This window comes from Myotis yumanensis, unplaced genomic scaffold, assembly GCF_028538775.1.
Source record: "Myotis yumanensis isolate MYYU_CA2020_CCGP unplaced genomic scaffold, mMyoYum1.0.hap1 SCAF_7, whole genome shotgun sequence".
Lineage (NCBI taxonomy): Eukaryota > Metazoa > Chordata > Mammalia > Chiroptera > Vespertilionidae > Myotis > Myotis yumanensis.
The window spans coordinates 33711643-33781865 of NW_027223758.1; the positions used below are offsets into that span (position 1 = coordinate 33711643).

The 70223-nt window shown below is 50.9% G+C and overlaps 2 protein-coding genes and 1 pseudogene across 3 annotated transcripts; all 3 read left to right on the forward strand.

Moving 5' to 3' along the window:
• Positions 1–6662: 6662 nt before the first annotated feature.
• Positions 6663–30186, forward strand: XKR7 (XK related 7). The gene is given in 4 exon segments (XM_070421488.1): positions 6663–7243; positions 27596–27798; positions 29088–29899; positions 29901–30186. Coding segments are annotated over 4 exon segments (1740 nt in total). The 3' UTR covers positions 30045–30186.
• Positions 30187–40437: 10251 nt separating this feature from the next.
• Positions 40438–56258, forward strand: CCM2L (CCM2 like scaffold protein). Of its 2 annotated transcripts, XM_070420116.1 has the most exons (10): positions 40438–40513; positions 41001–41165; positions 44494–44577; positions 44673–44856; positions 46033–46487; positions 49534–49669; positions 51338–51401; positions 53346–53475; positions 53772–53910; positions 55019–56258. In XM_070420116.1, the coding sequence occupies exons 1-10, from the start codon at positions 40484–40486 to the stop codon at positions 55339–55341; spliced, it is 1710 nt and encodes a 569-aa protein (XP_070276217.1). In that variant the 5' UTR covers positions 40438–40483; the 3' UTR covers positions 55342–56258. The 2 variants fall into 2 exon arrangements, with proteins under 2 accessions (XP_070276217.1, XP_070276218.1); XM_070420117.1 differs by lacking the exon at positions 51338–51401 and having other exon boundaries at positions 55019–55103.
• Positions 56259–56761: 503 nt separating this feature from the next.
• LOC139014529 (enolase-phosphatase E1 pseudogene) lies at positions 56762–59581 on the forward strand (annotated as a pseudogene).
• Positions 59582–70223: the final 10642 nt, after the last annotated feature.

A 70223-nucleotide genomic window follows, 5' to 3' on the forward strand; every position in this document is an offset into this window, starting at 1 on the left:
AGAAGGCTGAAGTGTTAAAGGAATAGCAAAGTACCAGTGGCTGGATCAGAATGAGCAAGGGGAAGGCAGAAGGAGGTGAGGTCAAAGAGAAGAGAGGGAGAGAGACTGTAGACAGCACTGAGGATTTTGGCTTAAAGTGAGGTAGGAAGTTGCCAGAATGTTCTGAGAAGACATGGGACCTGGTCAAATTTCCTCTTTCAAAAAGGCCCCTCTGGCCCTGGCCAGTATGGCTCAGTTGGTTGGAGTATTGTCCTGTGCACTAAAAGGTTGCCGGTTCAATTCCCACTTAAGGCACATACCTAGGTTGCTGGTTTGATCCCGGTTGATATTTCTCTTTCACATTGATGTTTTTTTGCCTCTCTCTTCCTTTCCCTCTCTCTAAAATCAATAAAACATATATATTTTTAAAAGGCCCCTCTGGGTAATGGTGGAGATGAACATTAGGAAGGGAAAGAAGGGATGGTGCAGCCCAGTTGTCCAGGAGAGAGGTGACCAGGCCATGGCCTGGGGCAGTATGATGCAACGAAGGGGTTGGATAAGATGATCCCTCAGGGCCTTTCCAGCTCTGGCATTTTGTAATTTGGTAGATTCTCTCAGCACACACCTGGGAGGTGCGGCTAAGCCCCTGTTTGTCTTTTCTTGCAATTTCTCGGTTTCTTCTCTTAGATTCTGAGACTCAACAAAGCCTGATGATCTGAGGCTCAGAGTGGTGCCTCCTTCCCTCCTGCCAGCCCCACTCCTGTCCCCATGTCCCAGGGACAGATGGGTGGGCAGCTGGACCTCGATGCCTGAGGGCCCCGGGAGAGAAAATTATCTAAGAGTTCATAACCCCTCTCTGCCTTCCAGATCTTGAGTTAAAAGCCCCAAGTGTCACAGCCCAAGGGATGAGGGTTGGAAGGTACCAGGAGAGGGGCTGGACAAGGCACTTTTCTGTCTGCAGCTGCCCACTGTGGGGGCAGAGACCTGGGGTACTGAGTACTCCAGCCCTGGGAGCAGGAAGCCATTAGCGCTGAGGCTGAAAACTGGTGGCCTTCAGGCCGCGTCTGACCCACTGACCTATTTACTTGGCCTGAAAAGTGTTTGAGAGAAAAAATGAAGCCAATCTTTAAAAACGAAGAGATTTTACAATACAGTCCAGATTTCTGGCTTCTCTTGAATAATTAGAAAATTGGACCATGCTGACTGCCTATTCCCATATGACAGCATTCAGCAGTAGCGGAGTAGCAGCTGTCCCCATTATTATATTATTTTACTAATAGGTAAATACATTCACATGATTCCAAAAAAAAGTATAGATAGACATATAACGAAGTCTCCCTCCCATCCTTGTTCCCCTTGTGCCCAGTGCTCCCTTCAGTAATCTCATTTTCTTATTTTTACACTTGCAAAGTTTCTGTATGCATGTACAAATACATATTATGCAAATATAGATTATGCCCCCGTTTCACTCAGCTTTTGTAACCGGACAAACAATGGGTCCGTGCTGCCTGTCACTGCTCAAGCCAATGAAGCAGAGACAGGGTTGAATCACATATGAGCGTTTATTCCAGTCCTGCCGGCAGCATGAGAGAGCAGCAGGTCAGCCCCAGAAATCTGCTCTGCACCCCACCATAAGCCAGTTGCTTACATAGTAAAAGTACAAAGGAAAAGTAGGCAAAAGGGCAGTTTGCAGATATGCAAGAGAACTGGGGGTCTTCAAAGGGCTCAGTGATATGTAAGGGTTGGGGTTACATGGGGGAAATAGCCCAAGGGAGCACCAGATGGGCAGTTAACAGGTTAGCAGGCTGGAGGTCTGCAAAGGCCTGCAGGTGTGCAAAAGGGCTGGGGATCTTCAAAGGGCTGGTGATTCTGGTGTCTGTAACAAATCTTTGTTCATCTTTCCATGATCATAGGCAGCTCCAAAAGGGGAGGAAGGGCTGCATCTCCAGGTCTGCAGCAGCCAGGGTGGAATGTGCCTTCTTTAATCAGAATAAAACAATCACGGTTAACAGAGCATGATTAATATTTCTTACAATACTAGCTGGTTCCCCAAATTCTATTGCTGCCCCCTTTCACTTTGTCTCCTAGTCTCTCCCTTGCTTTCCCCCATGGAGGCCTCTGTATTAGGAGACAGAGAGCTTCATCGCCTCCTTTACTGCCACATGCTATTCCGTGGTCAGGAAGTCCATGACTTATTTAGCCAGCCGCCTACTGAGGGCTATTTGGGTCAGTACCAATATTTGCTGTTATAAACAATGCTGTGTCGATTATCTTGTGCATGGTTTGCACAGAAACTAAAGGAATATCATTAGAAACTGGTCCAAGCTGAGGGTGCAGTGGGCATGGACTGAGCTCTCAATTAATTGAGAAAATGTGACGAGGGCTGTTCCCGAGAATGATTCCCAATGAAGCCCAGAGACCCTACACCTGGCGACCAAGGAAAGGCTCCCAGATTTGCTTCTGCCACTTGGTAGATATGGGACTTCTCTCTGGGCCTCCATGTCCCCATCTATAAGATGAGAGAGGAACTTGGGGAGCTGGATAGGATCTCAAAAGGCCTGTCCAGTTTTGACAAGCTGTGGTCCACCTTCTCCCTCCACACCAGCCCCACCCAGCCTCTTTTTAGCACTTGAATGAGCCTGGCCTCAGCCCCATTGCAGAACCTTTGCCCAAACTGTTCTTTCCCCTACCACCCCACCATCCCACCCCACCACTGGAACCCCACTCCTGTGCTTCCTTATTGATCCTAATCTGAATCCCTGATCTCTGGTCTCAGCCACTGAGAACACACCAGTCCAAATGCTCAGGGCAGAGTCCCCTGATAGTGGGTCACTCCCACACCCCATCAAACCCTTCCTCTGTGTCCCCACTTGCCTGGATTAGAGTTCTTGAATGCCTGCTCCGCTATTTCCTAACTAATGGCCTCAGGTAAGTGACAACACCTTCCCGAGTCACAGTTGCCTCACCCAAAAGAGTGACTGGTTTGAGGATAACATGTGGTCATATCAGTAAAGCTCTTAGTGCAGCTCCTGGCACACAGAAGGGATTGTTAATTCTGTAAGTCTCTGCCCTTGTCTGAGGCAGTTACCTTATAAGATAGGGAGGAACCTGGCTCAGTTGGTTGGGTATTGTCCCATGCACTGAGAGGTCCTGTTTGATTCTTAGTCAGGGCACATGCCTGGGTAGGGCCCAATCCCCAGTGGGGGATGTGTAGGAGGGAACTGGTGGATCTCTCTCTCTCTCATCCTCTCTCTCTCTCTCTCTCTCTCTCTCCCTCCCCCCCCTCTCTAAAATTTAATTTTAAAAAAATTTAAGAAAAAAAAGAGGGGGACATATGTAATACTTTCAACAATAAAGATTTTTTTCTTAAAGAAATGGGGACAATAATGGAACCTATTTGTTTTTTTTTTAATTTTTTTTTATTGATTTCAGAGAGGAAGAAAGAGGGAGAAAAAGATAGAAACATCAATGTGAGGGAAAATGATCTGCTGCCTCCTGCATGCCCCACACTGCGAATCTAGCCCGCAACCCGGGAATGTGCCCTTGACTGGAATTGAACCCAGGACCCTTTAGTCCACAGGCCAAGGCTCTATCCACTGAGCCCAAACCAGCTAGGGTGGAACCTATTTCATAAGGTTGATCATCATTCATTTATTCATCATTCATTCAATCAATGATTTTTATAGAATATCTGTTGAGTGCCAGGCATAGCACTCAGTGCTCAGAGAATTGTTAGTGAAGAAAATAGATCAGTGATGGCGAACCTATGACACTTTTTTGGTTGATTTTTCTTTGTTAAATGGCATTTAAATATATAAAATAAATATCGAAAATATAAGTCTTTGTTTTACTATGGTTGCAAATATCAAAAAATGTCTATATGTGACACGGCACCAGAGTTAAGTTAGGGTTTTTCAAAATGCTGACACGCCGAGCTCAAAAGCTTCGCCATCACTGAAATAGATGAATCCTTCTGGTGCAGCAGCCATTGAAAGCAGCAGCCATGGATCTGCACTACCCCATGGCCATGGGCCTCAACAAGGGCCTCAAGGTGAACAAGAATATGAGCAAGCCCAGTCACAGCCACTGCCACTGCCACCACTGCGGCAGGCACCCCCTCACCAAGCACCCCAACTTTGTGCAGGACATGACTGGAGAGGTGTGCAGCTTTGCCCTGTGTGAGCGGCATGCCAGAAAAGGGTGGAGACACATCTCTGCACCAAGAAGAAGAGAAAGGAGCTGAGTAATGCCCGGATGGTCAAGAAGGACCGAACCTCCTCCCCTCTGTGAGTAAAAAAACCTTTCCTGAAAAAGAAAAAAGATGAATTGTCTCAACTCTCATGGAGCTCCGAGGCAGTTCCAAACATAACTAAAATAAATTGCCCGTGTGCTGATGTTGAGAAGGAAGACTAGCGTGTGATGGAAGCTTGTAACAGGGTGTGTCAGGGAGTCTTCTCTGAGGGATAGAGAGCAGGGTACAGCTGGGTGAGAGATCCAGGAGGGCTTCCTGTGGGAGACGTCACCCATCTAATAATTAATATTATTTATCCTCACCACAGCCTTAGGAGGAAGGCACTAGCTACCCCTCCCCCCGCCCTTCATTTTACTTTTTTTTTTCCTAAGCTAAGCAAAATTGAGTGGCTTTCCTAAGGTCATGGGGCCAGGAAGGGGAGAGTAGGTTGTGAACCTAGGTTTCCTGGCTCCAGAATCTCAGACATAAAAGTGTGTCTTGGACTGCCTGTTTGAATGGGCTGTCCTGGGATGTAGAGAGACACGGGAGGTAGAGGGGCTCCCTCCTGGGGTGGGGCTGGGGCAGAGGGGACCTTGAGAGGGCAGAGATCCAGACACATGCAGAACTGGCCCAGGGCCATAAGGCGGTCTGGAATCAGACCTTCCCTCTACCCAGAGCGCTGTGCACTCATGGGTCTTCCTGCCTAGGGTTGTAGGAGAGAAAGAAAAAAGATATTGTTCCTGCCCAAGTCACACTGGGACTCAGACTCCCCTTTAGCCCAACGCACAAACACTCCCACTAGTCTACACACGTCCTTGGATAGAGACTGTCAGCTTTGAATCCAGCCTGGGGAACTCCCTTAATCCCTAATTTTTCCTCCTCCATTTTCAGCTCTGGGCAACAGCTGGCACTTCACCCTCCTGAGCATTGCCAGGACCGAATCAGTCCCTGGACACTAAAGGGATGCTGGGCCACAGGACTGCAGATGGCTGCTCCTTCCTGACCAGGGCAGCTGTCTCCCTCCATCTCCCCTTTCCTGCCACTCTGAAGCAGGGCGGTCCTCACACCTCTCCTCCCCTCTTCTTTCCTCCCCTTCTCACTTAACTCGCCTCTCCCCTTGGGGGATAGAAAAACCAATTCTGGAACCAGACTATGGGTTTGAATTTAGCTCCAGCTGTGTGACCCCAAGCAAATGAATTAACTTCTCTGATTCAGTTTCTTCATCTGTAAAATGGGAAGGGAAAATGCAAATTACCTCACAAATTGTGAGGATGAGTTAGTAATTGTACAGCGCTTAGAACAGTCCTGAGCAAAGAGAGACTGCTGTATTTGAGTGTTTGCATAATAAACCCTGGTATAGTCACTCTGAGCAAAGGGAGTGGGGACTTGGGGGCATCCAGGATGTCTGAAGGATCCTGCCCCCTCTCCCGGATTACTCTTATGTTTTCCATCTGGTCTCTCCATTCCCAGGATGCTTCGCTGTGAGCACTTCTCTCCTCTGGCTGCAGGGTCTTCTTTCAAAATCCTGACTTGATCACATTACCCCCTGCTCAAATTCCGCCGTGGTTCCCCATTGCTTCTTGGATAAAGCATATCTTCTGGCCCTGTAGGATCTCACCCCCTCAGAACGCTCCAGCTCCAACTTTCTCAGCTTTCCACCTCCCTAGATCTGTGACCCAGACTTCCTTGAAAACATGTCCTCCAGTCTCAGGCCTTTGTACTAGCTCTTTCCTCCACCTGGCGTTCCCTCCCATCCCTTCCTTGCCCCTCGCTAGAGGGCTGCGGCCAGATGAAGGCTGTTCCTGAGGAGGGAAAGCGGAGAGTGGGGAAGAGACAGCAACTCTCAGAGCTGCAGTTTTCTCAGCTTCAAAGACAATAACAAAAGGGACTTCTCAAGATAAAAGAAGGGAGGGGAACAATATGTGAACCCTGGAGACTGGGAAGTGGCCTGTTAGCATGGAATGATTGCTAAAGAGCTACTGAGGTGCCCGCCTAAGCCGCCCCTTCCAAGTTCCTGGCCCCCCACGCTCCCCAGACCCAGGCCACCGGAGGTAAACACAGGAGATAAATGAAAAAGGAGCGGATGGAGAGGGGCGCGGTGCAGAAAAGAGAAAGGAAGGAGGTGGAGCAGGGTGAGGGGTGAGAGCAGAGAGCATGTGGCCGGGGCCCCCCACCTCCGAGGAAGGTAGGAGAGGGTGACCTGGGATGCTCTCCCCTGTCCCCATCTCCCTTCCCGGGGAGGAGGGTGCTCCCCATCTGGCCACAGGCTCGGCGGGAGGAGGAGGGGTGAGGGCGGCGCCAAGGGTAATGAATAATTGAAGTAGAGGGAGGAGGAAGACGAGGAGAAGGAGGAAGAGGAGGAGGCCGGAGCCACCGGCTCAGTGTCCTCCCCACTCCGCACTCCACCCCCTCCGCCTCCCGGAAGTCGCTCCCCGCCTCCCGCTTCGCCAACATGGCCGCGAAGTCTGATGGAGCGGCCGCCGCGGCCAGCCCGGCGCCGGAGGGGGCGGCCGGGGGAGCCCGGGGCAGCGCGGGCGCGCGCGGAGAGGCGGCGGCCGCCGGGGGCCCCGAGGTGGCCGGGCCGGGGGGCTCGGGGCCGCGCTACGGGCTGCGGGACTGCTGCTGGGTGCTGTGCGCGCTGCTCGTGTTCTTCTCCGACGGCGCCACGGACCTGTGGCTGGCGGCCTCCTACTACCTGCAGGGTCAGCGGACCTACTTCGGCCTCACGTTGCTGTTTGTACTCCTGCCCTCGCTGGTGGTGCAGCTGCTCAGCTTCCGCTGGTTCGTCTACGACTACACGGAGCCCGCGGGGACCCTGGGACCCGCCGTCAGCACCAAGGACAGCGGCGCCGGCGGGATCTCCGTCAGCACTAAGGACAGCGCCGCCGCCTTCCTGGCCAAAGAAGGCGGCTCCGAGCTGGGACCCCGGCCCGCGCCCTCCTCCGCCAGCACCCACCGCCGCCGCTGCTGTCGCCTCTGCGTCTGGCTGCTGCAAACCCTCGTCCACCTCCTGCAGCTCGGCCAGGTCTGGAGGTAGGAGAAGCGCAGGTGGAGGGAGCTGATTCCGAGGAGTCTGGGGGGGGGGCGGCGGGGGGCTGCCTCCCACCCCAGCTTTCCTCTGACCTCTCTAGGTCCCCTCGTATCCTGACCCCACCCTAATGTAGCTCTGATTTTTTTCTCTGCCGGCTCCTCCCTGCCCTCTGCCCTCAAACTCTGACCAGCCCCAGAGCCATCCTCTTATCTGGCCATTGAGGGAGGAGGGGATGGAGCAAGAAGAGAGAGGAGGGGCCCTGGGCTAATGAACATGAGTGTGAAGCTTGGAACAGAGCCCCAGGGCTCCCTCCAGCCCTGACCCACTCCTTTCTGCCCGAGTGCTGAGCCTGGGTTTAGGAAAGATCTCAGAAGTCCTCCCTTGCTCTCAGAGATTCTCCATTCAGAATGGAAGTCCATTCTCAATCTCCCAGGAGAAACATGAAATTTGAGATAGCTAAATGAATATCCCGCTCAAACTTTTTAGACTTTTGGGAAAGGGTATGCCAGACCCAGCTGGGGAACCGTCTGGCTCCTGTTTCTTAGGACTTCTCCAGTGTTCACCTCCTGCCCTCACCTCAACAGGCACAAGGGGATTTTGGAACTTGAATCTGAGATTAGATGGCCACTAGCTGCCCTGTAATCTCAGGGCAGTAAGACAAAACTGTGGCTTTGCACAAACAGCCTATTTCCAGGCTTACTCTGCCAGGACTAAGAGTGCCTGCTGAGCTGAGCTGAGTTAATTGGAGACGGGGGAATGCTGAAGGGGGAATGCTGAACCGAGGGTTCTCCTTGAATCAGGATTGCTCCAGTAGCGGAGGCTCTACTGTGCACTGAAAGAACTGAACTTGCTACTTATGTCGTCTTAGGCAAAACCCCTCTTCCTTCCAAGATTCAGTTTCCTCACCTGTGAAATATGGGAGAATTCCTTCCTCCTCATCTCATTAATCTACCATCATAGTTTACTTACCTAGTGGGTTGGACATGTGAGAGATGGTCTGTGGGAAGGCCCTGCAAACTTCAATATGTTTTAGTAACGAAATAGATTATTAGGATTATCACAATTGTGGAGAGAGCGTGGAAAAAGTTAAAGTCACAGTAGAGATGTAAAGGATGACTATTGCTGTTCTTATCTTTATTCTGTCTGCTACTTGTTAACACAGTCTGCCTCACTCAAGATTTAGTTCTTAGCTGAGAATTGGAAACAGGACACCCAGGGCTTGTTCCAGCTGCTCACTTGCTGTGTCACCCGTGTTGTGTTGCCAAATCTCTCTCTGCCTTGGTTTCCCTCTCTCTATGCCTTGTCTGGATTGATGTGTATATTCCATTTAGCTGTCTTGGGGGAGAAGGAGGGTGAAGTTGTATCCACACAAGTTGGTGTTATCATTATTAGCTTGACACATAAAAATATTCATGTCTACATCCAGGAACTAATCTGCATTTATCATTCTGTGCCCGAGTGGACAGATGGTGAAAGATATTTTTAGATTCTGAAATGGTAACTTCCTATTCTTGGTGGCCAAATCCTCATCGCCCTTTCCTTCAGCCTAAAGTGGGCCAGCTGACCCTCAACTCACTGACTACCTCAACCCTCCTTGTCCCCTTGTTCAGAATCTACGTGCAAGAAACTGATACTTCCTTCTTGAACAAACTGAATATCCCTCAAATAGGGCAAAAAATGATCACGGAGTGGTAGGGAGGGCCCTAGGGGCATGGCTGGAGGTAGCTGAGGGTCCATTGAGCTCCATGGTTTCTTCAGTAAAAGGACTAGCTATTTCCACTCTCCCCCTTTTGTAAAGGGGGTTGGGACTGCAAACTAATGGCCGTTGAAAGTGTTTTGTTTGGCTTGAATAGTATTTCAAAACTCTGGAAGTCTTAGCTTCCTTTTAAAAAAATGTTTTTAAAAAAAGGAATCTAGCAGTGTCTAGCTTGTAACAATTTAGACAGAATATATGTGCTCCAGTATGTCCAGCTCCATTCTCTTTGGTCACATTTGGGCCATTTCACATAAGCTTTAGGGGCACAAGAGCCTCATTTACAGTTCTATAACAGTTATTTTACTAAGCACTCGCTTTGTGCCAAGCTTACTGTTTGCCTTTTTACCTGTTTCATTTCCTATATCCCTCCTAAGAAAACTCTGATGTGGTTGTGTTATCATTCCTACTTAACAGATGAGGGGATAGAGGCTCAAAAAGGCTACACCCTTGCCCAAGGTCACACAGCTAGGGAGTAGGAGAGCTGGGGAGTAGGAGAAGCCCAAGTTCAATTTATCCATCTTGCAGTTCTGCCACTAATGTGTCCCCTAAGCTCACAGAATTATGAGTCTGAGATCCCAAGATTCTAGGATGATAGAAAGTCACGGCTTCTGCTGCACTGAGATAAGACTGTGAAAGAAGGGGGGGTGGGGGGGGGGGAGGAGTTGGACCATGTGGGTAAGGATGGGAGACAGTGTATATTGTGGGGAAAGTGCTGGGTTGGGGCAGTGGATCAGGAGACCTGTGTCTCCACCCAGGTTTGTAATTAGCCTGCTAGGTGTGCATGGGTGAGACTCTTCCCACACCTGGGCCGGTTTTTCTGTATGTCAAATGAGAATATTAGATTTGATGACTTTAACAGCCTTCCTTTTCTGTAATTCTAACTATGGTCTAGCTATCAGAGCTAAAACCTCTGGGCACCTGTCCCAAAACCTTTGGTTTCTAAAATGGCTGAGGGTCTGGCTAAATGGAGGAAAATCCAGACAAGATATAGAGAAGCCAGCAGGGCTGGTATTCCTAGAAGTTAAGCAACGTTGGCACAACATGTTTGCTTGCCACATGAAATGTTCCCACAGTGAACAGGCTCACTGTTCAGCAGGACTCCGGAGTACTGAGGAAAGGGTGTGTGTCTGAGCCCTCCAGGATCAAGCTGACTTCTCTGAGCCTCACTTTTTTCAGGAGGTGACAGGATCAAAAGGGTCAGGGTTAGGACTTTAATTGGCTTAACAGCCCTGAGTGGCTTCACTCCTCAGACGCTTGGGGTGGAGGGTAGGGAGGAATGAAAACATAGGTTGGTGTCCAGCCCACAGCCAGCTCATGTCCCACCAAAGGATCTGTGCGCTGTTCTCTTGGGGTTCAATCTGTACACGGCCAATGCTCTGAAACACGCCCCCACTCCCCACCCAATGCAGTTATTCACCTCCTGATCTCACACCCCCAATTCCGAATAAAATAATTTAAGTCATAAAGATATCTTTCAACTCCTCATGCTTGTACAATACTGGATCAAAAGCTTAAATACTCTGAGAAGCCAGGAAACACAGACCTGTGTCCGTATGTGGATGTCGGTCAAGAGGACATTTGGGGGTAAGCAGCGTCCTAGAGAAGGGGAAGCCACCACCTCGCTCCAGCTGAGGGTGCCATGAGAAATTGTGGACTCGGTATTGTCAAGTCGTGATTTATCAAGAGAAGCGGAAAATTGGGATTTTTGTGTGAATTCTTCCAATTTTCAATTGCTAATTAATATTTTTTAAACATGTCAACCAAAGTTCACACATTTGTGGGCTTGTCTTCTTTGTGACCTCTGGTCTAGCTCTGCACAACTCATAAGTTCTTATTCTAGTTCCAAACAACCTTGCAAAATGGGTGTTGGCATTATTATTTTAAACACAAAATGGGGCTCTGAGGAGGGAGATGAGGGGGAGGACTTCATGGACACCACGCCCCCACTCTGTCCCAGTCGGCCCCATGTGAGGTGCTGCAGGCACAGGATCTCTTCTTACCCTGAAACTGTCCCTCTGTTGGCAAATGACACACATTTACCCGACAAAAAAGTGAGGCTCAGAGAAGTCAAGTAACTTGCCCAAGGTCACCCACTAAGGAAATGGGGGAGAGGTGAGGTGCCAACCCAGTTTTGCCCAACTCCCAAGCCCAAGCTCTGTCCCTGGCACCACTGTGCTGATTGCATAGGGGGCAGAGGGAGGAGGGGTCTCAGACCATTGGCCGTGTACAGATTGAACCCCAAGAGAACGGCACACAGATCCTTTGGTGGGGCATGAGCCGGCTGTGGGCTGGACACCAACCTGTGTTTTCATTACTCCCTACCCTCCACCCCAACTGTCTGAGCAGTTAAGCCACTCAGGGCTGTTAAGCCAATTAACTTCCTAACCCTGTCTCCTCTGACCCTATGGGCAGCAGAGCAGTAAGCCATGACTCCTGCTTTCCCTAATCTTGAATTCACTGGGCTCCAGCTTTGCCCAGATAAGCATGGTTTGCTAAGCCAATTAGTGGGAGATGATCTGGCCGGGTATTCCTTCTAGGCTGTCAGGATCCGGAGACCCAGAATGGGGAGGGAGGGAGGCAGACTGGGCTTTGAAGGCCCTCCCTCTACTACCCCCTCTATGTCTAGGCCTGAGCACTGCTCCCTCTGCCTCCTCAAGAGTCCTGATTGGTGTGAAAATCAGGCCCTATGTCTCTTCTCTGGGAAGCCATCCTCTTGGAATAATGGTTAAGTACATGGACTCTATCCCTAGCCGGTTTGGCTCAGTGGGTAGAGCGTCAGACTTCGGACTGAAGGGTCTCGAGTTCAATTCTGGTTAAGGGCATGTACCTCGGTTGCAAGCTTGATCCCTGGCCCTGGTCGGGGCAGAGGTGGGAGGCAACCAATTGATGTGTCTCTCCCCGTCCCTTCCACTCTCTCTAAAAATTAATGGAAAAATATCCTCCAATTGAGGATTAACAAAAAACAACAACAACATGGACTCTAATTCAAATGTCCTCAGTTCAAATCCCGGTCCTATCACTTCCTATATGTGACCTTGACGAGCCATATAATCTCTGTGCCTGAGTTTTATCTCTTGTACCTAGAGACCATAATGGTACACCTCTTGGGTTGTTTTGTGGTTTCATGAGATGATATGTGCCCAGGGTTTAGCAAAGGGCTGGCCCCATTGTTAAATATTCAGGACCATTGGCAGCTTAGTGCTGTCAGCTTGGGCTTTGTTCCCTGCAGAAGGAGGTTTGTTCATTGAGCAGGTGGCCAGGGAGGGGGCAGGAAGGCAAGAGGGCCTTCAAGGCCCCTGAAGCCATAAGGACATGGCAGCTGTCCTTATGATCTGCAATCATTCATTCAGAAAATATTTATGGAGCACCTGCTGTATACCAAGCACTGCGTTAAATGCTGGAAATAGAGTAGTGAACAAGACAAAGTCCCTGCTCTCATGGACTCAATAGTCGAATGGGGGCAACAACAAATACAATATAGTATGTATTATATTGTGTGGGGGGGGTGCAAAAATAATAACTCTCCTCCCACCTTCTAAGTTCTTCTAGGTGGGCTAATAATCAAACTTAAGAGACAGACCAACACGAGAAAATGTCCACAGTTTATCACAGATGTACGTGCGGGGCGGTGGGGATGTGCCGTAGGATCTGAGACCCAAAGACGCATTGGGCAGTTGAGGTTTAAATGCCATTGCGAACAAAGAAGGGAGGCCGTGGTCTGGAATTGCAAAGGGAAAGCAGGCGATCCACAGGAAGACAGCAGGTGGTAAACAGATTCTTGCTGGGCCACCCAGAAGCAATGGGATGCAGAGTGGAATCTAGTGAACAGATTTTTGTTTGGAGTCTCCCTGTCTGCAACACTTAATTCTTATGTGTTAGGTGGAGTTCCTTCCTGAGACAAATTCTTCTAACTCAGTTCCTGTAGGCAGGTAAGGAGGGGGGTCAAAGTTTCTTTTTTGAGCTTTTTGTTTCTTAATAACCAGCTTAAAATTAATATCCAAAAAGGCATGTTTGGGGGTGACAAAGCTTTGATCACCTTCACTATGCATAATATAGAATACTAGAGGCCTAGTGCATGAAATCTGTGCACTGGTAGGGTCCCTAGTGGCTGCCTGCTGCCGGCCGGGTACTCCCTCCATATTTACAACCCCCTGAACATGGCGACCTCCCAGATTTCCCTGGCTGCCTGCTTCCTCCCTCCCACCCCTCGTTGCTGCCTGTGGGGCCCAATTGCCCTGCCACCACCCAGTTCCCAGGAGCTGAGGGAGCCTGGCAGGGGCCCCGCCCCCACCCCCTCACCCCCCACCGCTGGTCGCCCTGCAATTGGATCAGTGGGGTGATTGGCCCCCACCCGGCAACCAGTGGCTCGCACTGCCGTGGCCTGGCACTGCCCACTCCACCATCCCACCCTGGTCCCACTCTCCTCAGGGCCCATCGGGGCCTGCAGCACCTCCACTGCTGCCCACTGCCAGCACCAAGTTGCCAATGCCTGCCATGTTCTGCGCTGCCCCCTGGTGGTCAGCACACATCATAGCAAGCGGTAGAACTCTCAGCAGAACTCCTGGTTGAGGGGACAATTTGCATATTAGGCTTTTATTATATAGGATAATGGATCAGCCCTGGCTGGGTAGCTCATTTGGTTAGAGCATTGTCCTGATACGCCAAGGTTTCAGGTTCGGTCCCCAGTCAGGGCACATATAAGAATTAACCAAAGAATGCATAAGTAAGTGGAACAACAAATCTCTCACCATCATTTCAACCTGAGTATCTCTGAGTTCCTCTTTCTGTTTTTCAGTTACCTGTCTAAGCTTGTGTTCAGTCCCACCGCTGAACCATGTTTACAACCCCCTGAATCCGTGACCTCCCAGGTTCCTCCCTGCTCTCACTTTGCAGGCTTCTTCCTGTCCAGCCTCACCACTCACCTCCTGGGAGACACCCCTAGGGCCCCACCCCACCGCCCTCCTCTCCTCTCCTCTCCCTGCCCATCTGCAGCAACAGGCCATTAGAGCTGCTCCTAACAGACACAGTGGCGGCAGTTGGGCCCATCGTCCCATGTTTGATCTATAACGACCACAGACCACACCGAAAGCCTTCTGGGGAGGAGGGAGGGCTGTCAGGAAATGGCTTTGAACCCAGAGCCAGGGCGAAGGCCCCTGGGAAGAGGAAGGAGGATGTGTTGGGATCTACTCTGGTCTCTCCATTCACTGCCCTGCCTTTGTTACAAGGGCCTCGTAATTCCTCCCCTGGGAAATCTTATCTGCCTCCGGTTCCCCTCTTAACCTGCCCCATCCCATCTCCACTGGTAGCCAGAATGATAGCTCTGAAGCTCAGGTCTGACCCTGCCACTCTGAAGCCAGAGGGCTGGCACCGGCTCCCCTCTGCCCCTCAAGCTAGTCCAAATGCTTTAGCCTGGCATCAGGCCCTTTGCCTCCTGCTCTTTAGTCTCCTTACTGCTCTGGCGCCCTCCCCCCACAATAAGCCACACACTCCTTCCCTCCCATCTCTGAGCAAGGCCTGCAGTCCTTCCTCCAGCAACACCCTTTCCCCTCTCCTCCCAGTGAAATTCTGAACATCCTTCAAGGCCAAGCTCAAAGCCACCTCTTCTGAGAAGCTTTCCCTGAACAAACCCACATGTGCCACCCTCGGCCCCTCAAACCCCACCTCCCACTCCCTCAATCAGGCCAAAGTTGTTGTTTTTACCTAAAATGGAAATTGCTTAGCTGTTTTGTTTGTTTATAGAAGAGCTGTGCACTTTCGTTGAAACCTCAGGCAGCACAGAAAAGAGCTAAAGAAGACTCCCCTCCGCTCATTATCTCTGGGGATGGAGAGGTGAGGCGAGGGGAGATTTCCACTTGCTAATTAGATCTTTTATAGCTTGAAGATTTTACTCTGTTTTTTAATTAACCAAGAAATATATGCATACATTCACCTGTTACTAAAAAGTCAGATATTACTGAAAATTCTAGCTCCCATTTATAGAGACTTAGGTGAGATCATTATTCCTCACAATAATCCTGTTGGGTAGGGTAGTGTGTTGAGGAAGGATAAGGACTGTAGAGCCCAAACTCTTGGCTTTGCTACTTATGAGCTGTGTGACCGTGAACAAGTCACTTAACCTCTCTAGGCCTCAGTTTCCTCATCTGTGAAATGGGATAATAACATCCCTATACAAATGGCTATTGTGAAGGTTTACTGAACAAATATATGGAACATGCATTGCACATCTGTAATATGGGCCAATACTGCTAGCTAACAGTAGTTGAGTTAGTGGAAACTGAGACACAAAGAGGTTAACAGCCTCCTAGTTAGTAATTAGCGAAGTTCGGATTTGAATGGATACAGTCCAGCTCCCAAGGTCGCATGTATAACCACCAAGAGATACTGCCTTCTACTAGTTAAGTGTTTTAATCATGTATTGCTTTGGGAAGAGGAAAAAAATCAGAAAAATAGTTCTAAAATTTTATTTCAATATGAAGTACCCACTGTTAACATTCTGGCTTCTTCCTCTCAGACTTTCCCCCCCAGGCACAATTACTCATTCCTCTTCAGCCTCACAGTTCTGTTCATATTCTGTTGTGATCACCTGCCCACCTGCCTGGTTTTCCTACCAGATTACAAGCCCCTGGGGGTTGAGGCCTTGTCCTTTCTTCTCTCATGGTGACTGGCCCAGAGCAGACCCTCTGTTGCTGTTGGTGGCCTTGTACCCAGCCCGCTCTGGCGAGATCCATAGCAGGTTCTTAGAGCTTGAAGCCGGTTGAAGCAGGCTTTGCATCTGTGCTGATGTAGGGGGTGCTAAGGCAGTGTGGGAGCCCTTTCCCTTTGTGGACATAGCACTGAGGTCTGCTAGGCCTACATCTGCAGCCTTCCAAACTGTCATGGACAAATGCAGGTTAAGGCAACGCATTTGTACTTGTATAAAATGTATCGGGACCAACCATGGGCTGAGTTTCCAGGAGGATGCAGGAGATGGAGGAATTAAAATTGCTCGTACGCAGTAGGTGCTCAATAAATGCTCATGTGAGCAGAATAGAATCCTTAAAATCAGAATCTTGAGCAAGACACACTTCATTGCCTGAAGTTCAGTTACCCCATCTGTAAAGTCCAGTTGGGGGCTTTGGAATCCTGCATGAGTTTTCCCAGGACTCAGACAAGAGAGCAGAGTAGCTGCGGGCTGGGCACTGGTGCCGCCCATGGCTCCATTACTTCCTAGCTGTGTGACCCTGGGCAAGTCACTTGACCAGCCAGAGCCCTAGTCTCATCTGTGAAATAGCGATAATGACAGTATCCACATCTTAAGGTTCTTGTAAAGATATCGGGAGATAATACACATGCACGGGGCTTGTCACATACTATATGCTCAGAAAATGCTAACTACTATTACTATTATTATTATTGGCCCAAGTTGCAGCACATCCTACTTGCTTAAGAACAAGGTAGGGGGTGGGAGAAGGGAATCGGGCATCCTAATGCTCATTAACTCTCCTCCACTGACCCCCACCCCTCTCAAGGAAGGAGACTTTTTCTGGGCTCCAGAGATGCTGTGAGGACAGATAATAACCCAAGGTTAACGGGAGGCAGAATCTGTTTGAATAGAAGCAAGGACACCCTGACAATCAAGCTGCCCAGACACAGCGGGCTGTTCCCAAGGGCGGGACCTTCACATCACAGACGTGGGCAGACAGACGTGGCTGACTTTGGCAGGGAAGCTGCAGCAGGCCTCCCGGGTGGGGCTGGAGGATAAACTAAATGGTCGCTAAAGCCCCTGACAGACGAGAATCATCTGTGGAGCTAACGTGGGGGCTTTATGATGCTTGGAGGCCAGGCCACATGTTGCACATCAGTAGCCACTGGGCAAATCCAGCCCGAGGATGTGTTTGGCCCACACAGGACCTTTCCCCGCTACCGAAACCGTTGAAACTATTAATGAAACTATTTATTATGGAAAAATTTTAAGTATATAAAAGTAGAGAGGACATTTTATTTTCCATGTTATTTTGAAGTACATCTCAGACAACATAGCATTGCATCCATAAATATTTCAGTACATCTCTAAAGAGACAGACTTTTTAAATATATAACTAATATTGTTATCACACCTAAAAAAAAGGAATAATTATCTCTTACACATTCATACGGTATTTTTAAAATTAGTTGCCAACATTTCCAAGTTGGGGTGGTGTTTTTGTATAAATATCCTAATTTCCAGCTATTCTTGAAAAATTAAAATTCTAGCCACACTGGGCTCAGATTCTCCCAGGGCAGTAATCAGCTGGAGCTGAGGGGCAGCTGCCTTTTTATACAGGGCACCTCTCCATCATTCTCCAGTCCCTCGTAATGATATCAGCATGGCCCCTTCATCATCTAGGATCTCACACCCAGACCAGGACAGATAGGAGTGGGTGGCGCCTTCTCCCTGCCTTGATCTCCAAGTTTCCCTCTGGTGACCAAAGCCACCAGGAGAGTGGACTCTAATTCCCTCTCCCCCAGCTAGCCCATGACATCCCAGCTCTACACCAGATAGCAGGAAAAGTAAGAAACGGGGGACAAACAGTCTTGATCTAGAGTATGGGGTCCTGGGTTTTAGTCTCTGCTCTGTACCCATTTCACAGATAGGGAAAGTGAGGCCAGAGTGGGGAGGAGATCTGGCTGCAGTAACACAGTGAAAGACATAAGAGGCGAGAACCTGGCCCCAAAGTCTTTGCTGGAAAGGAACAGTCTGCTTAGCTGTTCAGCAAAAAGAGGACACTGGCTGGTTGCTGCTGGCAGTGGGTGGGATAGGAAAGGGTCTCAGCTTTTCAGCCAAGGCTAAAATTAGTGGCAGGGAAATATTTGGCTTCATCCCAGCAAAGAAAGAGGTGCTATGGCTCTCTAGGGGGCTGCTAAGGAGGAGGAAAACGGCCCAGCTCCCAGCACCACACGAAATGGGATCCGAATGTGTAAAATCACTTTCTCTGCTGGCATTTATGACTCATTTGGCTGCCAACCCCGAGAAGGTCCTATTTTGAATCCATGCAGGAGTGCTCAGCATCGAGGGGTGGGCAGATCGGGAGGGGCCTCGGGGCCATTCCCCACAAGAGCTTCTGGGCCACATGGCAGTGATGGAGCGTATGCCTGGGGGCCCAATGTTTCCCACAAGCGGCATCCAGGTCCCCAGGGCCTGGCTCAGCCTGGGGTGTGCCCTGTGGCGAAATGGGGGAGTCAGCCAGCCTACTTTAAGATGCAACTCTGATATTCTGGCTGTTCACTTGGGGCAAGTCACTTCTCCAAATGCTTGCTAAATGTCTCTGCAGTCCTTCGCCTGGCCTTCCGCCTTCCATCGCCATTCTCGCCTCAGCTGGGAACTGGTCTTCCACCTTCCACCCCTGCCTCCCTCCAATCTGTTTCCCACAGCCCAAGTACTCCCTCTAAAACGCAGAAGTGCTCTCTAATCCCGTCTCCCCAGCACTCTTAAAATAAAGACCAAATGCTTCACTATGGTCACCTCATCTCTTGCTTTCTGACTTTCTTCTCTGAGCGACAGCCATTTGACCACTTATTGCTTCTTCCCAACTCAGGACCTTTGCCCACGTTGTTCCTCTGCCAGAAACTTCCTTCCCTCTTGCCTTCACCTGGTTAACTCCTGTGCCTGCTTCCGATCATGGCTCACTAGCCACCTCCTCCAGAAAGCCTTCCCTGACTGCTACGCCCTTCCCAGGCGGGGCCAGGCCCTTCTCCAGCAGCACTGCTTGCTCAGTGGGGGAGCATGGAACCCTGTTTGCAGCATGTCTGGAACCCATGGAATATGTTTGTTGTTCCATATTTACATGATGATTTAATTAATGTCCAGGTCCCCCACAGACAGTACCAGATAGTCTGGGTCTGTCTTTTGTTGTTGTTGTTAATCCTCACCTGAGGAAATTTTTCCCATTAAGAGAGAGTGGATGGAAAGGAGACAGACAGACAGACAGACAGACAGATATTGATTGGTTGACCCCTGCATGCCCCCAACCCGGCCTGGGAACAAGCCCACAATTCAGGTACATGCCCTTGACTGGGAATCGAACCCAAGACCCTTCGGTCCACAGGCTGACACTCTAACCACTGAGCAACACCAGCCAGGGCTGTCTGGGTCTGTCTTGTTCACCATTATGTCCTCAATATTTTAGCATAGTACCTGATGCGTTGTAGGTACTCAAAAATGCTGGGTGAATAAATGTCAAATGAACCTCCTGTTTTCTGTGACTCAGTTTCCTCATCTGGAAAATGGGGATCATGCCCACAAAACCTCAGGGCTGCAGTGAGAATGTTAGCAAAGTACATACAGTAGGTCTTTGATGAGTGGCAGCTATTTTCAGAGGGAAGACCAAGACCTCAAAGAAGACCCTGCCTTGTGAACTTTCCTCAAAGGGACTTTTCTGACTCTCTCTTTCCTCTGGACAGATTCACTGAGCACCAGGGAAAGCCAGCCTAGGAGTGGGCCTCAGCTCTACCAGAAACTAGAAGGTCTCTTTCTGCTGGGGCCTCTAAGCCAGAAAACTCCTTACGGCCTCCCATTGGTCAAGTACACAGCACTGGGCTGAACATTTTATATATATCACCAGTTTGATTCCATAGCTACTCCATAAGGTGGGCATTGAGCCAAGGGCTTCAGAGAGGGAAGCAACTTGTCCAAAACCACACAGATAGTAAGTGATGGAGCCAGAACCTGAACCTGGGTCTCCCTGACTCCCGAGCCTGGGTTATTTCCCAAAGGCATTTGACTGCCTTTACTTGGAGAGCTTACATAGCATATCCACACTCTTCATTCATTCATTCATTCATTCATGAAACAAAATATATTGAGCATGAACTGTGTGCCTGGCACCAGGGACATAGCAGAGAACAGGAGAGCCATGGTCCCCACACCATTGGAGAGACGATAAATACGTAAGCAAGTAAATAGACCATTTCAGGTTGTGGTGCGTGTTAAGAAAACAGGATAATGTGACAAAGTGGCCAGAGGGGTGAGTAGAGTGCTTTGGAAAGGGATCTGGGAGGGCCTGAGGAGATGACACAGCCGAGGTGGGAAGAATGAGAATCTGCCAGAGATGGGTGGGGCCCTTTCCAAGCCGAGGACCTGAGGCTGGGATGAGTCTGGGGTGTTCAGGAAGCAGCAAGGCTAGAGTAGCTAGAGAGGTGCACGGGGGGAGGGCAGAGGGAGAGAGGTCCTAGAGGTGGACGGAGCTAGGTTGCACTGGACCTCAAAGGTCATGGTAAGAATTTTACTCTAGAGTAGTGGGCAGTGGAGACCTGATCTAAGGTTTCACAGCATCCCTCAGGCTGCTGCGTGAAGCATAAGCTCTAAGAGGGATGGGAGGAAGGACACTTACCAGGGCGGATGGAGATTGTGTGAAGTTGGCTGGCTTGGACCAGAGTGGTGACATCAGGGTGGAGACAAGGACCTGGGTTCGGGACACAGATGTTGGGCCTTAATGTTATAAGAATGGGGTGGGTGGGGATGGGCCTGATGAAAATTCCTTGGGGTCGGCAGGAATCAGGTTACCTGGGCCCATTTTGTAGAGGAGGACTGAGGCCCACAGAGGGGTTGGACTTTCCCAGAAAGTCCAATGATGAAAAAATATATAATAATAATAAAAGTCCAATGAAGGACTGGAGCCTGGGTCTCTGACCATCGTCACCCCTCCCACGTCATCCCAAGCAGAGCTTTGAGGTCTGGCTCTGTCTACCGTGGGTCCTCCTGGGCAGTGGTACCTCCATAAGACTGAAGCACCTTCTCTGGGCAGGGGCCCATGCGAGCCACCTCAAAGGTTTGCTGTGAAGAATGGACACTATGGACCTAGCTGGTTTGGCTCAGTGGATAGAGCATCGGCCTGTGGATGGAAGGGTCCCAGGTTTGATTCTGGTCAAGGGCATATGCCTGGGTTGTGGGCTCGATCCCCAGTAGGGAGTGTGCAGGAGGCAGCCAATCAGTGATTCTTTCTCATCACTGATGTTTCTGTCTCTCCCTTCCTCTCTAAAATCAATAAAAATATATTTTTTAAAAAGAATGGGCAATATGTATAAAAAGGCTTAGCATAGTCTTGCATGCAGTTGGTGCTCAATAAGTATGAGTTATTAACATTATTATTAACACCTGCACACTGTCCCCCTACAGGCCTACAGAGCGGTAATGAGCCTGGTGTGGGGGGTCCTGCTCCTTCCCATCAGCCCTGCCTTCCCAGCTCTACCCTGCTCCTCTCCCGAGTTCTGCAGGCCTGGCCCAGGGTGGAGACCAGGGGCTAGCCAAGGCAGGGAGGGGCGGGGGGCGTTCCTGGATGGAGCAGGAGCGGGGGCGCCGCTGGAAGCTGCTGTGTTTTTGGCCCAGAGTATGAGGGGGAGGGGGGGGGGAACACACTCAGAAACACGGAGACCGACAGATGGAGGAGCTGAGGATGTGAGAGACGCAGACAGACAGAGAGAGACCCAGAGTCGGGGAAGGGGGGCTGGCAGGGGAGGACAGCCGGAAAACTGGCAGTCTCGCCGAGCAATGAGCTGAGCAACACTCCAGCAGATGGACCAAGCAGCCAAGAGACTGACGGACAGCAGACCAACAGGCAGACCCAGTATCCAAGAGGACAGACAGCTCTCCTGACATCCAAGCGACAGGCAGACGGGTGATCCCGGTCTCTAAGAGGGGACAGACCGGCTGACACATGAAGCCAGGTCAGATGACTAACAAATAGACATAATATCTAAGAGACAATGTGACCCATAATCCAAGGTACAGCCTGGGGGACTGACCCAGGGTCCCAGGGTGACACTGGCTGACAGACAAATAGATTGACTGACAATAGCTGAGAAACAGATAAACAGGCCAACCCTGCATGCAAGGGACAGACACAACAGGCTGATCTGAGCACAGACAGAAGAGACAATGGCCCAGGACCTTAGGGCCGACAAAGGGACAAGTCCAGCTGGGACCTAGGTCTAACCGTTTGCCTGGGAACTGAGGCCCTGGCCAGAAACCCTGACCTAGTACTGGAGACGTGGGGCAACCCAGGAACAGAGAGCAGGAGAAAGAAGGACCCAGAGCAGCGCCCAGAAGCTTCCTAGCTCCTCAACCTGTGGCTCCCTCATCCTTCCCATTAGAGAGTAGCTCCCCAGGGGATGCTGGGAGGTTCCTGAAAAACGAGCTCTGTCCATTTCTTGACCCTGCTGCCTGCTCACGGAGGCCATGGGGCCCAGGAGGGACAGCTTTCGGGAGCCTTAGTGGAGGGACTTCACCTCCTAGCTGCTGGCTTCTCTTCTTTCCAGACGTGGTTTTATTTGCTCCCAACACCCCCCCACACCCCCCCCCTCCCCCCGCCTTCAACAATACCCACTATCTGTTTTTCCATTTTCCTCCTGGATATGCTTCTTTTCTGAGCACAAGGCTGGGAGCTGGCAAATTAGATCCAAAATAGACCTCTGAGCACCTCTGTTTCCTTGCCTGGAAAATGGCGGGTGGTAGAAGCTGTCTGTTAGGCTCTGGCTCACGCTGGCCTCAGGCAGCGTGAGGCTGGCGCTGTCAGCACTGGCGAGGCCCAGCCAGGCTGAGGAGCGCCAGGGAAGGCTTCCTGAAGGAGGAAGGACAGAATACGTCAGCTGGGTGTCCTGGCTCTGTGTAAGCTCAGGCAAGGAAGCCCCAGGGCCTCCAAGGTCAGGAGAGAGAAGGCAGGCCAACACTCACATTTTTTCATTCAACAAATATTGATTGAGTGCCTACTGGATGTGCTGATGCTGGGGAAACCGTGGTGACCAAAACAAAAAAAAAGTCTCTAACCTATCAGAGCCACGGTAGTAAAGTAGGAAATAAATGTGTGAGCTAATGAATAGGGTTGTTTCATAGTGTACGTTAGGAAAATAAGAGAGGGCAATGTGATAGACCAGAGTGACTTGGTGAGAGCGGAGGGGCTGACAGGGGAGGGTGACCTGGGAGGCCTCCGAGAATGAGCTGAGAATGAGCCACCACAGGAGGGTGTGTGGAGGGGGTGTTCCAGGTAGAGCAAGTAGCAGGTGCAAAGGCCCTGAGTCAGGAACGCGTTTGGCTGGGTTTGAGGAAGCCCGGGGGTATCTGGAAGGCTGAGAACAAATGGAACAGTGGTTTGCGAGGAGAAGAGAGAAATAGGCAGGGCCAGATGGTCTAGGGCCTGCAAACCAAGGGAGGAGCTTGGATTTTGTTCCCGGTGTGATGGGCGGCCCTTAAAGGTTTTGAGAAGGGGAAGGAGACTTAATCTGACAGGTTTTCAAAATACCCTGCTGGTTGCCATGTGGCTGTAGGGAGCCCACCAGGAAGGCAAAAGCGACGGTGGCCTGGACCAGGGCGGTGGCAGTTGAGAGAATGGATGGAAGGACTGGGGATGTGTTTTGGGGGAGAGCAGATACATTCCCCCGAGGCTGGGTTCCTTTTCCTGAGACGGAGCGTCCTTCTCTGGGTGACATCAGTTCCGTTTGTGGTGAAGATGAATCTCTTCCAACGTCCTTTCAAATGGAGTGGAATAGGCTTCCTGGGGGAGGTTTTAAGAGCGGCTGCTCGATGAAGGAGGAGCCAGAGGCCTCCACCTAGCTAGCATCCACTCCCCGCTTATGTGCACATCCCTCTGCAGTTCCCAAATGCTCACAACAAGGATGAAAACGAGGCGCAGAGAGGCAGAGAGTACCCGAGGCCACAGAGCATCCAGGGCAGGGCTGGGCAGCAAACCCTCAAACTCAGCATATTGCCATCTTGCCTTTCTCATGCTCACCGCAGGAGCTGTGATGTAGGCAAGGAGGGTGAGTGCTGACCCCTTTTTAGAGAAAGTGAAACTGAGGTTCAGGGGAATTAGGATGCTTGTCCTGGGCAAGGCTGTTTTAAGACCTTTGTGGGCCCCACATCTATGAAGCATATTAAAATGCAGCTATAGCAAACGTCAAGTGCAAATTACATACAACCAGATAAAAGCCAAATTGCAGTTGACTGGCTGATATCGTGTTCTGTTTTGCAGGCATTTAATTAAACATTTATTAATTTTGATTCTGCAGTTTTTCCCTGTGTTTTAGAGCCAACCTACCCGCGCCGCCCCCCCCCCCCCCCCCCCCCCAGGCCTCAAACATTTTCCTGGGCCCATAAAAACCTTGCAGGCCCTTGGCAGTGAGCATGCAGTGGGGCTGGCAGGAACAGCCACAGATCTTGGTTCTGTAGCCAAAGCAGGCAGAGTATTGCTGAACCTAGGCCCTTTCATCCCCCGACTATGACATGATCTTTCTACACCCCCTGCTGACCCCATGTTTTGGGGTCTCAGGCCTTCTTTCTTCCCCTACCCCTTCCCTGCTCTGGCCCACTGTGGTCCGGGGCTGAGGGAGCCCTTTGTCTGTGGTTAGCTGGGGTGTGGGGTGTTGGGAGCTGGCAGGAGTGGGCGGGGAGGTGGGCAGGCAGCCTGTCAGGTGGTGATGGATGCTGGCTGGGCTGGGGCCTCCCTCATGCTGACCAGGGCCAGGAAACAGATGGTCTTGCAGCCTGAGAGAAACTTCCAGGGTGTCGCCCTCCCCCAACTCCCCAGGCCCTTTCATGTTGGACCAGCTGGTCTCTCCTTCCTATTCAAAGCCAGAGCCGTGGGAATGGGGAAGGGAACGGGATCAGGAGGAGATGGGGGCTGAGAAAGGTGGTCTGTGTTCTGGGCCCTCAGAAGCTCTGGGGGCCAACTTGGTCTCTCCCCTAGGACCCCCCACACACCCCTGGCCATCTCCAGCTCTGTTCTCTGCCCCTCCTCTGTGCCCTGCCTCAGCTCAGCCCTGTCATTTCAGGCCTGGACCAAACCCCAGCCTCTCCTGGCTTTCCTCCAAACCAGCCTCCAGAGCAAGCTTTCTAAGCCACTGAGCTCATCACATCACCCCTGATTCTGGGATAGAATTCAAATTTAGGATAAAATATGAACTCTTCAGTCCAGAATTTGATGCCCTTCGCAGTTCTAGTTCTCTTATGCCCCTGTCCAAAAAAACCCTCCTTCCTGACAAACCACTGGCCAGTGCCCCAAAAGGCCATGTTCTCTCATGCCTCTCTGCCTTTGTTCAACTGATTATTCCACCTAGAATGCCCTTCCATTGCCCTCGCCGGTTTGGCTCAGTGGATAGAGCGTCAGCCTGCAGACTGAAGGGTCCTGGCTTCCATTCCTGTCAAGGGCATATGCCCGGGTTGCCAGCTTCATCCCCAGTAGGGGGCATGCAGGAGGCAGCCGATCAATAATTCTCTCATCATTGATTTTTCTATCTCTCTCTCCCTCTCCCTTCCTCTCTGAAATCAATAAAAATATATTTTAAAAAATAGAATGCCCTGCCACCCCCTGTGTGCCTTAAAACACCTGCCCATGCTTTAAAACTGAGGTCAACTGTTTCTTCCTCCAGGAAGTCTTCCCTGACCCCCTTTAACCCCTGAGCCAAAGGTACCCATCTCTTCCCTGGGTTCCACCACATCTTAGAGCATCTATTTCAGCTTTTACCATGTCTCTCTCCCATGGGAGTGAGAGACACTTAATGGCACAGGACATGGCACATAGCAAGTGGTCAGAATCCACTTGCCATGTGAATGCATGATTCTGGCTGCAGGGATCCTTATGTGAGGGGGTAGGTAGAGGCCAGGGAACGAAAGATACAGGGAGACAAATTTCTGTTCATCAAAGAAACACAATCCGTCTGGAGCTGCTCAGAAGCAGAAGGCCCCGCCTCAGGAATAGGGACTCCCTACCACGAAAGTGTGTGAGCGGAGGGTGGAAAGCACGGGGCCAAGACTTGCTAAGGGGATTTCAGCGTTGGGGGGAGAGTTAGACTGAGGGAGCGGGGACGGGACGGAGAGCCCTAAATCGGATGTTTCCAGCCACATTTTCAGGGGAGAGTTCGGATCCAAGAACATTAGCTCTGGAAGGATCTACAGAGTCATCAAACCCATCCCTGTTGGAGAAACTGAGGCCCAGAGAGGGCCACCCCATTGCTAAGACCAGGACACTCAATGGGGAACCTCTGGGTCTATCAGTTGATCCCAAATTTCAGGGAGCTCTGTGGTTCCTCCCGTGGGTTGGCTGTCCACAGCTGAATGCTGTTGGCCTCTAAACAACGTTCTGAAATGCCAGCACTCCGTTTCTGGGAAATCTCCGGTTCCCCAATTTCTGATGGAGGCAATAGGGTCACTGAATATGTTGAGTTTTTTCCCCTGGTTTCTGGGGAGATCACTTCTAAAGGAGCCATCTCTGGTTTCCGCAAAGGGCATGAATCAGAGAATGTGGAGGTTGGGGGGCCAGTGTCTATGACTGCAACGGCCAGGGGTGGAGCTGCCGGGCAAGGCACCCGGACAGAGAGGAGAAATCAGATCCAGAGATCTGTGTGGCCAGGTCCCTTGTCACCCAGTGGGCACTGCGGTTCATAGTTGCAAATGATCTCACTCATTTAATGCTCACGGGCAGGGCTCAGAGAGGGTCTTCTTGCTTAAGATTACACAACCAAGTGAGGAATTGGTCTCAGGACTTTGGGATTCCCTCCATGCTCCTACTGGGTTACCAGAGTTCCATTCAGTTCAACAAACTTTCAATCATTCACACATTCATTCATTTACTCCTTCAGGCAACACACAGGTTGAGCATCTACGTGCTAAGAATTGGAGATGCCGCAGTTAGCAAGCCGACCTAATCGTTCTCACACAGATCACAGTGTGGGGGAGGCAGATGCATAAGCAGACAGCTAAACCCACTGTGAAAAGTGCTAGGTTGGAGGAGAGCCTGGGGGAGGCCCCTACTCCAAGTGGAGAGTGGTCAGTGGAGGATTGATTCCTGGAAGAAATCATGTTGATAAGCTGAGCCTTGGGGGGAAAGCAAGAGTTATCCCGGTTGGGGGCTGGAGGGGGCGTATTACCAGGCAGAGGAAACAGCAGTGCAAAAGCCCAGTGAGGAGGAGGATTGTGAGCTGGAATCTGGCCTGTGCAGAGTAGCTGGAGGCAGGAGGTTTGTTGGGAGAAGCAACGTGAGAAGAAGCAGCGAAGTCTCAAATGCCAGAGGATCTCTAAGCAGCCTCCCGTGCCCTGTGGGGAGAACTGGGCACTCAGGGGTGGGCTTGGGAACACGCCAGAAAGCTGCTGGTGGCCACAGAACTGGGGGCTGGCACCAGGAACTGCTCCTGAGTAGGCAAACTCTTAATGGCATACGGGGAGAGGCAGAGTTGCTTAATGTCAGAAGGTGAGCCCTGAGGCCAGGCTGCCTGGGTGTGAATGCTGGTTCCACTGCTTCCTAGCTGTGTGACCTTGGGCCAATGGCATAGCTCTCTGGGTCTCAGTTTTCTCATCTATAAAATGGGGGTAATAGCGGGGCTGTTGTAAGCTCAGGGCACTGTAGTGAGTCAGGAACCCGGTGAGGAAAGCAGGCCCCAATGTGCCAGAGCAGTCATGATGATGAGAATGCTGGATTAAGCCTCTCCTTTGTGACACTGCTTGAAGCTGAAGGGCCCAGCAGGAGCTCCCAGACCTCAGCCCCAGGAGTGGGTCCTTTCAAAACGGCCGTTTAGCATTTGGGGTAGTAGGCTCAGTGTGGCCAGGGTCGGGTTCGGGGTGGGCGCCTCAACACCGCGTCCCTCCCTCCGGCAGGTACCTGCGCACCGTGTACCTGGGGCTGCAGAGCCGCTGGCGCGGGGAGCGGCTCCGGCGCCACTTCTACTGGCGGATGCTGTTCGAGAGCGCGGACGTGAGCATGCTGCGCCTGCTGGAGACCTTCCTGCGCAGCGCGCCGCAGCTCGTGCTGCAGCTCAGCCTCCTGGTGCACCGCGGCGGCCGCCCGGACCTGCTGCCCGGTGAGCCCCGCCCCCTCGGCCCTCCCGCTCCGGGCTCTGGGGATGCCCTGCGTCCCGGCCCCACCCCCAGCCCGGGCTCACTCCTCTTCAGTATTCTGACTGCCCCGCGTGTCAGCTCTCCCTGCTTCAGGACCCCTCCCCACTCACTGTCAAGGTTTTGCAGGCCTCGCCCCTTCTACTCTCACCACCCTCCAGGCCTGTGAAGACCTCCATGTCCCCTCCAATAGCCCACTCACCCTCAGCGTTAGAGACCTGGCCCCTCACCTCTTAGCCTCCTCTCAAGCCCCCTGGGTGGTCCCCCATTAGGCCCCTCCTCCCTTCCCCATTGTCAGCGCAGACCAGACCTCATTGCTGCCAAGTCCAAAGAGGCCCTTGACCCCCTCACCACACCTCAGACCCTCCCCACCCCCTTCATTCTCCAAACTGTCCTGATCCCAGCGTGCACCCCCCGGGAACCCCCTGACTCACAGACCTGCCCAATCACCAGTTTCCAGAGAGCCTATCCACCCGCCCTCTCACTGCTCTTCAGCCCCCTGGGAACCCGTCCCAGGCCTAGTTCTGGTCCTATCCACTCAACTCCTCCTGGCCCCTTCCCTGTCTCCAACAGACCAGACCCCCTTCCGCGTCAGAGAAAAGCCCGTCCCGCCCCCGCCCCGCGCTCCCCATGCTCCTCCCACCAAGACTCTGCCCAGCCCACCCTTAATGTCCTGAAAGACTATCCCTGCCTCTCAGGCCCCCTGGACATTCATTCCTTGCTCGGGATACTGGGCCCCATCAGAACTCTCCCACGGTAGATTTTCTTTCCGTCCCCTCAGCTGTGCTCAGCTTGGATATCACCCTTCACACCCCAGTCTCATCGTGGTGACCTATAGCTTCTAATAGTCCTCTCCTGGTTCCTCCATGCCCTCACTGTGCCCCCTCCCAACGCTTTACCTCCTTTTCCATTCCCAGAGTCCTAGACTAATTTCCCACCTTCCCACCAGCCCCTGAACCCAACAGTCTGATACTAGAGACCTAGACCTAACCCTTACGGAGACCCAAATCGCCCACCTTCCCTCTCCCTTCATGCTCCCACCCAGAAGAAGTACCCAGCTCTATCCATCCCCCCCCCCCCATCATCACTCGTGAAGACCACCCACTAAGACCCTCCCACACACTGCCTGATTTATAGACCCTTCCCTCACAGCTCCTCAGAACCCAGCTCCTGACCCGGAACCCTCCCCTCTACCCACCCCCAACCCAGACCCACCCCTAACCCAGCCCACCCCGTCCCCACCCTGTCTCCACAGCCCTCTCCACCTCTGCCTCACTCGTGTCCCTGGCCTGGACTCTGGCCTCCTACCAGAAGGTGCTGCGGGACTCCCGAGATGACAAGCGGCCACTGTCCTACAAAGGTGCCGTGGCCCAGGTGCTCTGGCACCTGTTCACCATCGCGGCCCGCAGCCTGGCTTTTGCGCTCTTTGCCAGCGTCTACAAGCTCTACTTCGGCATCTTCATCGTGGCCCACTGGTGCATCATGACCTTCTGGGTCATCCAAGGCGAGACGGACTTCTGCATGTCCAAGTGGGAAGAGATCATCTACAACATGGTGGTGGGCATCATCTACATCTTCTGCTGGTTCAACGTCAAGGAGGGCCGCAGTCGCCGCCGCATGACGCTCTACTACTGCATCATCCTGTTGGAGAACGCAGCGCTCACTGGCTTCTGGTACTCAAGCCGCAACTTCTCCACTGACTTCCACTCGCTCATCCTGGTCTGCGTGGTGGCCTCCAGCTTTGCGCTGGGCATATTCTTCATGTGTGTCTACTACTGCCTCCTGCACCCCAATGGGCCCATGCTGGGGCCCCAGGCACCTGGCTGCATCTGCCCGGAGGCCCGAGAGCCCTGTGGCCCGCCAGCCGATGCTGTCACAAGTCCCCCGAGGTCCCTGCCGAGGACTACAGGCGCTGAGCGAGATGGGGTCTCAGTGGGGGGTGAGCGTGCAGGGACCCCCACACCACCTGTCTTCCAGGTGCGGCCTGGCTTGCCTCCCACACCAGTGGCCCGCACCTTGCGGACAGAGGGGCCTGTCATTCGGATTGACCTGCCTCGGAAGAAGTACCCCCGCATGGGATGCTCATTTTATTGACCGCCGGCTCCGGAAGACCATTCTGGCGCTGGAGTACTCCTCACCCGTCACGCCCCGGTTGCAGTACCGGAGCACGAGGACCTCCCAGGAGCTGCTGGAGTATGAGACCTCAGTGTAGGCTACAGTTTCTCCCCGCAAAAGGGGATGGACTTGGCTGACCTCACATCGACCACAGTGTTGAGCCTGGAATTTCAGGGCCACCAGGCTAAGGGGAAGTGGATCTGTTGGTCCAAGGGTAGAGTGGCTCCACCATTGGGTTCTTTCAGGGGAGGGGGCAGCCTTGTGGAGGCCCCAGCCCTAGGCCCTGTTTTCAGCGCTGTGGCCCATTTTCTAACACGCCCCCTCGAACCAGGGCCCAGGGAATTAACTGGTGCTACACTCCTCATGAGCTGCCCCACTTTCATGAAGGCCTCCATACCACCTCTGGTGCTGGGGCTCCACCCTGGAGTTGCCCACGTGTCACCCCTGGTGGACTTGTCAGAGAAGGGGCACTGTCTGGGGTCCATGACTGAGGCCCTGTGCTCCTGAGGGGGTGCTGGGGATGAAGGAGGCTATGGAAGATGTGGAGTGAGGTGGGAGCATCTGGAGGACAAGGTGGGTACAGTTCCTGTGGGGTCCAAGGTTTGGAGCTTGGGCCAGAGAGGATTTAAGGGAGGAAGTTGGGGTGGGGTGGGGAGTTGGGGGTGGGAGGTAGACAGTGCTAGAGCTGGAGGGGAGGAAGAACCCTGAGACACCTGAGGGGTTCAAGCGAGCTGAAACGCGAAGGGTAGCAGATCCAGAGCATTGAGAATGTTCCCCAAGTAAACTCCTCCAGAGACCCCTGTGTTATGGGCTTTGTTATGGTTGAGGTTCCAGACACCTCAAGTGAAATGCTTCCAGGAGTCTTTCTTTGTTCTAGATGAGCGTCTTAAACATTTCTTGTAGAAAAAGGTTTTGAATGCAACAGATAAAATGCCTAGGAAGATATTCTGTCTGGGTTCAATTATAGATGAGGTTCTAGCGCATTTAGCAGAGGAACTGTTCTAGAGAGACAGTCTTAGTTCTGGATTAAGTTCTAGAACACTTAGCTGATAAACTATCCTAGGGAGTCACTGATCTGGGTTCTGTGGTGAGGGTGAGTGCCCTGGAGCCCTGCTGCTGTGCTCTGGGGAATTCTAGCTCCTGCCATGGTGGTGGAGGAGGGGCCTCTGGAACCCCATGTGAGTGGAACATTGTAGGAATAGATACTCCAGTTCTAGACTTCCGGGGTTCATAGGAGTTCTGTGCTCCTGTCCACCTTGGTCCATAGCCATCTTCCTAAGAGGACATTGTCCTCGGGAACCCCTGGTACATTTCAACTACCAGCTGGTTTCCAACCAGAAAAAATGAGCTCTAGGGACTTGTCATAAATCTTGGCTCTCAGCCACCCTGCAGAAGTGGCTCTCTTGGGAAGCAGCTGGAAAACTGCTTTGTTTTGCCCAATCCTTGAGACTTGAGGTCTATTCCCACTTCCCAGATATCCCATGGTTCCCCTGAGATCCTTCATCCTGGGCTTCTCCACCTGGGTAGGGTGGGGAGTGTAGGAGTAGGCAGTCTGTGGGGTGAGGGACAAAGCCTCTAGGCAGAGCTTGGAACCCCTCCCACCATGTCCCCACTCCCCCAGGCAAACTAAGGTGTGTTCATGCCAGGACGCAGCAGGTGATGTTAAGGCAAGATGCAGGCTTGGGCCGGGGATGAGGTGGACCATGAGAAGCCTGGACTATGCACATTAGAGAAGCACTTAACCCTCCCTGGTTCAGCCTCCCTGGGGTTACAGAAGGGAAACTGAGGCCCAGAGTGGCAGCTAGTCTCACAAGGTCCCGGACTCCTGCTATTCCATCAGAGAGTGATGGGTGATAGTGAGTTTGCTGAGGATGAAGGGAGAGGGCCACACTCGGGGTGCAGGGTGACCCCAAAGGCAGAGAGGACAGGACCACCCACATAAACACACACACATACTCACACACCAAACCTGTGACACAAGCCACCTCACCTCGTGGCACACCAGCTGAGATGGTGTGTGCATTCCTCCCACCAACACATGAAGAATGCTCTTCCCTCTTTCTTCTCCGTCCCCAATCCCCAAGAAAGCTCAGGAACCAGGCCTCAAGGTGATAGGTGGTGGGGGAAGCCTACAGCTGACCCAGCCTCCCTCTGGTTCGTTCACCCATCCTCTTTGATCGGCCCCAATCAGTCTTTGGAGACCGAATTTCACGGCCAGGTACACACATGCCGGAGCCCTTTGTGAGGGGGGCGCGCTGAGGATGCGGACCCAGATCCTCTTGACTGTTTCTCCAGGGCTGACCATGCCACTTTTCACCCCATCTTGTTTCACTTAAACCTTCCCTGGCTTGCAACTTCCCTAAAAAAAAATAAGTGTTATCAACCCATCTGACAGAGGAGGAAACAGGCTCCGAGATGTGACATGAGGGTCACCCTTGGCAAGTTATTTCACTCCCCAGTGTCCCAAAATGGCTCATCTGGCATCCATTCTCCAGCATCCTAAAAGGAAAAGTTAAAAAGTAACCTCTCTAGGAGCTGGGAGTCCTTACGGCTCCATGAGAGACCCAGAGAAGAGGGAATAAGACCGAGCCGGCAGTGCTGAGGCAAGGCTTGAGGCTCTCGGGGAAGCCATGGCCACAGTTTTGGACCTTATTCCATCCCCACCCCTCTCATCTCAATCCCACGAAACCTTCCCTCTGAACCTCTGCCTGCAAGACATCTGACCAGCAGAAATGGCCCTCAGAGAGGGCTGCAGGCACCTCCTCCTGCTTCTCATCCTCAGGAAAAAGCTTAGCCCCTTAAGGACTCCCCCACCCTCACCCCCAGGAACTCAGGACCCATCCCTCCAGGCCTGAGGTCCCTCTCCACCAGCCTGTCCTCCATCTTATCTGGTCCTTGCCAGTCCTCCGTTTCAGAGCGTCTCCGTGGAGAAGGGCACCATCCCATTCCAGTTGTTGTTTTGTTTTTGTTTCTGTGACAATCTACCTCAGCCAGGCTCTTCCCCACCAGAATTGGATCCCCTGAATCTCCGACTCCTGCTCCCCATTTCCTGCCCTCCACCCCAGCCTAGCTGTTCAGTCCTCTCCCAGAAACCCTACAGGGTCCTTACACCAAGAGCAGGTTCCAGAACCACAGCCCAGTGGCGTCCTCATGATGAGCCATCTGCCCTCCACATCCATGTAAAGGAGAAATGGAGGCCCAGAGAGGGCTGGGGACTTGCACAAGATCACACAGGAAGTCAGTGGCAGAGTAAGGCTTTTCCTGGAGCTGAGACAAAATTGGGTCTGTCTTTTTTTTTTTTTTTTTTTAATGGATTTCAGAGAGGAGAGATAGAAACATCAATTTTGAGAGAGAATCATCCATCAGCTGCCTCCTGCGCGCCCCCTAGTGGGGATTGAGCCCACAACCTAGCATGTGCCCTTGACCGGAATCAAAGGTGGGACCCTTCAGGCCGACACTCTATCCACTGGCCCAAACCGGCTAGGGCGGTCTGTCTTAATTTTTCCAGGAATAGAAGAGAACAGGATGCTCTGGGTACCCTATATGCCAGGCCCTGCCCTGCCCTTCCCTGCCCTCAATATCTTCATCCCCAAGAGACCAGTGTCCCCATGTCCAGGACAGACTTCTGTCTCCTAGTTTTCTTAAACGGACCCCTCACGCTACTACTGACTGTGCTCCCCAAACCTCTCCAGGCACCACACACTCCTCATCACACCTCCATGCACTCATGTTCCATGTGCCTTTTAATTGCCATCCCGGGCAAACAGCACAGGCCGCCACCCCTCCATGCCAGGGACTCCCAACAACAAAGTCTCTTTTGGTCCCCTCCTCTCATCTGCCTCATCCCCAAAACCTGCCTTCCCCTAGCCAGCTCCCTGCTAAACTCGTGTCCCACAGGAGTGTGTCATCCTTGAGAACTAGAGAAAGCAGAGAGTAGGGAAGGCAAGGCTGGGGAAGGTCTGGGTCTCAGGGCGAATTTCAAGGGGACTGAGAGTATCCAAGGAAGATCTTGCCTGGCAGCCCCCGTGGCCTCCCAAGAACCAAAGTCCTGAAGGTTATTTCCGTGGAGCTCACCTGAACTTGGAGTGGGCAGAAGCCTCAGGCAATGGGAGAAGGTTTTCGGGAGTAGGGCCCATGGGTTGCAAATTCATGGTAATGAAAATGATAACATGGTGGTGCTAGACCATAGGGAGTGGTGAGGTCTCTGGCAAACAGGAGAGTGCGTACCCCGCCTATAGGTACGAAAATTCAAATATTTGAAAAATCCTGTGCTGGCCAAACTCAACACTCATGTTTGGGCCATTGGGTCACCAGTTTGAAATCTCTGGTTCAAAATGAGAACATTCTGGGGAGCCCTACAGCTCCTGGATACCCCTCTGGGGAAGTTAAGGACAGAGGCCCTGGCTTCCTCTGAGACTTTTCTAGTCCAACCCTCAACTTTCACCACCTGCCACCTAAGAGTTGGCCCCACTGACGAGGGGAGGGAGGTCAGGGCATCCCAGGGCCCCTGAGTTAGGAACCACCATCTGCTAAGGGCTAGAGACCCCTCCGGTGCCTGAGGAAGTTAGTTTGGGATCTTCTCTAGTGTGGGGGCCCCTGGTTAGGAAGAACCTGCATTGGGTGGGAGGACAGTCCAGGTTCAGGATGAGGACTGAAAGCCAGAACCCAACTGCCCCATCCAGTGCTGGCCCCTGCCACCCTTTGACACCCGTCTCCCTCCCAGGTAAAGCTGGAGATCGGGCCTGCAGGGAGAGGAGCTATCTATTTCCCTACTGATGTGCTTTGTGATTTCTCAATGAAAGGCACTGAGTGCCAAGCCATGTGGGCAGCAGTGGGGATGTGGCCTGAGTACCCCCTTCCCAACCAGAGGGGCTTCTGGGACCCTGGGGCTGGAGGGAAAAGGAATGGTACGTGCCATTCTGTTTGGGGAGGAGCTAGGGCATTCCCAGGTTCTTGGATGCTTCCGGTAGAGGCAAGGGGAGGGAGAGCAAGAAATTGTGGAAGTGGGAGAGGAAGGCTCCGTCTGGGATGGCCTGGTTCCTGGAAGCAGAAAACTCCCCAGGGAGGGAGGGGTGGTCCGCTCCTGCCTGGCCACCTCCACCCTTTCCTTCTCACTGCAAGGAGGGGCTGCCTTCTCCCCAGCAATCCTGGCCTTTATTCTATGCACAATCATTGTAAGGGCACCCCCAGGCCAGGCCGAAGGGGTGAGGGCCTAGGGCACCTGCAATAATCCCCCCCCCCCCCCAGTGGAGGGTAGCCTGAGGCAAAAGGCGGTGAGAAAGGCACCAGATGGGACAAGGATATTCCTCTGTCTCCCTCTCACCAAATCCCAGAATCCATCTCCATTGGGCTAAACCACCAAACTTGGAGGCGCCTCCTACACAAAGCCCCCCAACCCCTTGGTTTCCCAAACCAGTCAGAAATACTAGTAGCTGGAAAGGACCCAGCGATTCCCAGAACCCCCTGTTATTATTTTCACCCCTGAGCATCCTAGAGTGTGGGAGATTCTTCTAAACAAGCCTCCATTCTTGAAGAACAATTGATTTTTCTCATATTCAATGAACTCAAGCTGAGCTTCTGGTTGCAAATAAATGCTACCAAGACCTCAAGTTAGCTACTAGGGCCTGGGGCTGGAGGGTTGGGGCATATCTGAGCTGTATCGCAGTGTTTACACAATTCTCAAGAGCACTAGTGGTCCTGCATCCCTGCCCCCCCCCCCCCCCCCTTCCACCAGAGGTTAGGAGCCCAAGGTGAGAATCAGCGGTTTATCGCCCAGCATCCTGATTTACTGAAAGGATAAGCCCAGAGAGGCAGCCAGCCCAAGGCCACACAGTGAGTTGGCGGCAGGCTGGGTTCTTCAGGGTGCCACTAGGGTACCCCCAGTACTGACCCCTCCTCTCCAACCCAGCCCCCCACTCCAGGAACCACTAGCCATGCCTGAGGGGCTGATCTCCCTCCCTCAGCACAATTCCGGGTGATTCTCGCCTCCCAAATTGGCCCCCACCCCTGTCCATTTCTGTCTCCTGTTCCTGTCCGACCTCCTGGTATTTACTACATCTGTGCCATCCTCAGTCCTCCACCCGCCCCGCCCCCCCTCACCCCTCTGCGCTTCCCCCGGGAGGGGGAGGGGCCCCAAGCCGGGGCTTCTGTACTGAGACTCTTTTGTACACCACAAACTTTTTGTATATTTTTAATTTTGCTGCGACATGAGATATTAAAAGTCATTTCAGTACTCGTTGTCTGTGTCCTGTTGTTTTGGCTGTTCTGGGTCGGAGGAAGGAGATGGGGGAGGCGGGAAGGGGAGGAAGGACACCCTCTACCACAAACACATTTGCCTGGGAGGGTTAGGCTGTTACACACAGCTCCCTTCACTGGCCAGAGCCTCCATCAGGCAACCAGAATGGAGGGGGTGAGCAAAGGTTTTAGGAATTAGCTCCAAATGCTTCATTTTACAGATAAAGGGGAAAAAGAGATGGGGTGGGGGCCGACTTGCCAGAGGTCAGAGAATGAGTCCATGACAAAATCAGGACCCAGACTGAAGTTTCTAACCCCCCAAAACAAATATTTATTGAAAAAACACACAAATATTTATTGAGTACCTACTATATGCCAGGCACTCTTTATTCTTTTAGGCGCAGTCAATTGATCTCTCTCTCTCTCTCTCTCTCTCTCTCTCTCTCTCTCTCATCAATGAAAAGGGCGTATCCTCAGGTGAGGATTACAAAAAATAAAAGGAGCCCTGACTGGTTTGGCTCAGTGGATAGAGCATCGACCTGCAGACTGAAGGGTCCCAGGTTCGATTCCGGTCAAGGGCATGTACCTTGGTTGCGGGCACATCCCCAGTAGGAGGTGTGTAGGAGGCAGCTGATCAATGTTTCTCTCTCATCGATGTTTCTGACTATCCCTCTCCCTTCCTCTCTGTAAAAAATCAATAAAATATATTTTAAAAATAAAAGGAGGGGTTGTGCCCTCCCCTGGCTCTGTTTACCCTTCCACTGGTGACACTACAGCTGTGTGGAGAGCCACCTTGAAGCTGAGAGCGCCCCCTAGTGCGGTGGAGCAAGCTAGGAAGCCCCTGGGCCCTGCACACCTGGGGCTCCCACACCCGTCCTGGGCTACTTTTATGATGGAAGAGATAAGCTTCCACCAGGTCTAGGCCACTGCTCTTGAGGTCTCTGTTACAGCCGAAATATACTCTGGCTAATCTATCTGGTCCTTAGGTTCCCGAGAGAGGTCTTTTGCAGGATCTCTGGGAAAGGTTTTCCCTCACGATAGAAACACACGAGAAGGGGAGACCCTTGCAGGGTCGTGGTGGATGTATCACTCCCAAAGCCGCAACAGCCATCTTGCCGGCTGTATGAGAGTTCTAGAGGCGCCAAAACAAACTCCCACACGCCGGGGGACTTAAACAACAGACATTCATTTCCTCATAACTCCGGAGGCTAGAAATCCCAGATCAAAATGCCGGCAGGACTGGTTTCTTCCGAGACCTCTCGCCTTGGCTCGCTGACGGCTGCCTTCTCGCATTGTCCTCACACGGTCTTCCCTCTGTGTGTGCACATCCCTGGGGTCTCCCTGTGTGCACTGATTTCCTCTTCTGGTAGGAACACCAGTCAGATTGGATTAGAGCCCACTCTATGGCCTCATTTTAACTGATCTCCAAAAACAGTTACATTCTGAGGTACGGGGTGTCAGTGCTTCAACGTATAAATTTTGGGAGACACGACTCAGCCCATAAGACCAGCAAAGTGGAACTATAAGGAACTTGCTGCCATTCTTTTTGTTTGTTTCAAAAAAATTTTTTTATTGCTTAAAGTATTATAAAAAGTATTACATATGTCTTTTTTTTTTTTGAGCTGCTCGATTAACCAGCCCTGAAATCACTTACCATTGAACTTCCTGCCTGAAGAGATTGTCCTTCTTGCCTAAGCCGCCTTCGGTAGAGTAGTCTGTTCTTTGCAGCCAAAGCATCACAATTCAGGCACTCTGTGTGTGTTCAAGCTGTTCCCTCCGCCCAGAGTGACCTTCCTTCCATATGCCCTTCAAGGCTTGGCTTGGTGAACGGCTCCTGCCTCTGCCTTCCCCGCAACTAGTCGCTTGCCTTATATCAGAGTTCTTTACCTGTGTGCCCCTCTCTCTAACCAGGTCAGGGTCAGCATATGCACTGAACACCAGCTGCCACATTCCCCGCTCCTGCCCCATGGCAAGCATTGATAATCAATCCCCTTTTCATGCTGGGGGTAGACCTGGTGTTTATAATCCTCTACACACACAGAGCTCCAGGCAGCCCCTGCCAATCAGCCGGAGGTGGCTCAAAAGAGATGAATTCCATTTGCCACAACTGCTACGTCTTCGAGAGCAAGGACTTTGTTTTACTCATCTCTTTTATGATTCACAAGCTAATTTTAATAATAAACGTTACCATTGTGTGCTTCTGTTTCCATTTAATCCCGGCAGCTGCCTTCTGAGGCAAGCGCCAGCATTATCCTGCTTTTGACACATGAGGACTCTGAGCTCCCAGAGATGAACTAACTACCTGTTTAAGGTCATAGACATTTGAACCCAGGTCCGCCTGTCTACCTACTGTCAGTGACATTTTCTAAGCACTGGATCTGTTTATGGCCCTGGGAGGGAGTCGAGGGGGGCCCTGCAGGGCATACACAGGTAGCTTGCTGTTTCTAGTGGCACTCAGAACACCTCTTGTCCTCTCTGAGATTCCCAGCAGTTCAGTGATGTTTGGAGTTAGTTCAGAAATAACGGAAGTCCTAATTTTACAGAGGAAGGAAAAGGTTGGCAAAAGCCAGCCGTGGGGGTGCCAGAGCAAGAAATCACCTTTCACTCCCTGCCGCTGCTGGGAATTCAAGGCTTACTCCAGGGGTTACGTGGAAGTTTTGATGTCAGGAGCCGTCAGGGATTGGTAGAGTAGTCTGGCTTCTTCCTGTTGGCCGGCAGGCTAATGGAGATCTTTCTTCCTGCTGCCAGGAGATGACTGACAGGATGTAGGGGAGCAGGAGGGTGTGGCTGTGCGAGCTTGCACTAAGCAGTCTGGGCCATTTCCCCTCCCTGGAAAAGGGGAGGGAGGTCAGGGGGAAGGCTGGTAGTTGTCGGTCTCCTGCTGCCCTCACACCCAGAGGCAAGGGGAGCTCCGACCCTCATTCCAACAGCCACTGGCCTGGCACACCCATGCTTTCAGAAAAGCTTCCAAAACAATCCTGTGCGTTGTTTGGCGACTACACTTCACAATCTGCAACCGCTTCCCCCATCCAGGGCCTGATATCTTTCTTGTCACACCTCTGACTGCAGGGCAGGGCTTTGGGATTATTGTTCCCATTGGAAACACAAGAAGCTGAGACCCAGAGAAGTTATAATAAGCAACCTGCCCTGGATCCTATAGCAACTCAGGTCCAGAGCTTGGGTCTCCGGAAGCCACGTGTCATGGCAAGGGGAGAATGGGTCAGTCAGAACCTTTCCCACTGTCCTGGGTGCGGCATGCAGCGTGGATAGGCCCTAGAGGTAAGTGCTAGGTTTCAGATCCAGACCAGGCAGAAATCCCAGGTCCCCCTCTTATTCACTGTGACTTCCTCGGCCAGCCTCTGCAGTGGAGCCTTTTTTTTAAAAAAAAAAAAGTCTGTATAATGGGTATAATAATGTAACCCAATGTTGTGAGGAATAAGTGAGACGAAATACATAATGCTCAGCACAGAAGCACAAAGGGGCCTTTTACAGCCCAGGACACAGAGACAGAGAGATACGTGGTTAATATTTATTGGCCACTTCATGTGCCAGGAACTCTTCTAAATGCATTTAATCCTTACAAGGGCACTATGAAGTCCAACTATATGTGCCCATTTTATGGATGAAGAAATTGAGTCACAGGAGGTTAAAGGATTTGCCCAAAGTCATAATCCTAGTAAGTGGCAAAGGCAGGGTTCAACGCGGGCAGCCTGTCTCTGAAGCCCATTCAGTACTGCCTCCCTTAATAGTAAGGATAAGTTTTAACAATCATAACCTGCTTGGACACAGTACTGTATAGCTGATGAAGCACTTTCACGCCAACTCTTTCATTTAGTTCTCACCACAGCAGCCCAGAGAGGGAGACAATAGTAACTCCCAATTCATAGTGGGGCGGGGGACACTGAGGCTGTGAAAGGGGGAACTGACTTGCTTTGCCAGAGTCACACAGCAAGGTCAGTGGTGGAAGTAGGGGTAGAATTTGGGATTTTCTGACTCCAAATTTAGGGGACCCCTAGCCTCACTCAACTCCCAAGCCCCCTCAACAGCAAGCCTCTGGCTGGAGGCCTTGAAACTGTCTCCCCAGGTCAGTTGCTCTGGCTGGGCTTCCACTGTTGAGCTGAAGGGTCCCAAGGCTACATCCCGCCCCCTCCACTCTGCTCACTATCACACAGGAGGGGCAGGAACTCCAGGGCTGGTGGAGTTTCCGACCAGGCAGGAAAAAGAACAAAGGGAAACTTTGTGGGGGGGGGGGGGGGGGAGTGGTGGCTAGGAGGGCAGCAGAAGTAGAAGGGACGCTTCACCATGGAATATGAAGTCAAGAAAGGGAAAAAGGTAGGTGGGAGGCTGGGAGGGATGCAGGGCAGAGAACTGTCCCTGGAGCTGGGGAAGTGGGAAGCCTGGGAGGGGGAGGTGGGGGGTGAGGGGCAGAAGCGGGGCCTTTCTTCTCATTTGGAAGGACTTTTCTCCTCGCCCTGGAGCAGTCAGACATTTGGGTTCCAAACTTCCTAGCCTGTCCCTGTTCTCAGCGGCCTCTGCTGTCCCTGGAATATAGACAGACAGACACCGTCCAGGGAAACCCAGCCAGACAGATTCTTTTGGGAGATCCTCCCCACCTCCTTCCCTGGTATCCTGGGGAATCCCTCCTGTAGCTTCTCAGTCCAAGGACCATTAATAGGCCCATTCCCCTGCTCCCTGCCTCCCAGGACAGAAGGCCCTCTGCAGAGCAGTTCCGTGCTATAGGCTTACAATCTGGCTTGAGACACCTACGTGCTCCCCTGCTGGGCTCCAATCTACTGCCCCCCACCCCATCTTTACACAGGGCCCCCTCCTAAGGCTGATGTTCCCAAAGGCTACGCGCCGAGCTGGAGCAGCCACTCGGAGCAGTGTGAGCCGCCGGCCCCTGCACTCCATGCCCCTCTATCCCCCTGACTACCTCATCGACCCCCAGATTCTGCTGTGTGACTACCTGGAGAAAGAGGTCAAGGTGCGTGCGGAAGGAGGAGAAGGGGTGGGCCCATTCTTGGGGTGAGGGGTGTAGGGGAGGAAAAAGTGTTCCTCCACCCTCTTGGTGTCCCTGGCTGGCCTGGATATTAAACTGACAAATACAGATTCACAGGAGAAAAGCATCCATGTTTTATTCAAGTGTTGCATGTCCACAGGAGCCCTCACAAGAGAATGAAGACCCCCGAGGAGTGACCAGAGCAGGAAGCTTTTATGCCTCTTTGACAAAGAAACAATAACTGTGTGAAGAATTGACGAGGCGGCTAGGGCTAGGAAAGGGTGAGGAAGTAACCAGGTTCGTTTATGGAGCCTTCTCGGGCCTAAATCCACGTCTGCCTTCCTCCTGGTACAGAGAGGGCACCTCTCACACAGATTTATCTCCTGCTTTCAGGGGAGGGGAAGTCAGAATGTTTTCTCAAACTCCTTTGGCTCAAGATATTCTTTTTAAAAAATATTTTTTTATTGATTTCAGAGAGGACGAGAGAGAGAGAGAGAGAGAGAGAGAGAAATAGAAACATCAATGATGAGAGAAGCCTCCTGCACGCCCCACACTGGGGATCAAGCCCAAACCTGGGCATGTGCCCTGACCAGAAATCAAACTGGGACCTCCTGGTTCATAGGTCGACACTGAGCCATGCCAGCAGGACAAGATATTCTTAATAAGGTGCCATATTTGGGGGTAGCATGTCCTGGACCCATCAAGAGAGACCTTACCTACCTCTCCCCCACACCTACCCCTGAACAGGCCTGTCTCACACAAAGGAAACTCAGAGGAAAGAATCTGGGCGGCCGTGTCCCTGCCTCGTACTGTGGACTCTCAGCAAGTGACCTCCCGGTGCTCAGTCTCAGTGTTGCCATCTCAACACGGGGCTCGGAACCTCCCCCCAGGGGAGAGCCGATGGGAAAGGGCTCTGTGTGCTCAGAAGCCGCACCTTCCCGTGAGAGATTCCTGTAGAGGCGTTGTTGCTACTCAGTGTCCAGGTCCAAGGAACCCAGTTCAGCAAACCACAGGGGACTGAGACCACTCAAGGGCTTGACTTCTATTTCAGGAACACCATGAAGGAGCAGTTAAGAATCCTCATCACCCAAGGAAGATTGATATGGGGTTAAGAGTGTCAAATTTAGCAAAAACAGTTATATTTGAATTTCCGATAAACAAGTAATACTTTAAAAATATACTTTTTTTGGCGGAAAAAAAATATTACTTTTTTTATTGATTTCAGAGAGGAAGGGAAAGGGAGAGAAAGATAGAAACATCAATGATGAGAGAGAATCATTGATTGGCTGCCTCCTGCACATCTGCTACTGGGGATCGAGCCCACAACCTGGGCATGTGCCCTTGACTGGATTGAACCTGGGATCCTTTAGTCCAGTGGTTCTCAACCTTCCTAATGCTGCGACCCTTTAATACAGTTCCTCATGTTTGATGACCCCCAATTTCATTGTTACAAATTGAACATAATTAAAGCATAGTGATTAATCACAAAAACAATATGTAATTATGTATGTGTTTTCTGATGGTCTTAGGTGACCCCTGTGAAAGGGTTGTTCAACCCCCAAAGGGGTCGTGACCCACAGGTTGAGAACCGCTGCTTTAGTCCGTAGGCCGATGCTTTATCCATTGACCCAAACTGGCTAGGGTAGTAATACTTTTTTTAGCATTAATGTATGTCCCAAATACTGCATGGAACTAAAAAATACTAAAACAACAAGCATTTGTTGTTTATGTGAAGTTCAAATTTAACTGGAATCTGTATTTTATCTGGCAATCCCATATGGAGGGAAAAGCTAACACTTAAAATTTGGGAACTAAAATTTCATACAGAATAAGAAGAAAAGGTTTGATTAGTTAAATCCACCTAGAAGAATAAAACTAAAAGTAACAAAAAAAAAACTTCATTCTTATATTGATGGACTAACATAGAAGTTAACTGATAGCATTAAGTTATAACTAAGAATGAATGAAGAATCAATTTATTGCTTTGGGGCATCATTTTTCTCACAAAATGATGTCCGAGTTTGATACAACATTCATTCCTTTCTATTTGATTTCTGCAACAAGATCACAAAGAGGGTGAGTGACTTGCACAGTCAGTTGATCCTGGTGTTTGAGGTGGACAGAGCCACTCAGGTCAGTTCTTTCAAGCTATTATAGTGACTTTTGATTCCATCATAGCTAGATAACTGTGTTCAGGCAATACAAGCTAGCAGTGAGAGTGTGGGCTGTGGTGTGTGCAGTCCAGTTTTATCCTTTCTAGTGATATAAATTGGACATGTTATTTACCTTTGCTGTGCCTTAGTTTTCTCGTGCTTAACTTGAGGATGAGTCCTGGCCGATGTGGCTCCGTTGGTTGAACATTGTCCAGTGCACTGAAAGGTCACCAGTTTGATTCTCAATCAGGGCACATGCCCAGGACATCAATGTCAATGTCTCTCTCTCCCCCCGCCCCCATCTCCCTCTCCCTCTCCCTTCTTCTCTCTCTAAACCAGCGGTTCTCAACCTGTGGGTCGCGACCCCGTTGGGGGTCGAATGACCCTTTCACAGGGGTCGCCTAAGACCATCGGAAAACACATATATAATTACATATTGTGTTTGTGATTAATCACTATGCTTTAATTATGTTCAATTTGTAACAATGAAAATACATCCTGCATATCAGATATTTACATTATGATTCATAACAGTAGCAAAATTACAGTTATGAAGTAGCAACAAAAATCATTTTATGGTTGGGGGTCACCACAACATGAGGAACTGTATTAAAGGGTCGCAGCATTAGGAAGGTTGAGAACCACTGGTCTAAACAAACAAACAAACAAACAACAAAAATAATAAAAACAGATTTAAATAAATAAAGTGAGGGTGAATGTGCACAAAGCTCTCAGGACTGTGCTGTGTCTGGCCTCTATGACTGGCTCAATAACAGTTACTATCAGGTTCTTTTTTTTTAATGTATTTTATTGATTTTTTAAAGAGAGGAAGGGAGAGAGATAGAGAGTTAGAAACATCGATGAGAGAGAAACATCGACCAGCTGCCTCCTGCACACTCCCTACTGGGGATGTGCCTGCAACCAGGGTACATGCCCTTGACCGGAATCGAACCTGGTACCTTCCAGTCCTCAGGCAGACGCTCTATCCACTGAGCCAAACCGGTTTGGCACTATCAGGTTCTTATTATTAATTCCGGTATTTCTATCTCAGTCTATCTGCACTGCATCAGTGAGGAGGTCAGGGTCCGCCAAGGCTTCCGAGTGACTTCTTTCTGCCCTTCTCCCACCACTCCCCCCACCCCATCCTTTTTGCCATCCAGTTCCTGGGCCACCTCACCTGGGTAACCTCCTCACTGAATCCCTCCAGCCGAGATGAGCTCCTGCAGCTGCTGGACACCGCCAGGGTAAGGCTCTGCAGAGGGGAGAGGCAGGGTCTGTCCCCTTCTCCCTCTCCCACCCAAGGCCCCGGGGGACTCAGGAGATCCGACCCACCACACAGCAGCTGAAGGAGCTGCCGCTGAAAACCACGGCGGAGCAGGACAGCATCCTGAGCCTATCGGCCCGCTGCCTGCTGCTCACCTGGCGCGACAACGAGGAGCTCATCCTGCGTATCCCCACGCACGAGATCGCCGCCGCCTCCTACCTGCAGGACGACGCACTGCACTTGCTGGTGCTTAAGACAGGTACGGCGGGCGGAGCCTGCCCTGGCTGTGCTGCAATGGGGCCAGGAGGTGAAGGGGCAGAAAAGTCTCAACTCCCTGTGCTGGGGATGTGTGTGACCTGGGGCATGAGCAGGCCTGAGGCTGGATGACGGGGCGATGGAAAAGGCCTGACCACCCTATCCTGAGACTAGGGTCCGGCCATGGCCATATGCCGTAAGACCCAGCCCAAGGCTGAGGTCGAGGAGTGGGCGGCCTGACCCACCACCCTGAGGTCAAGTGGTGAAGGCTGGAGAAGCCAGAATCCTGAGGCCCCGCAAGAGCGTGAAGTTAAAGGGCCTGGTGAAGGGGGGCGTAGCCGCAGCGCTCAGAGGATAGGGCGAACTTCGGCGAGGGGAGGGGTCTGGTCGTGGGGAGGGGTCTGATCATGGGGAGGAGTCTGATCGAGGGGAGTCTGATCGAGGGGAGGAGTCTGATTATGGGGAGGAGTCTGATCGAGGGGAGGAGTCTGATCGTGGGGAGGAGTCTGATCGAGGGGAGGGGTCTGATCGTGGGGAGGAGTCTGATCGATGGGAGGAGTCTGATCGAGGGGAGGAGTCTGATCGATGGGAGGAGTCTGATCATGGGGAAGGGTCTGATCGAGGGGAGGGGTCTGATCGTGGGGAGGAGTCTGATCGAGGGGAGGAGTCTGATCGGGGGAGGAGTCTGGTGGAGGGGCCGGACCAAACGTAGGGGGCAGAAGGTAGCCAGTGGGAGATGTCAAACCTTGCCAAATTAGGGCGGAGCCTGAGGCCAGGGGCGGGGTTGAAGGGAAGACGGAATCCAAGAAGGGGGCCTTGAAACCAGGGACAAGATCCGAGTTAAGAGTACAGAGGGAAGGGACAGTCTGACCACCCCTAGGACCTTTGGCAAGGTCTGAGGCGAGGAGCACTGGGGTGGAGTGGGGCGGGGCGGGTGGGAACGGCCTGCGGAGCCAAAACTAGGGGTGGAGCCTGAGGCCGGGACGATGCCCGAGAGCAAGCACCCGGAGTGAGAGGGGGTCTGGCCTCAGGACTTTTAAGCTAAGGGTGGGGCCTGAAGCCAGGGGCAGGGCCAGGCGCGGTGGGCCACCACCGAGGCGCCCTCAGGTCCCCCAGGTGGCCGCCGGGGGGCACTCTTAGCCCAACCTCCTGTGGCTGAAGTCTCCCCCGCCTCTCCTAGGTCTGGGCGTGGACCCGGTGCCGGCCGGTGTAGATGCCAGCCCTGGCGGGGCCGGGCGCGACCCGGGCCCGCCGGGCGCCGCTCCCGAGAAGCGGCGGGTGGGCACCACAGAGCGGCGCCACACCATCTGCAGCCTGGACTGGCGGATGGCGTGGGGCGGGGGCGCGGGGGCCGAAGCCCGGGCCGGGGGCGGCGGCGGCAGCCTGGAGCGCCAGCGCGCCGGGGCGCGGGCGTCGGGCAGCTGGGAGCGGCGGCAGACGTTCAGCGGCAGCTGGGAGCGGCGGCACGGCGGCGGCGGCGGCGGCGGCGGCAAGCCGGGGGGCAGCTGGGAGCGGAGGCAGGCGGGCGGCGGCGGCAGCTGGGAGCGGCGCCACCCGGGCTCCAACCCTCTGGACCCGCAGGACCCCAGCCCCGACGCCTACTGCAACCTTGTCATCCTGGCTGTGGCCAACAGGGTGAGCCCGAGGGCACCCCGCGCCGCTGCGCTCTGCTCCCGGGCGCGTCGGGGCTGGGCTGGTGCCGCTTTATCCCGCCCCCTCTCCCCCCCCAGTCCAGCCCCATTCACGAGGTTCCTGGGCTCCACCCTGGCCTCTTTCCTTCTCTCTCCTTCTGCCCTACCTAGGACTTCAGTTACTACCTGTGAGCCCATGACGCCAAAAGGCTTCTAAACGCCAGCCCCGGACCCTTCCAGGACACTTCCCCCTTACTGTCCCAACAGGATGAAACTCAAAATAGACTTGGTTTAATCCCTCCTCCAACCCTGCTCTTTCTCCAATATCGTCAGTGTCTGAACTGCCACAGTAACAATCATGAGGACACGAATCCCCAGTGTGAATCGAGTGCCAACCCATCCCAGACACAGAACCAGCATTAACTTATTTCATTCTAACAGTAACCAGTGGAGGGGAATATTTCAGTCACATCCATTCCATAGAGAAGGAAACCGTGAGACTAAGTAACTTGTGCAAGGCCACACAGGAATCAGGTGGCGATTTCAACATTGGTACCCAGGAAGTTCAGGGCCTGTACTCGTGGGGACGATGTCGTCACCCAAGGCAGAAGCCTTTCTGCCATTCTTTCCTTGCCTACCCTCCCTCCACCCATTCTCCACAATCACCTTTGCTTTTATTCATTTGACCATATTTGAGTGCCATCTTGTGCTAGGTATTGGGCTGGGTGCTGTGGGTACAGAGATAAAGGAGACATACCTGGGGTGTCCTCCCTTAGGGAGCTCACAGTCTAGCAGACACCGTCAAGCCCTGTGGCTTCTAAGCTTTTCCTCCGGCCCAGGGTCCCATGGTGAACAAAACCACGGTGAACAAAACAGACATGTTGCCTGTCCCAAAGGAGAGATGGATAATCATCAGAAAACTTGGACTCCGGAGCTGATGCGCTCCTCCTTGACACACTTTCTCACTTGGCTTCCAGCTCTCCCCGTTCTGGTTCCCTCCCACCCATGTCCCTGGCTGCTCCTTCTCTAGAGCTGCTCCCTCCTCTTCTCTTCAGCTTCCTAAGGCCGGCGTGCTCCAGGCTTAGTCCTTATACCCAGTCCTAGATGGTCTCTTCTAGTCTCGGGGCATTTAAAACACTGAGAACTCCCTAAAAAGTTTCTCTCTCATCATCGAATTTCCAGACACGTTTTTCCACTCTGCCCCTTCATTCAAAGGTCTAATGACATAACAGCTGAGCTCCCACTCTTCTCCCCCAAACCTGCTCCTGCCTTGGTCGCCCTGTCTTGATTGATGGCAGCTCTGTCCTTCTGTTGCTTTTACCAAAACTTTGCAGTGATCCTTGGCTCCCCATTCTCTTTCACACAACCCATATCCACTCTATCAACAAATCCTCTTGGCCCTATTTTAAAAATGTAACCATCCCAAAATGCCTATCCTGGGTCACATTTTAATTTACACCTGAGCTTTTTTTTTTAGAGATACAAAATAGGAAATGCCCTCATGAAGTTAATCTCTTCATCATTTATAATCTTTCTGTGTCTCTTGCTTGAAGGCATAACGAAGTCAATTAAAGAAGCAAATTCTGCCCTAGCTGGTTTGGCTCAGTGGATAGAGTGTCAGGATCCTGGCTTTGATTCCGGTCAAAGGCACATGCCAGGGTTGCAGGCTCCATCCCCAGTAGGGAGTGTGCAAGAGGCAGCCAATCAAAGATTCCCTCTCATCATTGATGTTTTTTATCTCTCTCTCCCTCTCCCTTCCTCTCTGAAATCAATAAAAATATTTTTTTAAATAAAACAAATTCTTTATATTTGTAATCTCCAAAAAATTTCACCCAAGGACCTAAGTTCCCTCCTTCTACCAGAGACTGAACTTTATGTCTTCATCCTGATTCCATTTTTGCCCTGAGTGCCAGGAAGCTCATATCTAAATATGGCATCTGGTAGTATAGTAACTATGTTGAACCTAACACTTTTTATACATTTAATTCTTCCTTCTCCTACTAGGTATTGGGAGACCTGGCTCTAGTCGTGGCTAATCACTTTACCTCTCTGGATTTCAGGTTCCTACCTGTAGACTAAAACAAATTGGAGATTATTTTATTTATTTATTTTTTAAATATTTTTATTGATTTCAGAGAGAAAGGAAGAGGGAGAGAGAGATAGAAACATCAATGATGAGCCCTAACCAGTTTGGCTCAGTGGATAGAGCGTCGGCCTGCAGACTCAAGGGTCCCGGGTTCAATTCCGGTCAAGGGCATGTACCTTGGTTGCGGGCACATCCCCAGTGGGGGGCGTGCAGGAGGCGGCTGATCGATGTTTCTCTCTCATCGTTGTTTCTAACTCTCTATCCCTCTCCCTTCCTCTCTGTAAAAAATCAATAAAATATATTTTTTTTTAAAAAGAAACATCAATGATGAGAGAGAATCGTTGATCGCTGCCTCCTGCATGCCCAACACTGGGGATTGAGCCTGCAACTCGGGTATGTGCCCTTGAATGGAATCGAACCTGGGACCCTTCAGTCACTGGCCGATGCTCTATTTCCTGAGCCAAACTGGCTAGGGCGAGGGGCTTCTTTTATTTTTTTATTTATTTTTTTAATATATTTTATTGATTTTTTTTTTTTTTTTTTTACAGTGAGGAAGGGAGAGGGATAGAAAGTTAGAAACATTGATGAGAGAAACATCGCTCAGCTGCCTCCTGCACACCCTCTACTGGGGATGTGCCTGCAACCAAGGCACATGCCCTTGACTGGAATCGAACCTGGGACCTTTCAGTCCGCAGGCCGACGCTCTATCCACTGAGCCAAACCGGTTAGGGCGAGGGGCTTCTTTGAGATAAGCTTCAGGAGGGCCCATGAATCCCCAGGGAATTGGGTTGCATGTGTACATTTTTTCAGGACAGGAGGGTTAGAATCATCACTGAAGTCTACAAAGATGTCCAAGACCCCAAGAACAGCCATTTTGATGGGAAATACCCTCAAAGCCCTTTTATTAAAAGGTATGTGTGTCTCTGTGAGCCTCCTCACACTGTGCCTCCTCCTCCCTGGCCAGGATGCTGCCGAGGAGTCCTGTGCCCTCATCTGTCAGGTCTTCCAGATCATCTACGGGGACCAGAGCATCGAGTGCGTGGACCGGGCTGGCTACCACTACACATCCACACCCGAGAGGCCGTGGCTCTGCAGCCGCAGTGAGTAGTCGAACTCCTGGCCTCCTCTCCTATGAAACATCCCGAAAGGCCAGGGGAGGGAGGATGCCCCAAGACTTAGGGCCAATGAAAGCCTTTAGGGGTTCTGTCTCTCCTGCAATTACAGTGTACCCCCAATATGGGGTTCTTAAAAAAATGTCCATTTTTGATTACCTCAAACCTAGCTGCTTCATAGATGTTCTGGTTGTCAGATTCAGAACAGCTGAACTTCTCTCTCCCTTTTGTTTTTGGTGTTCCTTCTTTTGCAGAAACTTAAGATAGTGCATTGTCTGTCTGTAAAGCTGGCTAGCCCCACTAGGACAGTAGGTCAAAACCAAAATTTCAAGACTGGTCCTTGAATACAATCAAGGGCTGGAATGAGAACGAGACCCAGAGAGTATTTACTGAGCACCAACTATGTGCCAAGCAACCTTGTCTGTCCTGTTTGCCACTATATCCTGTGTGCCTCGCCCAGGAACAGGGACATCACAGATGCTCAATTTTATTTTTTTGAATGAATAAAAGAACTCTCCGTGAGGCCTTATGATTCCAATTTTACAGATGAGGACATTAAGGTTCAGAGTAGTCAATAAATTAATCAAGCATACAGAGCTGCTAAGTGTCAGAGTTGGGATTCAAACCCAGGTATTCTGATTCTAAAGCTTCTATTTGCACCAGCTTCACTCCCCATGCTGCCTTCAAGGCCACTAAGTGAATTTCCTCAGGTACAGCCCCCTCAGCGCGGTCCCTGTTTGCATAGTTTCAGCGACAGGGAGATGGCTCTTTACTTCTGGAGGCACTCCCATCTGTAGAAACTGGCTTGAGGAAGCTTGGATAACTCATTAACGGTCACAGGAATGATAGGCAAATAAATGAGGTAATGCAATAAATATTTCAAGAAATTCATTCGACAAATATTTATTGAGCACCTACTATATGCTGGGCTCTGCTAATCGCCAGGATATATTGCTGAGCAAAACCAGATGTGGCCCTGCCCTTATGAGGCTTGCATTGCTGAGGTAATGTGACAGTAGTTAAATAGTTACAAAAATACAGTGCAACCACATGCTGTGCTATGAGAACATATAATGAGGAACCAGCCTGGCCTGGGGAGTCAGGGGAGTCCTGAGGAAGTGACATTGAGTGAGCCAAGATCCGAAGGTGAGGCTAGTACCTGGCATCAATGAGATAACAGGGCTAGGCACAGAGCCAATTCTCTGTAAACAGTGCTTCTTTACTCTCAAGACTGAGTTCCTTCCCTCTCAAAGTTCTTTTTTGTGCCACCTCAAACACATCCAGTTTACAAAATACACCCTCACCTGTTCCCACCGCTGTTATACCCAAGACCCTCTGAGGTAGACAGGAAGGTGATGTCCCAATGTTGGGGAAGTTGAGGGCCAGGTGACAGGAGGTGAGTTGCCCAAGATCATCTGTGTGTCAGGGGGTGAGGTGTGTGTGTGTGTGTGTGGAGGGGGGGCAGGAATCGTGGTTAGCAGCTTCCAGTCGCTGCCCATTTCCGAGTAAATGCTAACGTCCTTACAATTGTTTACAAGGCCATCTGTTCCAGCCACCATCCCTACCCCAGGGAGGGACTGAGGTTGAGGCCTCAGAAGCCGGGGAGGCTGGTCCCTGCTTTGCTTCCTCTGACAGCCCTTCTGTCTGTGGTCCCAGGTGACAGCTGCCGAACCGACGGGACTTACGCCTATGATGCCGACTTCAGCTGCTGCAGCTCTTTGTGGGTACCACCCTTGCTGGGGACCCCACTCTCGCTCCCCACACACACACCTGTTCATAAACAGGATTGTGCTTCTAGGCATTCTTGAACCCCCTGTGGGTAAGAAAGGTGGGAGAAAGTGACCCCACTTTGATTTGTGCTGAGACATTGGGCATTAGGGTGGGAGGTAAACTGAACTCTGATGAGCTCACAGGATTCATACCCTGAGAAACTTAGGAAGTGGGCCCACGTAGGCCTGTGGTTCTCTCCTAGTCATTCAGGCTGAGTGGCCTGCAAGGTCCAAAACCACAGCTAACGCCAAAGAGTCGTTTTGGTTTATTTTAGTTGAGGCTCCATGTAATAGAAAACCCTGAAAAAGAAGAATAGCTTAAACAAGATGGAGCATTTCTCCCCTGTCTTTTACATAACTATTAGGCCAGCATTTCATGCATGGTCTCGTGGTTGTTAGGGGCCCAGGCCTCTCTTTTCCTCCCTCCTCAGCACTTACTTCCCTCTTAAAGGCCACCTCATGTCCCAAGAAGATGGTCATAGCTCCAGCCAGGGGGGCAGCATGCCAGGGGCCTCTTTAAAGAGCTTTGCTGGAATTCCCACTGTCAATGTTTGCTTACATCTCATTGGCCAGAACTTGGTCACATGGCTATAAGTAGGAAGACTGGAAAATGTAGGATTAAAAAAAGAAAAAAAAATCTCACCACCATGCTAACACTGCTTCTCTGTAGGTAATAGAAAATGTAAAGACCGGGAGGCAGGTTGACTTTTTATTAAGCAATATTACTGAGCACCTACCACATGCCAGGCACTGTGCTGTGTGCTAGGGATACAGTGGGGAACAAGACAAGGATAACACCCATGCTTAACACATAGTAGGTACACAACAAATGAAGAAACACAAGTCCCCTGCTCTTGCATGGTTTACAGTCTAGCACAAGTGACAAAGAAGTCATTATTTAATAGTAATGAGCATTAATGATAATAAGCCCTGAAGAGAAGCTCAGAGTGCCAGGAGGGCCTCTCAGAGGTGATGACACTGGAACTGAGACCTGGAGAAGGAGCATTCTGGGAGAGGGCACAGCAAGTGCACGGATTCTGAAGCAGGATAAAGCTGGGTGTGTTTGAGGATCAGCAGGAGGCCCCTGTGACTATGGCAGTGACTGTGGTCAGAGAGAATGTTTGGTGAGATCTGGAAAGTCCTTGCATGTCATGAGTAAACTTTGTGAGCTCATTTGACAGAGGGTCTAATCCAGTCTGGGGGAATCAGGGAAAATTTTCCTGAGAAGATGACATTTAAAATCTAGGTACTCTCCCTCCCTGGAGCAGGCCCATGCATCTCCTAAACTCTGAGGGATCCCAGGAGGCTTGCAACCAGGGAGCAATGGGCAGTGGCAGCTTGTCCCAGGTTAACCCCCTGAACCTGTCTCCAAGGCCTCTTTTCTCTGACTCCAGTGAGCTGATAGCAGCCCCACCTTGGCTCACTTTTTACTCATAAAATTTCTAGAGAGCCAAAGCAACCCCACCTAGTCTCCCCTGTTTCTTCTATCCTAGGCCTGTTCTTGTTTCACTGTCTCCAGCTTTAATAAATGTACTCTCAAAAATAAAAATAAAAAACATAAAATAAAATCCAGTGATGAATAAGAATTAGCTGAGCAAAAGATAGGGGGAGAGAGACATTCCAGGATGATGGAACAGAATGTGCAAAGGCCCGGAGGTAAAGAGGTACTTGGAGTATTAGAGGAAAGGAAGGCAGGGTGGCCCGAGCACAAACAGCAAGAGTGAGAAGAGGCTTGAGAGGCAGCCAGATAATGTAGGGCCTTGAAGGAGAAAATGGGACCTAGGATGAGGCCTCAGGCCCAGAGCACTGGTAGCTATGCCCTCCCACATTCCACCCACGGCAGGGGAGGAGCTGGAGAGAGATGAGTGAGGACCCCTTTCTGCTTGTCCCTGCAGCAATGGCTCCCAGGACACATTTGAAGCGTGTTACAGCGGCACGTCCACACCCTCTTTCCATGACTCGCACTGCAGCGGCAGCGACCACAGCGCCTTGGGCCTGGAGCAATTGCAGGATTACATGGTCACGGTGAGCTGGGGCACCAGTGCAGACAGCACAAGCAAAGGCCTAGAAATTGGAGGAAACACAGGTTATTTCAGGAATCATAAATAATCTTGGACATGACTGAAGCATAAGATTCAGAGTGGGACGTGAAGTTAGGAGAGTATACTGAGGCCACCTTGCTGAAAGGCCTAAACTAAGGTCAGCGAGCATTGTCAGAGGAGGGCTGGGCCAGGTATGCCCTTAGAGAGAGCTCTGGGCCTTTCAGGAAGGGGTTGGATCGGGGTGCTTCCTGGGATTGATCTCGAATGGTGTCCCCACAGTTGCGGAGTAAACTGGGCCCCCTCGAGATCCAGCAGTTTGCCCTGCTGCTGCGGGAGTACAGGCTGGGGCTGCCCATCCAGGACTATTGTTCAGGCTTGTTGAAGCTCTATGGAGACCGGCGCAAGTTCTTCCTCCTCGGTGAGCCCCCTGCCCTCCCCCCCGCCCCCAAGGTCAGCAAAGGCCCCTGCATGGTCATGACATTCCTGGTCAGTCGCCAGGCCGGGAGTGTTTGTTCCTTATCTCTCAGCCTCTGATAAGGCCAAGATGATGAGATCCAGGGAGCATATGTGAAGACCGAGGTGCAGAGAGAAGGGACTTGCCTGCAGTCACAAAGTCAGTAAGAACAAAGCACTGGTATAACCATTCCATCTTCACAGCAAACCTGGGAGAGGAAAGGATTCTTCCCATCTGACCCCCTGAGGAAGCTAAGGCTCAGAGAGGCGAAGGAGCTTGTTCACGGTCACACAGCTAGTGAGGAGAGCCAGCAAAACAACAGTGGGAATGATCGTGTTACTAAGTTAACATGTATTTGGCCATTACCATGTGCCAAGCATCACCTCATTGAATGGCCTCAGTGCTGGGAAGTAGAAACTATTATTTACCCCTGATTTTGCGGACGAGCAGACTGAGGCTCAGAGAAGCCAAGTACTGAAGTCACATAGTTAGTAGTGACTGGACTGAAATGAGCTCACTTGTATGGGGCACTCAGTGTGTGCTGAGTACCTTACTTAATCCTAACAAACCTACCAGGAGAAGATGTGTACTTATCTCAATTTTACCCAGGAGGAAAGCTCAGAAGAGTTTTGTGTGTGTTTTTTTTTTTTTTATTTATTGATTTTAAACAGGGAGAGAAGGGGAGAGAGAGAAAGAGGGAAAACATCGACTTCATGAATTCATTGGTTGACTCCTGCATACGCCTTGATCAGGGATGGAGCCTGCAACCCTGGCATATCGAAAACTCTCCAACCAACTGAGCCACCAGCCAGGGCCCAGAGTAGTTATTTAATGAGGGTCACACACCTCCGTAATGGGGATGTAGCAATAATAAGCTAACGTGCAAAGAGCGTGTACCAGGAACCACGAAGTCTGTCATTATTCTCTGGCTCAGAGTCAAGAAACTTGTGCAAGGCCACACCGCCGGTGAGGGGTGGGCGGGGACCTGAACCCGGATTTCCAACGAAGGTGACCCCTCTGTGGGAGGGGAAGGGGCTGGACCCCCAGGAGTCACCTGCCCCTTGGCCCGCAGGGATGCGGCCCTTCATCCAGGACCAGGACATTGGCTACTTCGAGGGCTTCCTGGAGGGCGTGGGCATCCGCGAGGGCGGCATCCTCACCGACAGCTTCGGCCGCATCAAGCGCAGCATGAGCTCCACGTCGGCGTCCGCTGTGCGCAGCTACGACGGCGCGGCCCAGCGGCCCGAGGAGCAGACCTTCCACCGGCTGCTGGCGGACATCACGCACGACATTGAGGCGCTGGCCCCCGACGACGACGACGACGAGGACAGCACAGACGAGGAGGCTCGGGGCTCCCCGGGCGGGAATGAGGCATCCGAAGACAACTACCTGTAGCCTGTGGCTGCGCCCAGGCGGAAGGCGGAGGGCGTGGCCCTGCAACCTCGCCTTGGACCCTCACTCTGGTCTGGGGAGGTGCCCATCCTCAGGGCCCCTCCTCACCCCACCCCCACCCCCACCCCCAAATCCGGCCTCCATTCCGCGTCTCAGATCCTGCCCTTAGGGCTCCGGTTCCTAAAGTCCGAGGCAGTCGCTTGGAGCTCAGCTAGCCACTCTGCCCGCCCGGGATGGGCACGTCCCCCTGGCCCCCGGGATCCGCACCAGGACACCCCCTCCTCCCGGACTGCGCTTCTTTCTGAAGGCCTCGCGAGGGGTGATGAGTGGGCTCCACCTTCTGGCCGACTGAGGAAAGCATTCCCACAGCCCAGAGACTTCAGTTCCTCCTGCTCTGCACTTGGAGAGACTGAGGTTTAAAAGAGGGAAAGGGACTGGAGGGCATCTCCTGATTCTCCTGCGATGTTATCTGAAACCGACCAGGCTAAGTCTGTAGAGGGTATTTTTAAGGCTCTAAATAGCAGGGACCCCCCCCCCCCCCACCACCATCCCCACTGAATCAGATCATCAGTGTGGAGTAGAGGTTTTTCTCTACTGAGAGTTGACTCATAGGAGGGTGATCTGGATCCCAGTCCTAAGGCTCCAAACAAGTTGCTTATTCAGATCTTTGATTTGGAGCCAGACAGACCTAGGGCTGCCCTCTCCAACCCTGCCTTCGGATTTCTTTGGCTACCCAAGACCCCTGAGAGGGGGGCGTGGTTAGTGTCCTAGCCCCTAGGCCCCCATCTCCTCGCCTGTCAGATGATATGGGCCCCACCTACCTCAGAGGGAGGTCATGGAGATGAACAAAGGTCAAGACCTGAGTGCTGGGTCTGCCACATGACAGGCACTCAATAAAGGCTGTTCCCTTCCGCATCTAACATGTTCTGACTCAGTTTACCTGTCTTTACCCTGTGTGCAATGGGCTGGGAATGAGGTGGGAGTGAGATCTAAGAAGACCCTGAGGGAGCACAATTTGGGAAGAGGAAATAGGACTTGCCCTCACAGCTCCATTGCAGCCTGGCTTCATGCTTATGCCAGAAAAGTACCCAAGACTCCACAGAGCCATCCCAGTGGTCTTGGGTAGCCAAAGGAACCTAAAGGCAGAGATGGAGAGGGCAAGAAGCATAAATACAGCATGTGGCACAGCCCAAGTACAGGCTTGGAGGCTAAAAGAAATGAGCCCTGAAAGGAAACCAGAGACTTGCCTAGAAGAACGAGGCAAGTTTATCCTATATAATAAATATGTAAAATGCAAATTGGCCATCACACCCTCGCACAAGATGGCCACCCCTATGTGGGCACAAGATGGCCGGCAGGGGAGGGCAGTTGTGGGCAATCAGGCCAGCAGGGGAGGGCAGTTGGGGGCGACCAGGTTGGCAGGGGAGGGCAGTTGGGGGTGATCGGGCCGGCAGGGGAGCAGTTAGGCGTCGATCAGGCAGGCAGGGGAGTGGTTAAGGGGTGATCAGGCTGGCAGGCAGGCGAGCAGTTGGGAGCCAGCAGTCCCAGATTGTGAGAGGGATGTCTGACTGCCAATCCTGTGGGATTGGGCCTAAACTGGTAGTCGGTCATCCCCCGAGGGGTCCCAGATTGGAGAGGGTGAAGGCTGGGCTGAGGGACCACCACCCCCTGCCAGTGCACGAATTTTGTGCACCGGGCCTCTAGTTTATAATAACATTACAGAGCCCTCTGTGGCAAGATACATGGTACTTACTAGGAGGTAGGTATTATTATTACCCATTTTTTAAATTGATTGAGAGAGAGAGAGAAACATTGATTTTTGTTGTTCCACTTACGTAATGCATTCATTGGTTGATTCTTGTATGTGCCCTGACTGGGGATTGAACCCACAACCTTAGCATATCAGATGATGCTCTAACCAACTGAGGTACCCAGCCAGGGTTACTATCACCCATTTTAAAATAATAATATTATTGTTAGGGCTTCAGCTCCAGAGAGTTCCATGGTTCATACTCAGTTTGTGGCAAGTGACCATCTCAGCATAATTGGTCTGTGCAAGACACTTTTGATATTTTGCTTTGTTTTATTTTCCCCTTGTATCTACACATTCCCCACACTCCTCCTCCCCATCATGGGCACCCACTCCTATGTGTTGATATATGTCCCTGGACATAAATACATACAATGCTTTGTGTGTGTGTTTACACTACATAAATAGTATTGGGTAAGGATCTCATTTTGTTGCTTCTTTTTCACTTCATAATATGTTTTTAAGATCTACCCATCTAGCTTGTTGCAAAATATTCCAAGCTGAGCATCCACTGTTTCATGTATCCATTCCCCCCGGTGATGGACACTCCGGTTGTTTCCAACTCCCTCTGACCACAAACAACCCTGAGATTCACATCTTTGTGGATGACTCTTATGGAGCTACATGAAAACTTCGGGCTAGTTCAGGTCCCTTACTCAGCTGCCTTCTCCGCTCTCAGTGGCGTGGAGGTGGCCTCTTCCTCTCGTGCTTCAGGCCGCACGTGGCTGACCGCTCCGAGGTTCCTGCGGAGCTTTCGGAAGCCCAGGACGGTGCTGGGGGTGCAGTCGGCGCCGCCCTCCCGTCCAGTAGGCCGATTTCCGTGGTAGCATCCGGTAGGGAAATGGTCGCGCTTTCGGTGCCAGCCGAAGTCACTGTGATCCTGTTAGATATCGAAGGTACCACCACCCCGATTGCTTTCGTGAAGGACTTTTTATTTCCTTACATCAAAGAAAATGTTAAAGAGTATTTGCAGACACATTGGGAAGAAGAGGAATGCCAGCAGGATGTCAGTCTTTTGAGGAAACAGGCTGAAGAGGACTCCCACCTGGATGGGGCTGTTCCGATCCCTGTTGCACCTGAGAATGGAGCAGATGACCTGCAACTGATGATCCAGGCCGTGGCAGATACTGTGTGCTGGCAGATGTCTCTGGACCGAAAGACTACGGCGCTGAAACAGCTGCAGGGCCACATGTGGAGGGCAGCATTCACAGCAGGGCACGTGAAAGCAGAGTTCTTTGAAGATGTAGTTCCAGCAGTCAGGAAGTGGAGAGAGGCTGGAATGAAGGTGTATATTTATTCTTCAGGGAGTGTAGAAGCACAGAAACTATTACTCGGGTGTTCTACAGAGGGAGATATTCTTGAGAGGCCAGTGCTGCTGAGGAAGCAGATGTACATGGAGCTGTGGTGGTGAGACCTGGCAATGCAGGACTAACAGATGATGAAAAGACTTACTACAGCCTCATTACGTCCTTCAGTGAACTGTACCTGCCTTCTTCCACCTAGAGGATTTCCGAGGAAGACCAAACTGTCTCCACAGAGTCGCCCTGTAGTCTAGTTTTTTTCTAGTGGTAAAAGTAACTTACTTTTAAATGTACATATAAACACACGTATGTATGCATGCAAGTATATATGTGTGTGTTCAAATTACCTTCATAGGCACAGAAGTTGGGGGGAAATCTCAGTTCAGTGAGAAGGAAACTAATTTAAAGATGCTTTACATGTAGAAATGGTTTGAAACCACAACTCTCTCACCCTTATTGAGGGTAAAATGTAGTTGATAGAAGAAATTACTATAATACAGATCTAATGTGTTACAGCTATCACATTATGGACCAAAATGGAAAGATAGGTTTGAGAAGTTCTTCAGAAGCCTTGGTGTTTTAAAAACTGGAAATATTTTGAAGACTTATTCCTAATAGTAATTCATCCTCCCTTTTAATTATGACTTAAAAGATTATTAGCAGCTGAATTTCAAAATATTAGCTTCCTTACCTACAGAAGATAACGTTATTTATTTCTGCTCCAAAAGAGACAAAATTGGGAAAGGAAGCTAGTTGAGTCCTGATCAATCAAACATCTATTACTTAAGAAACTTGCTAATCATTGTGGTACCCCCAGCAAGCAGCTGCTTTATCAGTGAAAAAGGTGCACTAATGTAACAGGTAAAATTACAAAACAGTTGTAATCACTAGATTTTATAGTTGCCCTTCTAACTCCTTCTTAGCACGGTTTGAGAATATATGTTATTGCTGTTTACTATTTAAAAAAAAGTTGACTGAAATCAGTTTATAAGACTTAGAAGAGCCCTACTATGTACTATTTTCCTCAAAATGAATGTGAGAAATGTTAATTTTATAACAGCATTATTTATCCTGGTTTAGTCCTAATGGGATGTCATGTTAATTTCACACTGTGATTAATAAAAACATTTTTTCTTTCAAAAAGAAAAAAGAAAGAAAAAGAAAACTTCTTCGGGCTCTGTACTCAAGAGTAGAATTACTAGATCACAGGTCATATAGGTTTTAAATGTCACTAAATTCTGCTAAAGCGGCTCCACTAGCAACCTGAGAAGGATGCTCTCTCCCCACGCTTTCATCAGCTTTTACGTTATCGGACTTTGTAATTTTGCCTAGAGATTGGGTGATAAGGTGGCCTCTCATTGTTTTAACTTGTATTTCTCTATTAATCCTGAAATTCAGAACCTCCTGCTATACTTGTCAGGCATTTGGGCTCCCCCTTCAGTGAATTGCCTGTCCAGATCTTTTGCCCATTATTTATTTGGTTTCTTGTCTTTCTCTTGTTGATTTGCAGGGGTAACTCATACATTTTAACCTCTTGTTGGCTGTTGATGCTCCAGACACCTTCTCCCAATATGTTGCCCATATGTTAGCTATGGCAGTGGTTCTCAAACTTTAGCATGCGTTAGAATCTCCGCAATGTTTGCTAAAACACAGATTGAAAACCCCACCCCGAGGTTCTGGCTCAATAGAGCAAGCATGAGTCCCAAGAATTTGCATTTTTAACAAGTATTTAGGTGATGGTGATGGTCCAGGGATCACACTTTGAGAACCACTGGTCTAGGGTGCTTTCCTTGGAGCAACTTTGTTCCATTGAACAAATCCTTAATTTTGATCTTTTCAAGTCTGTTTATCCTCATTTTATGGCTGAAGGAACTGGAGCTCAAGGAGGCCAAGTGAATGACCCAAGGTCACACAGTGAGCTGGGATTTGGACCCATAGCTGGCTAACCCCAGAGCCCATGCTCCTAGTTGCCCAGCTCTCCTGTCTACCAGACTTTGGGATGTAGTGATCTCAGGCTGAGGCATTTGGACCTGAGGCTACAGAAAGCCTTACTAGGTTCCTAAGTGAGACAGCCTTAGAGGGAGGAGTCAGTTGACTAGAGGCTGGGCCAAAGAGCTAGAAGACTCTCTTAAAGGCCTACGGCTTTTGCAAGCTCTGAAATTGCCCACAGTCCTAGCCAGGGCACAGTGACGGGCTGCTGAGAGGCACTGGAACAGTTCTTACCCCACAGCTCTGGCAATGGAGCAATTTCCCTCAACCGAGGAAGTCCCCACCACCCCGGAACTACCCTGTTACCAAAGCCACGTAACCCCTAGTTACTGAAGTCCAAAGAGCTCTGGCTGGGGTGGCACAGGCTCTGAGCATGTGCACTCTGGCCACACTTCCTCCTGTAGTGTCCAGAGACCCAGCCAAGATCACTTCCCATCATGGTTCAGTTCCTGGCACTGCAAGAGGGGAAACCCCCTGGGGGTGGACAGCTGATTCCCAAAGATTTATAGGGATGGTGTAAGGATGGAACTTCCCTACCAGCAGGATCCCCTGGGGACAGAACTGCCCCATGTATGAGTGATGAAGTTAATGACACTATCTTTACCCCTACATTAAGCTCCTCCTACTTTGGGACCCTGCAACTTCCTACTCCCTCCTGGTTTCCAACTGGAGACGCCTAGCAGTTCCTCACAACTGTGTGTTGGGGAGGAGTCCTGGGGCCAGTCATTTGGTCACCAAACCTTTAGAGAGCACTCACTCCGTGCCAGGCACTGTGCCAAACACTGAAGGGAGATACAGAACAGTTCCTGCCCACTGAGGGGCTCTGGGCCTGATGGGGAAGCAACGTTCTCAATTTTAAAACCAGAGTGAGAAACAGCTCTTTCTGGGGAAGATGGAAAAAGCTTTGAAGAGAAAGTGACTTATGAGCAAGACTTTGAAGGAAGAGCAAGATTTGGGGCAGGTATACTGTACAAGGGGAAGCCTTCCAGGTGGGGTCAACACAAGCAAAGGTCAGGGAGTTCAAAGGAGCATGGCACACTCTAAGACTAGTGACCGGTTAGCATTAGTGCATGGTTAGATGCTCTGCCCCGCCCCCCCCCCCCCCCCCCCCCCCCCCGGGTTAGAATGAGTGAGTTTTGAAAACCAACTCTGACATCTGCTAGTTGGGTGACTTTGGGTAAGGCCCTAAATGTCTCTGGGCCTTAGTTTTCTTCTCTATAAAATGAGAATAGTAATCGTATCCCCCTTAAAAACCTCATAGGTTATTGTGACACTTAAGATCATCCATGTAAAAGTACATATAGTAAGTGTTCCATAAATGTGACCATATTATTGCTGCTGAAGGAATATGGGGTGAGTGAGGTGGGGGGCAGGGCATCAGAGAGGGAGCTAGAGGAGTGGGCAAAGTGAGAAGACCCTTTAGGAACAGGGAAGAGTAGGCAATGGGGAGTGACCACACGGCTTACATCTTCCGAAGTGAATCATAGCTGCTTGGCGAGGAGGGTTGACTGGAGAATAGAAGAAAGCCTGGGTGCTGGGGAGTGGGACAACGCCCAGATAAGAGATGCTAAGATCTGACCCAGTTGGGGGAAGAGGAAGGAAGAGGAGAGGGCAGGTCCCCAAAGGAAGGGAGGGGAAGAGGGCTCCCTCCTGGCTCAAAAACAGCAGCCTCTCACATCCTTTGATTAGACTCACTCATTCATTCCACCATTCATTCATTTATTCATTAATTCATTCCACAACTGTTTGGGTTTTTTTTAGCACTTGAACCCTGGGCCCATGAAGTTTACATTCTAGGGAGTTTATATAACTATTAACCACCCAAACAGGCCTAAAACATCAGAAATTGACAGCCCTATTGGTGTGTCCTCTCATTTCTGACTTGTCCATCCTCAGCTGTTTTAGATGAAGGGCAAAGGGTCTTAGAGCCAGGCTAGCCTGTCTTGCCCACTTCCTGTAATGGGGACGTCACAGTCTTCTGTGACAGTCCTTTCCAACAAGTGCAAGAGCTAACAACTCCCTCCTTGCCTACCCCAGCTTCCCCACCACCACTGCCAGGTCTAGCATTGCCTTCTAGAACTCTGCATGGCACAGCTGCTCGTAGCCCTCGCGGGGCCCTGCAGTGATGCACAGAAAATGATGTGGCCTGCAAAAAACGTTTCATTTCTGTCCAAAAGCAACTTGTTTAAAAATTTGTTTTTGAAGCTTACCATGCAGACAAAGGGATAGTGCCTTTGATGTGAAAAGAAGACATTCAAATAAATAACAAAGACCCATAGCCCAATAGAAAAAGAGGCAAATTATTGTACAATTCAGAAAAGAAAATACAAATGACTCTGAAACATGTGACAAGATGTTCAGCCTCACTTATAATGAGAAAAATGCAAATTAATACTACCACGATAAACCATTTTTCAATTACTAGATTGGCGAAGTTTGGGATGTCTGATCACTCACCATTTGGGTGTAAGTGTGAGGAAACAGGCACACTGGTACATTGTGGGTGAAAGGGTAAGGTGGTAAAATCCTATCTAGCAACATCCACCAATATTTTAAATGCACAGACCCTTTGATCCAAGAATTTGCACTGCTAGGAATTTCTCTGACACAAGTGGAAATGGTGGATGTCATGGCTTTGTTTCTTTTTTAAGAACATGTTTTTATTGATTTCAGAGAGGAAGAAAAAAGGGAGAGAGAGAGAGAAATATCAATGATGAAAGAAAATCATTGTCTCCTGCATGCCCCCCACTGGGGATCAAGCCGCAACCTGGGCACATGCCCTGACAGGGAATTGAACCATGACCTCTTGGTTAACAGGTGGATGCTCAACCACTGAGCCACTCCGGCCAAGCAGGGCTTTGTTTCTAATAACAAGAGATTCGAAATGAATAAAACATTCAGTGACAGGGACTGGTTAAATAAACCAGGCAGACAATAGAATACCATGCAGCCATAAATAAGAATGGGGTAGCTCCCTATGTACTGATATGAAATTATTTCCAAAATAAAGAGGGGAAAAAAGTAAGGTGCAGAACAATGTACTTAGGAGAGTGCATTCTTTCTGTTTCAAGGTGGAGGGGAGTGTCTTGCGTATATGCATGGAATAGTTCTGGAAGGATATACAAAACAAGTGATGGTTGCTGCCTCTGAGTGTATAGTATAAGGATGGAAGGAAATTTATTTTCACAATGTGTCTTAAATGTCATGTCATGAGTATAAGTCATAGAAAAGCAGTTTTTTTAAAGATGCTATTGTGATATTTATTGTACTCTATCAGACCATCTGTTTTCATGTCTGCCTGCATACTCTACCCTAACACACACACACACACACACACACACACACACACCCCTCTTGGGAGGGGAAGGGAGAGTGCTGATTTTGACTCATTCCTACACTCTGTGGAACCCAACACAGCACCAGCACAGAGCAAGTTCTAAGGAAAGTTGAATGCATATTCATAATGACTACCTTCTCCACAAAGTTGCCAACTAGTCTTACCTCCTGGTATTCATGCTCTTGCATAGACCCTTCCCACCTAGGAGTCATATGCACTACCATTGTGCCTCAAGGTCAACAGACCTGTGGAGAGCGGCTACAGTGTTTGGACAGGTTCAAGCCTAGGACTAATGAGAGGGCACAGTCCTCTCATTGCCACGTGCAAGTCCCAGCTTGGAAGACAGAGAACTTCCCAGCACAATTATAGCCAACAGCTGTAGTTGTAAGCTTGAACCTATCATCTGAACATGTGGCCCCATGTGCCTGAGTATGTGGGCTTGATAGAGTTCAGGTGCATATAATTGAGTAGGATTGAAACCCATGAGAATGTTGTAAACATCTTGGTCATGCCCTTACTTTGCCTCATGGCATCTTATATAATAAAGAGGGAATATGCAAATTGACCGTCACTCCACCATGAAGATGGCTGCACCCACAGCGGAGGCCAAGTTCCTGTAATGAGCCTTAACAAGCAATCAGCAGGGACCTGAGGCTGTGCCCCCGCCCCCAGTCCCCATGGGGCTTGACAGGGGACCTCAGGGCAAGCCCTCCACCCGGCAGGGCTTGACGGGGAACCTCAGGCCATGCCCCCGGCCCGGCGCCAGGCTGGGGTACCTCAGGCCGCGCCCCCCCACCCAGTGGGGCTTGACAGGGGACCTCAGGCCATGCCCCCCACCCCGACACCAAGCCAGGGGATCTGAGGCCTCACCTCTTTACCCCAGCGCCGGGCCGGGGGACCTGAGGCTGCACCCCCCACCCGGCAAGGCTTGACGGGGGACCTCAAGGTGCGCCCCCCCCACCTCAGTGCTGGGCCAGGGGACCTCAGGCTGCTCCCCTTGCCCTGGGCTGGGGACCTCAGGCTGCACCCCCCACCCAGCGGGGCTTGACGGGGGACCTTAGGCTGTGTCCCCCACCTGGCGGGGCTTGATGGGGGACTTGAAGGTGCACCCCCCCGCCCAGGCCCAGGCTGGGGGACCTCAGGCCATGCCCCCCACCCTGGCGCCAGGCCAGGGGACCTGAGGCTGTGCCCCCTGACCAGTGGGGCTTGACAAGGGTGGGACTGGCCGGGTCTGGGTCTTGCACAATTTTGAGGCGCATATGGGTGGGCGGGGACTTGACTCTGGGTCCCGTGGTGCGCCCCAGACTCTGACAGGAAGAAGATTTTCATATACATTTTACTAATTTTCTTTCATCTCTGACACTTCTATTATAGAGAAAGGGCAAATAGCAATATTAAAATATTTCCTCTAATTAATCCCCTTTTAATGTGCACAAATTTCGTGCACCAGGCCACTAGTCTGCTATAAAATAAAGACACGGCTTGTGGGCGTCGTCGCTGTCTCTGGGAGAAGCAGCGTCCCACCGAGACCCAGCTTTCATTCTCTTGTCTGTCTTTTGTAAGCCTTTCAGCTGCCCCCACTCAGGTTCACCCTTGGCTGTGCTAGCGCAGCACATAGACCCTTCCCACCTTGAATAGGGATGAAATGTGTGATGTTTCACCTTGCTGTTCGGGATCACTCACTCTGGGGGCAGCCAGCCACTGTGTCATGAACACAATCAAGCAGCCTTATGGAGAGGTTCACATGGTGAGAACCTAGGGCCTCCTGCTGACAGTTATGTGAGTGAGTCACCTTGGAAATGGATCCTCCTGCCCCAGTCAATCCTTCAGATGATTGCAGCCCAGGCTGACCTTGACTGGAGCTTCATGAGAAATTCCAAGCCAGAACCACTGAACTAAGCTGCTCCCAGATTCTTGACCCACAGAAGCTGTGTGAGATAACTGTTTGTTAGAGCCCCAGGTTCAGAAACTCAGCAGGGTAGAAAGACCCGGATGCCTAGCAGGGGGAAAATCGGGGAAAACAAGCATCTTGCCCCCAGGGTGACCTTTCCTCCCCTAGCATATCACCGGTCATGTGGTTTAGACCCCCTGACCTTTTCCTCCCTAGAGATAACATCTAGGCCTCAGTTGTGTTTCAGCTCCAGGCGCAGAAAAGCAGCAAAACCAGACAAGTGGTACAGTGGCTGCCGCAGGTCACTGACTAATGACCCCTGCCTTGGCACCAACCAATCAGTGGAGACCATGACTCTGAAAGCACATACCTGGAAAGCTGATGAATATTCTACTAAGACCCTCCCCGAGGTCTCTCCTAAGATTTCCACCTGCAAGAAAGAGATAAATACCCTCAGGTCAAAAGAGGATGCTTGTGCCATTCCCCCCAAAGTCACGTAGCCCCCAACCTCTAAGGGACCCCAGGAGACTTGCAAACCAGGGGAGCAACAGGCAGCGGCAGCTCATTTCGGGCTAACCCCCTGAACCTGTCTCCAAGGCCCCCTTTTCTCTGTGTAGCCCTTCTCGTTGGCTATTCCCATCTCCCATCCCCTTTTCCTCAAATAAATTCAGTTTTCTTTAATTACCATCTGAGATGGCTATTTAGCCTGCCCGTCGCACCACCAACTTAAACCTTTCAGTAGAACGTAGGTGGTGAGGGTGGGAGTTTCTCTGTAGAAGTTTTTAAATTTTGCTGTATGTTTGGAAATTTTCATAATAAAATGGAGAAAAGCACCTCCGATAACAATATACTATAACAATCCTCTCCATTATTATTATTATTATTATTATTATTATTTTAATTACACAAATAAAAATGAGTATAGTTTAGGGGGGCGGGGGTAAGTTAGAAGAGGTCAATGGGGGGAAATGAATATAGCCTGGCTGGTGTTGCTCAGTGATTGAGCATTGACCTATGAACCAGTAGGTCATGGTTGGATTCCCGGTCAGGGCACATGCCTGGGTTGCAGGCTCAGTCCCCAGTGTGGGGTGTGCAGAAGGCAGCCCATCAATGATTCTCTCTCATCATTGATGTTTCTATCTCTCTCTCCCTTCCTCTCTCTGAAATCAATAAAATATATTTTAAAAAATGAATATAGTCTAATTAAAATTTTTTTAAACAAATAGAGAAAAAGTCACCATCTCTTTCTCCCTTATCATAATGTTCCTTTCTTCTTCAGTGGCAACCTCTGTTCTTGTTGGCTGTGTAGTTTCCAGACCTTTCTCCATGCATTTGTTGTAGGTAGGGTCAGACCAAACCTGGGTTCAATAACCTTGGTACATGGATTCTGGCTAGGAAGGAATTAGAGTCCAGACCCAAACTATAAGAGAACATTTATTGGGTAAATTTCAGAGGTAGAAAAAGTAATTCCTGGAAGAAATGGGCTTAGGTCATAGAGGTAATGGAAGGGCCCTTGGAACTTGGGGGTGGGAGGAAGGCATGGGCCTGCTCCTGGGAGGGCGGGCATACCTCACCCTAAAGGTTTTGTTTTTTTTTTAATATATTTTATTGATTTTTTACAGAGAGGAAGGGAGAGAGATAGAGAGTTAGAAACATCGATGAGAGAGAAACATCGATCAGCTGCCTCCTGCACACCTCCTACTGGGGATGTGCGCGCAACCCAGGTACATGCCCTTAACTGGAATCGAACCTGGAACCTCTCAGTCCCCAGGCCGACGCTCTATCCACTGAGCCAAACCAGTTTCGGCCATCCTAAAGGTTTTAAGAGCAGAGATTTTAGGGGCGGTCCCAGGGAAATATCTTAATAGAATATTCAGCAGTTTTCCAGGTGTGCCCTGGAAACCTTTCAGGGTTGTGGTCTCTATTGATTGGCCAGCATCAAGGTAGGGGGTCATTATTCAATGCAGCTGGGCCTGACGTCAGCCAAAGCCATGGCTGGTTTAGTTGCTTATCTGGGCCTGGAGCTGAAATACAACTGAAGCATAGATGTTATCTCTAGGAAAGAAAGGTCAGGGGGTCCAAACCATGTGACTATCCCTAGGCGAGGGAGGAAAAGTCACCCTGGGGGCAAGGTCCCACCCTACAAATGATTGTCTGTTGCTAGGCACCTGGTGCTTTCCACCCCGTGACCTTCAGTACCTGGCCCATCATCCTTGCTCTGCTCCTGTCTGTCTTAACTGCCTGTAACACATTTATATACAAATGTAGATAAATACAAAATCACGTTATTTAAAAAAATGAATCCACCCTCTATACTATTACGCATGTGGTCTTGGGGATCTCTCCGTGTCAATTCATGCACATCGCATCCGTTTTAAATTGCTGAGTAAGTTATGTGCCTCCTCATTCAAGATGCCAGGCTCAGAGAGGAGGTATTGCGCAGGAAGGGACAGTAACTTAGAATTGCTGAATCGAGAGCCCATTCTCCTAGCACCCAGGCCTGGGCACGCCCTGCAGGAGGTTGGACAACTCTGAATGGGGGCGGGGCTGAGGACCAGGCCTTTTTGTTTCGGGGAATGCCAGAGGGTGGGCAGGTCCCATTCTGTCCCTTCCCCGTTACTCCTCCCCCACCTGCCTGGGGTTCCTGCGCACCAGGACCCAAGAGGAAGTCCCCTAAGCGCTTCCTCTTTTCTTGGCCTCTGGGGACACTGGGGGAGGGATGGGAGTTGTGAAACCTAGCCCTTCCCCTCTCTCCCGGGGGAGGGGGGACCTGTCAGCTGGAGGTGGCCACGCAGCTGGGGTCAGAAAAACAACTTCATTAGCACCCCCAGAATCCCCATCTCTGCCCAGTGCCACCAAATCCCTGAGCTGGAAGTTAGCTGCCTTTAGGATGGCAAATCTCCCAGGTCACCTACATGAGAAAACTCCAGGGGACCCTTTCCTCCTCCCTACATGGGAGTTCATTCTGTGGGACCCTTTTCCTCCTCCCTACATTCATTCTATGGGACTCTTCCCTCTCCCCACGTGGGAGTCTGTATCTATTCTTCAATAAATTTCCACCTTTGCTATAAAAAAAATAAAAAATTAAATTAAAAAAAATAAATGAGAAAACTCCAGCTCCTCATCAGCTGGTGCTGCCATCGCCAGCCTCATCTTCCTCCTGGCTGTGCCCCGGTTTCAGGCACCAACCATACATAGTGTTGTGGTTCATCAGACAAGCCAGGCTGTTCCTTCCTCAAGACTTTGTTAGGCTGTCCCTTCTATTTGGAATGCCTTTTGCCATGATCTTCTACTAGCATCCTTTACACTTCAACGGGTCACCTCTTTCAAGAAGTCCTCCTTGATGCACTCCAGGCTGGGCCAGTGTCCCTCCCACGTGGTCCTACAATACCATGGGCCTCTCTCTACCGCAGCATTTTTCACTCTGTATCTAAGTTACTGGTTTAAGTTTTTGTCTCCTTAATTGGATTGGATGTTGCTTGAAGGCCAAGACTATCTTGTCCATTGTGTGTGTGTGTGTGCATGTGTGTGTGTGTGCGCGTGCGCGTGCTCCCAGTCCCTAGCAGAGATGTACATAGTAAGCCCTTAATAAGTGTTAATAGAATGAATCAAAGAATGAATGGTTTGTTTGGCTCTCAGTGCTATCATTCATAAACTTTGGGCTTCAGTTTCTTCTTCATCTATAGAATGAGCAGGTGAATAGCACCTGCATGAAATTTGAAAAATGTAGAATAGAGAGACAATAAACAGATTAACGTATACATATGTGCTATAGTGCCTGGTGGTGACAAGTTCTCTGGAGAAAAATAAGGCAGGAAGAAGGGGCTAGAGAAGATGGAGGATGGAGGAGCTTTTGAAGAAGCAGGTTAGGGTCGAGGACCTGCTGGGGGCTGTTGGGAATGTTTCAGGGGCTAGTCTCCTCAGACTGTCACTTGCTTCTCTTGGAAAATGAGGGCAGTGGTGACCTCCTGCCTGGGAGGGTGTCGCTGTGAAATGAACACTGGCTACTTTGCAAATAAAAGGGGAAATAGCTGAGCCATGAAATAATGATTGTGGCCCTCTTCCTTATCCCCCGTCCTGTTTTGAATATAGAACAATCATCAGTGGTCCCTAACAACTTGAAATATGAAATGCAAATGCCCCTGAAAATAGGAAAATATATGTTTGAAAGAGCCAGCATCTGATCCCCTGTAAAGTGAAGTCTGCATTGTTTCTTAGCTCCTGCCCTCCAGGACTGAACCCTGGGTCATGTCCTCTCTCTCTCCTCCTCAGTGTCCAGAACACACTGAATCTGCGTAGTCATTGCAAGCATAGCCTTTGGAGACCCACTGGAAACTCGAAGTCATGGGTTTGATTCCCAGCTCTACTGCTTGCTGTCTGTGTGACCTTGGGCAGTGTCTTTTCCTCTCTAAACTATCCATTTAGAGTTATTCCTACTCAAAGAGATTAAATGAGTTGATGTGAGGGCACGAGAATAAGAGCTTCCGTGCAATAGCTCAGTGACCTGGTGAGGAATTTTCACTTTGCACATGAGAAAACAAGTCATAGCTAGCGAGA

What these genes read in the sequence shown, in the direction of transcription:
- CCM2L (XM_070420116.1), top strand. Translation starts at nt 40,484, where the DNA reads ATGGAATATGAAGTCAAGAAAGGGAAAAAG. An exon ending in AAGTCAAGAAAGGGAAAAAG is followed by an intron (nt 40,514 to 41,000) that starts GTAGGTGGGAGG and finishes ATCTTTACACAG; the next exon opens with GGCCCCCTCCTAAGGCTGAT. An exon ending in CTTGCTGGTGCTTAAGACAG is followed by an intron (nt 44,857 to 46,032) that starts GTACGGCGGGCG and finishes CGCCTCTCCTAG; the next exon opens with GTCTGGGCGTGGACCCGGTG.